General features: G+C 64.8%; 5 protein-coding genes across 8 annotated transcripts; 2 read left to right on the forward strand and 3 right to left on the reverse strand.

Annotated features, from left to right (window-relative positions):
* Positions 1-14,707: 14,707 nt before the first annotated feature.
* Positions 14,708-19,250, forward strand: LOC123370183 (E3 ubiquitin-protein ligase TRIM50-like). Its single transcript, XM_045016476.1, has 2 exons — positions 14,708-14,771; positions 18,526-19,250. The coding sequence occupies exons 1-2, from the start codon at positions 14,738-14,740 to the stop codon at positions 19,107-19,109; spliced, it is 618 nt and encodes a 205-aa protein (XP_044872411.1). The 5' UTR covers positions 14,708-14,737; the 3' UTR covers positions 19,110-19,250.
* A 3,837-nt stretch (positions 19,251-23,087) lies between these two features.
* LOC123367897 (THO complex subunit 6 homolog) lies at positions 23,088-30,934 on the reverse strand. Of its 3 annotated transcripts, none has more exons than XM_045012205.1 (13): positions 30,824-30,934; positions 29,769-29,884; positions 29,621-29,685; positions 29,121-29,224; positions 28,578-28,615; positions 28,460-28,508; positions 28,301-28,372; positions 27,951-28,053; positions 27,687-27,736; positions 26,436-26,498; positions 25,128-25,238; positions 23,564-23,692; positions 23,088-23,199 (listed from the first exon to the last, which is right to left on the reverse strand). In XM_045012205.1, the coding sequence occupies exons 1-13, from the start codon at positions 30,926-30,928 to the stop codon at positions 23,116-23,118; spliced, it is 1,089 nt and encodes a 362-aa protein (XP_044868140.1). In that variant the 5' UTR covers positions 30,929-30,934; the 3' UTR covers positions 23,088-23,115. The 3 variants fall into 3 exon arrangements, with proteins under 3 accessions (XP_044868140.1, XP_044868142.1, XP_044868143.1); XM_045012207.1 differs by lacking the exon at positions 30,824-30,934 and adding an exon at positions 30,461-30,637; XM_045012208.1 differs by lacking the exon at positions 30,824-30,934 and adding an exon at positions 30,424-30,602.
* LOC123367898 lies at positions 30,642-35,282 on the forward strand. 2 transcript variants are annotated; one of them, XM_045012209.1, is made up of 6 exons: positions 30,642-30,789; positions 31,918-32,148; positions 32,235-32,297; positions 34,502-34,681; positions 34,765-34,899; positions 34,982-35,282. In XM_045012209.1, the coding sequence occupies exons 2-6, from the start codon at positions 32,006-32,008 to the stop codon at positions 35,130-35,132; spliced, it is 672 nt and encodes a 223-aa protein (XP_044868144.1). In that variant the 5' UTR covers positions 30,642-30,789; positions 31,918-32,005; the 3' UTR covers positions 35,133-35,282. The 2 variants fall into 2 exon arrangements, with proteins under 2 accessions (XP_044868144.1, XP_044868145.1); XM_045012210.1 differs by having other exon boundaries at positions 30,664-30,815.
* Positions 35,283-36,169: 887 nt separating this feature from the next.
* Positions 36,170-43,314, reverse strand: LOC123367936 (ras-related protein Rab-35-like). Its single transcript, XM_045012308.1, has 6 exons — positions 43,072-43,314; positions 40,005-40,055; positions 39,067-39,190; positions 38,560-38,684; positions 38,038-38,162; positions 36,170-37,075 (listed from the first exon to the last, which is right to left on the reverse strand). Exons 1-6 carry the CDS (start codon positions 43,124-43,126, stop codon positions 36,950-36,952), a joined length of 606 nt encoding a protein of 201 aa, XP_044868243.1. The 5' UTR covers positions 43,127-43,314; the 3' UTR covers positions 36,170-36,949.
* Positions 43,315-48,166: 4,852 nt separating this feature from the next.
* LOC123369150 (BICD family-like cargo adapter 2) lies at positions 48,167-54,624 on the reverse strand. The gene is made up of 9 exons (XM_045014511.1): positions 54,391-54,624; positions 52,264-52,479; positions 51,768-51,884; positions 51,398-51,544; positions 51,128-51,310; positions 50,457-50,621; positions 50,217-50,347; positions 49,497-49,617; positions 48,167-49,055 (listed from the first exon to the last, which is right to left on the reverse strand). The coding sequence occupies exons 1-9, from the start codon at positions 54,622-54,624 to the stop codon at positions 48,876-48,878; spliced, it is 1,494 nt and encodes a 497-aa protein (XP_044870446.1). The 3' UTR covers positions 48,167-48,875.
* Positions 54,625-65,210: the final 10,586 nt, after the last annotated feature.

The raw sequence follows: 65,210 nt of genomic DNA on the forward strand, positions 1-65,210 counted from the left end.
ACTCCCCCGGCCGGCACCGGGGCCGAGCCGCTCGGCCCGACTCCCCGGGCCGGCACCGGGGCCGAGCCGCTCGGCCCGACTCCCCGGGCCGGCACCGGGGCCGAGCCGCGCGGCCCGACTCCCCGGGCCGGCACCGGGGCCGAGCCGCGCGGCCCGATTCCCCGGGCCGGCACCGGGGCCGAGCCGCTCGGCCCGACTCCCCCGGCCGGCACCGGGGCCGAGCCGCTCGGCCCGACTCCCCCGGCCGGCACCGCGGCCGAGCCGCGCGGCCCGACTCCCCGGACCGGCACCGGGGCCCAGCCGCTCGGCCCGACTCCCCGGGCCGGCACCGGGGCCGAGCTGCGCGGCCCAACTCCCCGGGCCGGCACCGGGGCCGAGCCGCGCGGCCCGACTCCCCGGGCCGGCACCGGGGCCCAGCCGCTCGGCCCGACTCCCCGGGCCGGCACCGGGGCCGAGCCGCTCGGCCCGACTCCCCGGGCCGGCACCGGGGCCGAGCCGCGCGGCCCGACTCCCCGGGCCGGCACCGGGGCCGAGCCGCTCGGCCCGACTCCCCGGGCCGGCACCGGGGCCGAGCCGCGCGGCCCGACTCCCCGGGCCGGCACCGGGGCCGAGCCGCTCGGCCCGACTCCCCGGGCCGGCACCGGGGCCGAGCCGCGCGGCCCGATTCCCCGGGCCGGCACCGGGGCCGAGCCGCTCGGCCCGACTCCCCCGGCCGGCACCGGGGCCGAGCCGCGCGGCCCGACTCCCCGGGCCGGCACCGGGGCCGAGCCGCTCGGCCCGACTCCCCCGGCCGGCACCGGGGCCGAGCCGCGCGGCCCGACTCCCCGGGCCGGCACCGGGGCCGAGCCGCTCGGCCCGACTCCCCGGGCCGGCACCGGGGCCGAGCCGCGCGGCCCGACTCCCCGGGCCGGCACCGGGGCCGAGCCGCGCGGCCCGACTCCCCGGGCCGGCACCGGGGCCGAGCCGCTCGGCCCGACTCCCCCGGCCGGCACCGGGGCCGAGCCGCGCGGCCCGACTCCCCGGGCCGGCACCGGGGCCGAGCCGCTCGGCCCGACTCCCCCGGCCGGCACCGGTGCCGAGCCGCGCGGCCCGACTCCCCGGGCCGGCACCGGGGCCGAGCCGCGCGGCCCGACTCCCCGGGCCGGCACCGGGGCCGAGCTGCTCGGCGGCAGCCGCGCGGCCCGACTCCCGGGGCCGGCACCGGGGCCGAGCTGCGCGGCCCAACTCCCCGGGCCGGCACCGGGGCCCAGCCGCTCGGCCCGACTCCCCGGGCCGGCACCGGGGCCGAGCCGCGCGGCCCGACTCCCCGGGCCGACACCGGGGCCGAGCTGCTCGGCGGCAGCCGCGCGGGCCGACTCCCCGGGCCGGCACCGGGGCCGAGCCGCGCGGCCCAACTCCCCGGGCCGGCACCAGGGCCCAGCCGCTCGGCCCGACTCCCCCGGCCGGCACCGGGGCCGAGCCGCGCGGCCCGACTCCCCCGGCCGGCACCGGGGCCGAGCCGCGCGGCCCGACTCCCCCAGCCGGCACCGGGGCCGAGCCGCGCGGCCCGACTCCCCGGGCCGGCACCGGGGCCCAGCCGCTCGGCCCGACTCCCCGGGCCGGCACCGGGGCCGAGCCGCGCGGCCCGACTCCCCGGGCCGGCACCGGGGCCGAGCCGCGCGGCCCGACTCCCCGGGCCGGCACCGGGGCAGAGCCGCGCGGCCCGACTCCCCGGGCCGGCACCGGGGCCGAGCCGCTCGGCCCGACTCCCCGGGCCGGCACCGGGGCCGAGCCGCTCGGCCCGACTCCCCCGGCCGGCACCGGGGCCGAGCCGCGCGGCCCGACTCCCCGGGCCGGCACCGGGGCCCAGCCGCTCGGCCCGACTCCCCGGGCCGGCACCGGGGCCGAGCCGCGCGGCCCGACTCCCCGGGCCGGCACCGGGGCCGAGCTGCTCGGCGGCAGCCGCGCGGCCCGACTCCCCGGGCCGGCGCCGGGGCCGAGCTGCTCGGCGGCAGCTGCGTGGCCTGACGCCCCGGGCCGGCACCGGGGCCGAGCCGCGCGGCCCGACTCCCCGGGCCGGCGCTGGGCTGGAGGGAGCCGCGGTCTGGGACTGGGAGCTGCTGAGCCAGCCGCACCTCCCCTCCCCCTCCGCGCCCCAGCTTACCTGCCTCCATGCTGCTTGTTCAGTTTTCCCGCGAACATCTGATTCGCGGGAAGCAGGGGAGGGGGAGGAGAAGGGGGCGAACCCGTTGTTAAATTTAGCAGCCCTTAACAACTGGTTCTAAAATGGCTGCTAAATTTAACAACGGGTTCGCGCGAACCTGTGCGAACCGGCTGCAGCTCCCCCCTGCCCTTCCCCGCAGCCTCAACTCACTCGCTCTGGGCATCTGGGCTGCGAGCGTCTGGGGCAGCGCAGCTGCAGAGCCCGGCCTGACCCAGTCTCTGTGCTGCGTGGTGGTGGTGGCAGTGACAGACTTGAAGGTGGCAATTTTGCAACAAAAAACTTCAAAAACAGACTCCAAAGAGAGACTGCTGAACTCCAATTAATATGCAAATTAGATACAATTAACTTAGGTTTAAACAGAGACTGGGAATGGTTGGGTCATTACACCAATTGAATCTATTTCCCTATGTTAAGTTCTCCTCACACCTTCTATGGGTCATCTCAATTATCACTTCAAAAGTTTTTTTTTCTCCTGCTGACGATAGCTCATCTCAGTTGATTAGACTCTTTCATTTGGTACGGGTACTTCCACCTTTTCATGTTCTCTGTATGTATAAAGCTCTCCTGTGTGTTCCAGTCTATGCATCCAAAGAAGTGAGCTGTAGCCCATGAAAGTTTATGCTGAAATAAATTTGTTAGTCTCTAAGGTGCCACAAGTACTTTTTGTTCTTTTTGCGGATACAGACTAACACGGCTGCTACTCTGAAACCTAAACTATTGTTGTATGTAAAGTAAATACAAAAATTAAAATGTTTAAGAAGCTTCATTTAAAATTAAATTAAAATGCAGAGCTCCCCAGACCGGTGGCCAGGACCCGGGCAGTGAGAGTGCCACTGAAAATTAGCTCACGTGCCGCCTTTGGCACATATGCCATAGGTTGCCTACCCCTGGCCTAATCCATTTAATCTATCTGAAACTGGAGTTCTAGCTAGCAGATGTGGGTAAAGGTGTCTAAGCATTTACATTCTATTGCTCTGTTTTCAACTGCTCAGAACTTTACAAAACTGTTACTTTTTGGCCTGAAATTTACCAAAATTGGCCTCTTCTTGGGGATGATTTTTTTTCCTTTGAAATTTTGAGCAAAAACAGTTCTGCCATTTTTAAGAATGAGAGGGGAAAATAACATTTCTCCCATTATTAAAATGATTGTGATTTTATTTTTAAGAAAAATCAGGTCTGGCACTGAAGTAGGCAGGAATAGGAAGCTAAAAGCTGGCAGGAAAATTGCCTTTTGGGAGAAGCGCCTTTCAAAATTGTCATGACATTTGGTTTGAATTTATCACAGTTATGAAGATTTGAAAGTTGTACTTTGCACACGTACAGTCTATTTCAACAACATTAGCACTTTACTATTTGAAAAATAGGCTTCATGGGGCATGCACATGGCCTTCTTAGCTGTACAGTTTAAAAGTCAGTGAATCTGTGCATTACATTGATTTGAACAAGAACAGGTGTGGTAAGGCAAAAATCAGTAAGCAATATGGTGCAATAATCAGTAAGATGCAAAGTCAGTGAAACTCTATGATATCCACACAGGGCAGTTAGGACTTAAGCTTTTCGGCTGTTTGAAAAATCTGCATAGTACACTGAATTCCATGCAATTTATCTTCTTTGGAATAATTGACACGGGGAATATTTACACTGCAGCTGGGTGCGTGCCTCCCAACTCTGGCAGATAGACACACACTAGGTCTAACAATAGCAGTGAGGATGATGTGGCGTGGGTGGTGTTATGAGCTAGCCACCTGACTATGGGGTACAGCGGGCTGGTACTTGGGTGGCTAGTCTGTGTCATGAAATCAACACTACTATTCTTAGCAAGCTATCTTGAGCAGATCTAGGGCATGTCTGTCTCTGCATGCTTGTAGACACGCTTTCAGCTGCAGCATAAACGCTCACTTAAAGGCTTGTGAAAATACCTGAGCAAGAATTTCAGAGGTTCTGAGGACCACTGTGAAAGTTAATAGCTCAGATAAGGAATTAGAAAAGAAAGAAGTTTGGAGTAAGACAAAGACTTTTTCTATTGCCTACTGCCCCACAGAGAAGCCTAGAGGAGATAAATAGCAGTTGATTGATGCTCAACTATACAAAGTCTACATTTCTGAAGAAAAACATATTGGGAGGCTTATTTAGCCCTGTTTAACATCATATGCCAAATGAATGGTTGAGGAATAAGCAAGGAGGGTGTTTTAGCAGCTAAACTAAAACTACAGCTAAGCAACCAGCTCTGACAACGCTGCAAAATTTAGCCTTAGGACACATACTGAGGCATTCTGAGTCGGTACAAGTCCTTGATATAAGGTTTGCAGCCTGACATCAATCTAAGCTGGCCAGAGCTCAGTTAAGGGTTAACAGGAGGAAGAAAAGGAAACTCCACTTGAACTAGCAGAGGATCTGTGGTGACTTGTGTGTCTGATGGGTGGCGTATCCAGACAACCAGTATGGCCATCCAGATAAAAACGTGGTGGTGATGATGACCCAACTGGACTTGAACTTGAAAAGTCCAAGGAGACTTTGTGAACCTGTGGAATTTGTGGCAACATTAGAATCTTTTTGTGCAGCAGCCTAGTAGGGATTAAAGGCACCTATCATGAAGAAAGTAGAAATGATTCATTATGAATCCTGTGAGTGCCAGTCTATCTCTGATATTCACGAGAAAGGGGATTCCAGTTGGATGCATTACATGTTTGAGAGGTTTTGGGGGGGAAATGTTAAATGTTGTTTTTAAGACAAAGAACATGGACAATGATGCAAAACATAAGGGCATCAGTTCCGCTAGATGCTACTTCCGTGAAAAAAATTGACCATAAAAGGATCATTATGAATTTTAGGCAAACCAGACTGGAACATCATAACTGACTAATGATAGGCCTCATTCGGCTCAGGGAATGGCTGACACCAAGCTGAATGGACAAGGCTTAGGGTTACTGACAGTAATTCCATAATATTTTTGTTTAATTCTGTGCAGTTAAGCTCCAGTAATGGACTTGGGTTGTTGAATGTAAATTAAAAATATGAAATGGGTAGTAACTTTGTACAATTACAGTGAATAGAGCAAACTTTCTACAAAAGCTGGAGAATACAGGTTCTAAAGTGAAGCAGTATAGTTTCATATGGAGTAAGCGACTAGAGAGCTTGTTCCCTCCAGTACAAACCGGGGATATTGGGTTTAAGAAATGAACCTTTGGTATCTGAACAATTGGTCTGGAAAGCAAAGATAGTGGGTGAATTCAGATTTGGATTTAATTATAGCTAATGATTGTATAATATATGCTAATAAGGTGTCTTGTAGACCAGTCCATGGAAATTAATCCTGATAAATCATGCTATTTTAATCTAAATGTGTGATTGAAATATTAAACGTAATGAGTTGTGTCATCTTGAATTGCACTGGAATGTTTCATGTAACCCTGTGTTGGAACTAGAGGGGAAGAGACTGACTATTACTTAGCTAATCATTCAGGCAAGCTGCCTTAAGTAGCTTCAGAGTCTACTCTCAACATTAGCTTCACCCTGGAGTAATTCTGACTCTCAGGTTCCAGTCAAATAGCTGGAATAATCTCTCCTCATATGGGACCCGTTCCAAACCCCTAATCATTTTAGTTGCCCTTCTCTGAAGCTTTTCTAATGCCAGTATATCTTTTTTGAGATAAGGAGACCACATCTGTACCCAGTATTTAAGATGTGGGAGTACCCTGGATTTATATAAGGGCAATAAGATATTCTCTGTTTTATTCTCTAGCCCTTTTTTAATGATTCCTAACATCCTGTTTGCTTTTTTGACCCCCTCTGCACACTGCGTGGACATCTTCAGAGAACTATCCACGATGACTCCAAGATCTCTTTCCTGATTAGTTGTAGCTAAATTAGCCCCCACCATATTGTATGTATAGTTGGGGTTATTTTTTTCCAATGTGCATTACTTTACATTTATCCACATTACATTTCAGTTGCCATTTTGTTGCCCAATCACTTAGTTTTGTGCGCTCTTTCTGAAGTTCTTCACAGTCTGCTTCATTTGCATATACTTCCCACAAGCTGTCCTTTATTACCTAACTTGTTAATGAAATTTTCTAATGGGGACATTTGTTTGTTTGCTTTCCCCCAGCTATTGTCTGTTGATGTTGTATAATCGCTTATAGTAATCTGTAGAATGAGCCATTTGATACAGGAAGCTAAAATTCTTTCCATAAGAAATTGAAGGAATCTAATTGCTGGAAAGAAATTAACATTGCCAAAAAGAAGAGCAGTGAGTCTGTGCACCATTTACAGGTAGGGTGACCAGATGTCCCGATTTTATAGGGACAGTCCCGATTTTTGGGTCTTTTTCTTATATAGGCTCCTTTTCAGGAGGGATGGGGTTTGTGGTCAAAAACACTCACATTCTGCTTCCTCCTGGCTAATGTGCCAAACTGACCTATTGCAGGTTCGGGGGGGTTCTGCATTTTAATTTAATTTTAAATGAAGCTTCTTAAACATTTTAAAAACCCTATTTACTTTATATACAACAATAGTTTAGTTATATATTATAGCCATAAAAAGAGACCTTCTCAAAATATTAAAATGTATTACTGGCATGCGAAACCTTAAATGAGAGAGACAAAATGAAGACTCGGCACAGCTCTTCTGAAAGGTTGCCGAACCCTGATCTTTTGGATGCTTGAGGCGCATGCTTTCCCTTGTGTGTGTGTGAATACGTGAATAGGGAGGTAAGGTTTGTGGGTACAGAGCACTCCCCTGACCCCAAGGTGATAACCAGAGTGGCCCCTTTCATTTTTTCCGCTGACTTCCTCCTTGATTGTTTCCAATGGCTTGGCTGCCTATGCCCCTGTCACTGGTCCAGGGATGGTTGTGCACCTGTCACTGGTCCAGGGATGGTTGCAAATCTGGAGGGATGGGGTTTGTGGTTGAAAACGCTCACGATCTGCTTCCTCCTGGCTAATGTGCCAAATTGACCTATTGGATGAGTGAGGCACGCGCTTTCACTTTTTTGTGTGTGAATACGTGAATAGGGAGGTAAGGTTTGTGGGTACAGAGCACTCCCCTGACCCCAAGGTGATAACCAGAGTGGCCCCATTCATTTTTTCCACTGGCTTCCTCCTTGATTATTTCCATTGACTTGGCTCCCTATGCACCTGTCACTGGTCCGGGGATGGTTGCGCACCTGTCACTGGTCCAGGGATGGTTGTGCCCCTGTCACTGGTCCAGGGATGGTTGCAAAACTGGAGGGATGGGGTTTGTGGTTGAAAAGGCTCACGATCTGCTTCCTCCTGGCTAATGTGCCAAATTGACCTATTGGATGAGTGAGGTGCGTTTGTGTGTGTATGACGTTATTGATATAAACTGGGACCATATAGAACATGGTTTGCAACCAAGGTCCTGTAGTGGCACCAAATCTTAGGTAAAGGGGGTCATATAAGGTGGCTAAGACCAGGTGATGGGTTGGTGGTTAGGATTATGCTGTCTGTATGTATGTATCATTTTGTAGTTGAAGTTATAAGTATTGGGTCTATACTGTCTGTATTTTGTATTTGTGCTCTGCTTCTGGGTGACACTGCGGACAAGTTGGTGTTAGCAAAACTCAGATCAGTTTTGGTTGTGCTGGGGTGGGGGAAAAGACTGGATAATGTGCCCTGGTTTCCCAAAGAAGACAGGTATTATCTGTGACCGCTGAGTTCTTAACAGGTTATTGATCATAAAATATTTAACCATATGTTGTGACTACTGACATTAAAGAAATCCATTCACCTTAGTTTAGGAGAGAGACCACTGATTGACAGAAAGTAATCTGTTGTTGCAGATCCCCATAGTGCAATTGTTTTTTCTTCTCCACTGTCAGTGCAGCTTTCATTTTGGGGAGTTTTGCACAAAGATGCATCCAAAAATTCTGCAGCCACTGGTCATCAGCCCAAGCCTTCATTGTTGCAGAAGATTTTTGCCCTTGGGAACGATGTAGGGTGAGACCATATAATACACTTACTGAATATTTGTGAATCAGCTTCTACACAAGCAATGACGTGTGAACATGGGACTGTAAGAGCTGGATTCACAGGCAAGAGTAATGCAGCAAAAGGCAATCCTAAAATTTGTGAACTGCTCTGATACTTTACATAGACAAATAGTTATGAGACACTCTTTTAAATACTCAAGAGATGTGATGCAGAGTTTGATGGAATATAGGGAAATTATTTCACTGCATCAAGTCTCCGGTAGCAGTAAATTAGCACCGGGGAAGCAGATTTTTATATTTTTAGTGGCATCCAGAAAAGGTCCAAGGGAGTTTTCCTGTGGGAGGGGAATTAGAGTCAGTACCGACTTTACAATGGTGCCAACGGTGCCGTGACACCAGGCCCACCCTGCATCTCACTGCAGACACAGTGCTCAGAATTAAGCAATGTTCTCAGGGCTATTGTACTCTGTACTAGTTTTCAGTTGCCAGCTACATGCTTCAGCCATGCCACTTTCTCACTAGGCTATATCCTGAATATTGTGACTGGGAATGAGGCGGGGGCAGGGAGTGTAGCAGATGCCAATTCGAGGTGAATATTGTCTTGTCAATACTGTCCTGGGTTTATGATGCTTTATGCCATGGACTGAAGCAAAGTGGCTGGTGAATAACCAGGAATCTGGTTAATAATTATCTAAATTCAGCTTTCTTCTTTCTCTCTCTGTGAATTATCACTAATTCAAAATAGTAGTGTGCAAGTTGACTGGATAATGGTAATAGCATAATCTCTTGTTATAACATTGTAAACCATACTACCTGGTTTTTATATTAAACACCTACTATACATAATACAATAAATCTGACAGAAACAAAACCTAAGAAAAGTTTATTCTTTCTGCGTCTTATTTAAAGTTTTACAGTAATCTCTTGCTTCAGAATGCCTCCTGCGTCACCCATACTGTTTGCAATAGGATTCAACATGTGGCTTGTCAGCTGACTCTTTACTGATTCCTGAACAGCTGGTAGCTCAATATTAATCTGAGATAGATACTATATGCAGAAGCACAACTCTATATATATGGGGAGGGGGGGATTATTGACCTTTGTGCATATGTAATAGTTTTTGGTGTTTGTAAGACAAGGTATAATAATGAACTTTGGAAAAGTTCCTGTTTGGTGTGAGAGATGTTACTTGTACCTAAATACACTCCCCTTCCCCACTCCCAGCCCTATGCATGCCGGCTTGGGAATATCACTACTGTAGTGTCAGCTTTTAAGAGAGCTTCACATGCAGAGCCGTAAGTAGGGATTTTTGCACACAAGGCAAGGAACAGAGGCAGCATGTCCGGCTCTTCCCTATTGGAAGGAAGGATCCACCAACGAATTTCTGCAAAAGAGCCGTATGTGCCGCCCCTCTCCATTGATGACGACCAGCGGCAATTTGGCAACGGGTCCCCCAGTCCCTCTCAGAGGGAAGGACTTGCTGCCGAATTGCCGCTGAAGGAGAGACTTTCTGAGCCCCTCAGTTTCCGTGCCCGAGGCAAGTGCCTCACTCGCCTTGCCCTCGTTACGGCAATGTTCACATGCACCACGTCTAGTATTACGGTAAGTTAAAACAAGCTACAGTACATTGGGACATTAATGCTCTGTTACAGTGTTTGCAGTAGCATATTAAAAGCTATAACACTGAACAGACGAGTTAGGGCTTTAGGAAGTTTGGGGCCCACCCAATTCAAACATTTTCGGCGGGGCCCCAGCAGGGATGACTTTTAAAAAAAGAAAAAAAAGGTTAAAAAAAAAGCCTTTCCTTTCTTAGCAACCGGTTCCCTATCAAAAGTTCTGATTTAAGGGATGTGCCAGAGTATGTATTTTTGGTACCAATAGGGTTACCCTATGTCCATATTTAAAAATTCCTCCCGGACAGCAATTTAAGAACCAAAAAGTCTGGCATGTCTGGGAAAATGCGGCTGTATGTTAACCCTACCTACAGTTCTTTTATAAAAAGATGGGACTGAACTAGAAATGACTCCGCTTCACATGTGTGGGTCCCCGCCACTCCCTGGGAGTGTGCTAGGGTGACCACATGTCCCAATTTTGTAGAGACAGTCCCAATTTTGGAGTCTTTTTCTTATATAGGATCCTATTAACCTCCACCCCATCCCGATTTTTCACACTTGCTGTCTGGTCACCCTAGCGTGTGCACATGGGTACCAGCTGCTCTCTTCTCCCATCATTGAAGCAGGTGTGCAGGGTTACTGCCCAGGGAATTGCAGGGCACCAGGGGACATGGGGCTGGCTGCAGGCAGGGCAAGGGGTGCAGCAATGGCTGGAGACAGGGGTGTGTGGGGTGGGGTGGGGTGGGCTGGCTGGCTTCAAGCAGGGCCATAGGGGGGTGCGGCAGGGGTTGGTTGGAGATAGGGCAGGGGGTGCGGGTACAGGGGGTACAGACCACCCGGTATGGTAAGTGCTCCCTCCTCCTCCTCCCTCCCCCACCTGGGGCTCCCCTGCTTCCACAGCCCTGGCCATGTACACAGCTGCCGGAGCCCTGGGGAAGCGGCGGGGCTCCAGTGGCTATTTAAAGGGCTGGGATGATAGAAGCAACGGGAGCCACGGACTTTTTAAGTAGCCCACAGATCCCCACAGCCCTACCCCAGGGCTCCAGCAGTGTGGCTGTGGTGGCAATTTAAAGGGCCCCCAGGCCGTTTAAATTGTCCCCTGGAGAAGCCGGGCCACCCCGGTACAGTGCACTGACTCTTGCCAATACACCGAACCGGGGCTTGGGCGCGGGACCCTCTTAGGGGCAGGGCCCGATTCAGGGGAATTGGTTGAATTGGCCTAAAGCCGGCCCTGGCAGTATATCCAGGACATTACTAGCACACTTTTCTCCCACCAATACCTAGTAGTTGCACTGTCATCTCCCATAGCTACTTACGCTGCAGCTTTATTGTTAAACCTAAATTGGGAAGAAAGACGACTGATTCAGAACTTGTTTAATGGTTACTTTATTGCTAAAGGGTGTAGTGGGGTGTAGACTTGGAGAGAGGAAGGTTTCTATGATGTAGGCAAGATCAAGTATTTTATCCAAAACCAGAATACGAATGGTGCTGGTCTTCTTGGTGTCTGACCTTGAACTATTGTCAAAAGTTTGAGGGTGACTCTTCTCCTTCCTCATATTTTGGTTAGGATTCCATTGATAAAGGGATTGGCCTCAAATACCTGGTTGTAGGACTCTTCCATGGTGTAGTTTTCATCTTGGGTTGCCCGGTCCTAATTATATTAAAGCATGTACTTTAGTCTTTGTAATGATCTGTTATAACTCGGTAGCTTTTTATGAAGGCAGGAGTAAAAGAAAAGTAGCTGCAATAGTTCCACAGTTAACTAACACTGAAAATGTACATAATTTAAATGACTCCTAATCTTAATTTTTGCTTAATAAATAAATCCATAAGAAAACTCTGTTGGGAAACTGCTATAGGGAAGTGCACTTCTCCTATATAGGTCATAAGGATCCTATCTGTCTGAAACTGGCTGCTCTTTCTTTCTTTGATCTGCAGAGTGACTGATGCTTTTCAGACATCAGCTGTGGGTACAGAAGGGTTTCATTGCATCTTCTCTCTTGGCCCCAGCTACTGTTCTCCCTTCTTGTTGTATTGATAGTGGGTGGGTGTGTCTCACCTTTCTTTAAAATCACATATGCTAGGGACAGTCTTGTCCTCTTCTCCTCTCCTGATGTCAGTGTAGATGCAGGCAGTGCAAAGTGTACTACAGTCAGATAGTATCTCAAATGCAAAGCTGCATTTCAGTGATCTGAGGTTTGAAGAACAATGTGGAACTAGCTGTTTTACGGGAATGTCTCGATTTCATTCCTGTAGTAACATAACTGGTGCTAGGAAAGCAGGGAGAGAGAGAGGTGTGTGCTCTGCAAGGCTGCTGGCCACGGGGCCAATGGGTGTGGGTGGGCTGGGTAGGATCGCGGGAGTCACGTCTCAGGGATCTGCCCCGCTGCCCAGCACTGCTCCAGCTCTGAGCTGTCTCCACTGCCTGGGACCTGTGTGGCCCCACCTTTAAAACTTTAGAGCTTGCAAGGCCACTCGGTCCTACTTCCTGTTCAGCCAATCGCTCAGACAAACAAGCTGGTTACATTTGCAGGGCGATCATGCTGCCTGCTTCTTATCTACAATGTCACCTGAAAGTGAGAACAGGCGTTCGCATGGCACTGTTGTAGCCGGCGTTGCAAGGTATTTATTTGCCAGATGCGCTAAAGATTCGTATGTCCCTTCATGCTTCAGCCACGATTCCAGAGGCCATGCGTCCATGCTGCTGACAGGCTCTGCTCGATAACAATCCAAAGCAGAGCGGACTGACGCACGTTCATTTTCATTATCTGAGTCAGATGCCACCAGCAGAAGGCTGATTTTCTGTTTTGGTGGTTCGGTAATTTTAAATGACACAGGTCAGGGTTTGGTTTAATTACGTTACAGACCCACTCGACAATGTCTTTTGTCATCCCAGGCCAATAGCACCTTGAGAAAAGCACCGTTCTCATGTTGACAACTCCCTGATGTCCACCGCAGGGACGGTCATGGTACATTTCAAAGAGCTGTAGGGCTTGTTCCCCGGCGTGCACGAGGACCTTTCCTCCTTTGGCGGCATGGCACAGCGTCCCTCCTGCTGATCAGAGACGAGGGAGACATTGATGATCACAGAATCACAGGCCTGGAAGGGACCTCGAGAGGTCTCCAGTCCAGTCCCCTGCACTCAGGGCAGGACCAAGCACCATCTAGACCATCCCTGACAGGTGTTTGTCCAACCTGCCCTTAAAAATCCCCAATGATGGAGATGCCACAACCTCCCCGGGCAACTTATTCCAGTGCTTCACCTCCCGGACAGTTCGGAAGTTTTCCTAATGTCCAACCTAAACCTCCCTTGCTGCAGTTTAAGCCCATTGCTTCTTGTCCTGGCCTCAGAGGTTAAGAACAATTCTTCTCCCTCCTCTTTGTAACAACCTTTTACATACTGGAAAACTGTTCTCACGCCCCCGCTCAGGCCTCTCTTCTCCAGACTAAACACCCCCGGGTCTTTCCAGCTCCCCTCACAGCTCGTGTTTTCTAGCCCTTTTCATCGCGGTGTCACCCCGTTAGCCCCTGCCCAGAGCTGGCAGGAGAAGCCGACTCCAGCCGAGGGCAGGGTGAGGTGAGCGGCTTCCGCCGGAGTTCCTGACCCTGCTCGGCACAAGCTGCCAGTTCCTGCCCAGAGCAGGTTTTGAGGCTCCTGCTCAGCCTGAAAACGAAAGTGAATCTCTGCCTGGGCCCAGCTTCCCCGACTCCCGGCCCTGGGACCCACCAGCCAACAGGGGACCCTCAAACCCAGGGATCCAGGCGCCAGGCTGTCCCCAGCTCTCGGAGGTGGGCTGGGGTCTCCACTCCTGGGTTCTATCCCCGGCTCCGGGAGGGGAGTGGGGGCTGGTGGGTGAGAGCAGGGGGGCTGGGAGTCAGGACGCCTGGGTTCTCTCCTGGCTCTGGGAGGGGAGTGGGGGCTGGTGGGTCAGAGCAGGGGGGGCTGGGAGCCAGGACTCCTGGGTTCTCTCCCGGCTCTGGGAGGGGAGTGGGGTCTGGTGGTTAGAGCAGGGGGGCTGGGAGCCAGGACTCTTGGGTTCTCTCTCCGGCTCTGGGAGGGGAGTGGGGGCCGGTGGGTAGAGCAGGGGGGGCTGGAAGCCAGGACTCCTGGGTTCTCTCTCCGGCTCTGGGAGGGGAGTGGGGGCTGGTGGGTTAGAGCAGGGGGGGCTGGGAGCCAGGACTCCTGGGTTCTCTCCTGGCTTTGGGAGGGGAATGGGGGCTGGTGGGTTAGAGCAGGGGGGGCTGGGAGCCAGGACTCCTGGGTTCTCTCTCCAGCTCTGGGAGGGGAGTGGGGGCCGGTGGGTAGAGCAGGGGGGGCTGGGAGCCAGGACTCTGGGTTCTCTCCCGGCTCTGGGAGGGGAGTGTGGGCTGGTGGGTTAGAACAGGGGGGGCTGGGAGCCAGGACTCCTGGGTTCTCTCCCTGGCGAGGGGAGGGGAGGGGGGGCTGGTGGGTCAGAGCAGGGGGGGCTGGGAGCCAGGACTCCTGGGTTCTCTCCCCGGCTCTGGGAGGGGAGTGGGGGCTGGTGGTTAGAGCAGAGGGGGCTGGGAGCCAGGACTCCTGGGTTCTCTCCTGGCTCTGGGATGGGAGCAGGGGCTGGTGTGTTAGAGCAGGGGGGGCTGGGAGCCAGGACTCCTGGGTTCTCTCCCCGGCTCTGGGAGGGGAGCGGGGCTGGTGGTTAGAGCAGAGGGGGCTGGGAGCCAGGACTCCTGGGTTCTCTCCTGGCTCTGGGAGTGGAGTGGGGGCTGGTGGTTAGAGCAGAGGGGGCTGGGAGCAAGGACTCCTGGGTTCTCTCCCGGCTCTGGGAGGGGAGTGGGCACTAGTGGGCAGGGCTAGTCTCTTTCTCACTTAACCATCTTTTGTTCCCTTTTCTCACTTTTTAATGTCTGCCATTTATCCACCAGGAAAGCCCCCGACCTTCCCCCACCTCCGCCCCATCCTGGCAGCCGCGCGCTGGGACTCCTGAAACCAGAATGTGGAAAAATCTCCCCCGAAGCCGTTTCCCTGGTAAGCCGGAGCTTTGCAGCTCACGCCCGGTGAGCCAGGCCGGCGGCCCGGCCCCGCTGCCTCTGAACCACCATGTAAACGCACCGCGATGCCCAGGCCCCACAGCGGCTCAGTGGGGAGGCTGGGGATGGGCGGGGGGAAGAGTTGCAAAAAAGAAAATATTCGTGTCTGGAGGCGCAGAGATAAGGCTACAGATTAGTTGCGGATTCCGTGATTTTACGTGACCTCCGTGACCAGCCCCAGGCAGCCGGCCTGGGCGTCCGTGACCGAGTGTTTATTGCCCACGACCTGTGACAGTGACTAAAAACGCCCCCCACAAAATCGTAGCCTTGTGCAGAAATGCCCCTCCCTGCAGCACAGCGCCCCCTGGTGCCTACCTGGGGCATCGGGGCCAGCCTTGGCCGCCAGGGGAGCGCGCCCCCTGCTGAGCCCTGCCCCGTTCCCCACAGCACAGCGCCCCCTAGCGCCGCACTGGGGCAATGGGGCCAGCCCTGACCCCCAGGGGAGAGCGCCCCCTGCTGAGCCCTGCCCTGCTCCCGTCAGCACAGCGCCCCCTAGCGCCGCACTGGGGCATCGGGGCCAGCCTTGGCCGCCAGGGGAGAGCGCCCCCTGCTGAGCCTTCACTCTGCTCCCTACAGCACAGCGCCCCCTAGCGCCGCACTGGGGCATCGGGGCCGGCCCTGGCTGCCAGGGGAGAGCGCCCCCTGCTGAGCCCCCAGCCCCACTGCACAGCGCCCCCTATCACAGCCCTATCCCGCTCCCTGCAGCACCCTCTGTTTTCCTTGGAGGTCTGCCCAAGCAGTATCCTCCACCAGTGGTTTTCAAACTTTTTTTCCGGTGACTCAGTTGAAGAAAATTGTTGATGCCCATGTCCCAACAGAGCTGGGGATGAGGGGTTCAGGGTGTGGGAGGGGCTCAGGGCTGGGGGTGCAGGAGGGGCTCAGGGCTGGGGCAGAGGGATGGGGTGAGGGCTGCTGGGTGGGGCCAGGAATGAGGGGTTCAGGGTGTGGGAAGGGCTCAGGGCTGGGGCAGAGGGATGGGGTGAGGGTTGCAGGGTGGGGCCAGGAATGAGGGGGTCAGGGTGTGGGAGGGGCTCAGGGCTGGGGGTGCAGGAGGCGCTCAGGGCTGGGGCAGAGGGATGGGGTGAGGGCTGCGGGGTGGGGCCGGGAATGAGGGGTTCAGGGCGTGGGAGGGGCTCAGGGCTGGGGGTGCAGGAGGGGGTCAGGGCTGGGGCAGAGGGATGGGGTGAGGGCTGTGGGGTGGGGCCGGGAATGAGGGGTTCAGGATGTGGGAGGGGCTCAGGGCTGGGGGTGCAGGAGGGGCTCAGGGCTGGGGCAGAGGGATGGGGTGAGGGCTGTGGGGTGGGGCCGAGGGGGTCAGGGTGTGGGAGGGGCTCAGGGCTGGGGGTGCAGGGGGGGGTCAGGGCTGGGGCAGAGGGATGGGGTGAGGGCTGCGGGGTGGGGCCGAGGGGGTCAGGGTGTGGGAGGGGCTCAGGGCTGGGGGTGCAGGAGAGGGTCAGGGCTGGGGCAGAGGGATGGGGTGAGGGCTGCGGGGTGGGGCCGAGGTGGACAGGGTGTGGGAGGGGCTCAGGGCTGGGGGTGCAGGAGAGGGTCAGGGCTGGGGCAGAGAGATGGGGTGAGGGCTGCGGGGTGGGGCCGGGAATGAGGGGGTCAGGGTGTGGGAGGGGCTCAGGGCTGGGGGTGTAGGAGGGGGTCAGGGCTGGGGCAGAGGGATGGGGTGAGGGCTGTGGGGTGGGGCCGGGAATGAGGGGTTCAGGGTGTGGGAAGGGCTCAGGGCTGGGGCAGAGGGATGGGGTGAGGGCTGCGGGGTGGGGCCGAGGGGTTCAGGGTGTGGGAGGGGCTCAGGGCTGGGGCAGGAGGTTGGGATGCAGGAGGAGGTCAAGGCTGTGGGTCGTGGGGTGCAGGCTCTGGGTTGGGGCCAGAGATGAGGGGTTTGGGATGCAGGAGAGGGTCAGGACTGGGGCAGACAGATGGGGTGAGGGCTGCGGGGTGGGGCCGGGAATGAGGGGTTCAGGGTGTGGGAGGGGCTCAGGGCTGGGGGTGCAGGAGGGGCTCAGGGCTGGGGCAGAGGGATGGGGTGAGGGCTGCTGGGTGGGGCCAGGAATGAGGGGTTCAGGGTGTGGGAGGGGCTCAGGGCTGGGGGTGCAGGAGGGGGTCAGGGCTGGGGCAGAGGGATGGGGTGAGGGCTGCGGGGTGGGGCCGAGGGGTTCAGGATGTGGGAGGGGCTCAGGGCTGGGGGTGCAGGAGAGGGTCAGGGCTGGGGCAGAGGGATGGGGTGAGGGCTGCGGGGTGGGGCCGAGGGGTTCAGGGTGTGGGAGAGGCTCAGGGCTGGGGCAGGAGGTTGGGATGTGGGAGGAGGTCCAGGCTGTGGGTCGTGGGGTGCAGGCTCTGGGTTGGGGCCAGGGATGAGGGGTTTGGGGTGCAGGAGGCGGCTCCGGGTTGGGGGGTTCAGGGCAGGGGCTGGGGCGTGACGTGATCAGAACACAGCTCAAAGCAGCTGGGATTGGGCTAAACACAGACAGCGCCTCTCCCGACCCTCCAGCGCTGTGACCCTCCGAACCCCCCACGTCCCTTCCGCACCCTGCCAGAGCCAAACGGGAGCCGGGGCCAGCCCGGCGTGGGGGGCCACGGGAATCGCCAGCAGGCGCAGAGCAGAGGTGGGATTTCCCCTGGATTTGGCGCTGGGTGGGCCCATGTCCAGGTCTGGTGCCCACCAGTCAAGGGGGCTGGTGATAAACTGGAGCGGGGTCAGAGAAGAGCCGCGAGAACGATTCAAGGGTTAGAAACTGGCCTGACAGCGAGAGACTCCAGGAGCTCGGTCTATTTAGCTTCACTGAGCAGCGGCTACGGGTGCCTTGATCCCAGCCTGTAAATACCAACCTGGGGAACCACCAGCCGTTAACACAGGCGGTCGGTCTAGCAGAGAAGGTCCCACGCGATCCAGTGGCCGGCAGCTGAAGCTGGACAGACTTAGGCAGGAAATAAGACATAAATTTTTAACCGTGAGGAGAATTAACCTTGGAACAATTTACCCAGGGCCGTGGGGGATTCTCCATCAAGGACAACTTTTAAAATCGAGACGGGAGGGTTTTCTGGAAGCTCTGCTCTGAGAATTTTCTTCTAGGGCAGGTCTCTGGTCTACATAATCCAGGAGGTCAGACGAGATGATCACAATTGTCCCTTCTGGCCTTGGGATCTGTGCCTAGAACCCAGGAGTCCTGGCTCCCAGCCCCCCCCTCCTCTCCCCTCCCAGAGCCGGGGAGAGAACCCAGGAGTCCTGGCTCCCAGCCCCCCTCCCCTCCCTGAGCCGGGGAGAGAACCCAGGAGTCCTGGCTCCCAGCCCCCCCCGCTCTAACCCACCAGACCCCACTCCCCTCCAGGAGCCGGGGAGAGAACCCAGGCGTCCTGGCTCCCAGCCCCCCCTGCTCTAACCCACCAGACCCCACTTCCCTCCCAGAGCCGGAGAGAACCCAGGAGTCCTGGCTCCCAGCCCCCCCTGCTCTCACCCACCAGCCCCCCCTCCTCTCCCAGAGCCAGGAGAGAACCCAGGAGTCCTGGCTCCCAGCCCGCACTGCTCTCACCCACCAGACCCCACTCCCCTCCCAGAGCCGGAGAGAGAACCCAGGAGTCCTGGCTCCCAGCCCCCCCTGCTCTCACCCACCAGCCCCCCCTCCCCTCCCAGAGCCGGGAGAGAACCCAGGCGTCCTGAGCCTCTGTCCCTTTTCACTTTCTAGGGAAGGCAGTTTTATCCCTGGACCCGGACACGGCTCACCCTAACCTGGAGATCTCGAAGGACGGGAAGGTGGTGACATGCGTCAGTCAGGAAAGGTTTGTTGACTCCAGCCCGAGGCGATTCGACACGGCGAACTGCGTGGTGGCCCGGCAGAGCTTCAGCGCGGGGCAGCACTACTGGGAGGTGTCCGTGGGCCGGAAGCGGCGCTGGAACCTGGGGGTGGTCTCGGACCGAGCCAGGAGGCAGGGGAGGTTGATCAGCGTGAAGTGGTGGCCGTGGCCCCCTAGCAAGGTCTGCGCCGAGGGCTACTGGCTGATCGGCTACGACCGGCAGCGGGCCGGGAAGAAGTACTGGATATTTGACACCAACCCATGGCCCCTGGATCTCTGTCCCCACCCTGAGACCATCGGCGTCTACCTGGACTACACGGACGGGGAGGTCTCCTTCTACAACGCCGATCACCCCGACACACTGACCCACATCCACACTTTCCACACCTCCTTCGACAACAAGCCCGTCTACCCCATCTTCGACCCCTGCTGGCACGACAAGGGGGGCAACACGCAGCCCCTCAAGATCCTGTGAGCTGCCGGCTCCGTGGCATCCCAGGGCGCCTCGTCCGACGGCCACCGCTCGGCTTACGCAGCTCTGCCCCTCCTGGGGACTTCCCTTGTCTGTGGGCCGAGGAAAGACAGGAATTGCCACAGTCCCAGAGACGAGGGTGACGAGGTCGCCAGCTGCTTCAGCAACACCCTCGAGGCCAGTCAGAGAATAGCCCACCCTTACTGGCCATTTCTTCCTGACTGCCACTGGGCAAAGGTGGCTTTGGAGCCCTGAAGCATGAAGATCTGGAGCCCTCAGGCCATTGTGCTCCTAACAGACCTCAGGATGTTCTCATTATCCCTATAAACCTCCCCTGGTTTTCTGACCCCCTCGGCTGCCGCGACGTCCTGTAGCAGTGAGTTCCGCTGGCTCGTCGTCGCTGTTCTCCTGCACGGCGCTAAGAGATCGTTAAACAAGCTGGGCGGCTGCATGGCACCTGGGAGACGCTTTATGGTGTTATTAACGCCAATACCTATCACTGCGATGACTCTGAGCAGAGAGGCCACGTACAGGGTCAGTGGAAACGTCATGATTTGCCAAGGATGATGATGCTGTTTATCACCTTTGTATGGTGAGTTACAGGTGTGTGTGTGGGGGGGTAGATCTGGTGACACCCCCGACAGATTGGCAGCAGCACCAGCCAGTCTGTCCCATGGCCCATCAAGGACCATCAGCTGGACAATGAAGGTGCTTGGAGAACCATGTAGGGCCAGACCCCAAGAGGTTCTCCAGGCCACGCGCTGTGTTTGGGACAGAGGACGGACGAGCCGCATGGCAAAGGACATGGCAGCTGCATCAGCTCCAGTGTGTCTCAATCCTGCTTCTCTCCGCTCCGGAGTCACTTCTCTGCCAAAGCTCTGAGCAGGGGACAGCCTGGCCCAGCCCAGCCGGGGGTGGCTCCAGGGGGACTTTCTAGCCAGCGACCTCCCCAGCGCTGCTAACGACCTGATTCCTGGACTCTGAGGTCTGCGTTCGTTACCACTGAGCAACTCTCCTCTTGTTCTTTGCCACTAAACCCTTCGGGTTAGACGCTGAGGACTGGCCGGCAGCGCGGGATTTGGCATAAAATCCAAACTAACATTGACCTGGCAACGTGGCGGCCCTTTGGGGTGGGAAGGACATTTTGTAGCGTGAGCAGAGTTTTTAGGTAACTTCTCCCTGCACTGGACCTGGTGCTGGCTGGGAGCCAGAGAACTGGAATGCAGTAATGGGGGGGGGGGGGGTTGAAGGCTTTTTTCAGCTTCTCAATAACCCAGGGGGTCTCAAACTGAGGGGGTCACAAGGTTATTACATGGGGGGGGTCGTGAGCTGTCAGCCTCCACCCCAAACCCCACTTTGCCTCCAGCATTTCTAATGGCGTTCAATATATTGAAAGGAGGTTTTAATGTACACGGGGGGGTCGCACTTGGAGGTTTGCTGTGTGACGGTCCCCAGCACACAAGTGAGAACCGCGGCAGTAACCGGGGGGGGGGGGAAATCAGGGAGCACCGGGCGTAACGGGTGGGGGGGTTTCACTTCAGTGTTACCCACCAGCCTCCCCCGGCTGCAGCCTGCCCTGCCCTTGGCACTGCCAGCGCGGGCTGCCCAGGCGCCGCGTGGCACAAGCCAAGGGAATTAGGCTCCCTCGTTAGTCCGGCGCCTGGCAGGAGATTGACTCAGTCCTTGAGCTCGCAGGAGCCAAAGCCCTGAAAGGCGGCTGGGGATTCTGCCAGGCTGCCTGAGGGGGTGGCTCAGTCCCACCCGTCCCAGAGGCGCCGGCCTCACCGCCCTGGGCTGTGATATTTGGGTCACCGATACAATCGCTGGAGAACGCCCCCCCCGGCCGGCACCCCCGGCTTTCAGCCCCATGGCCACAGGGTTTGGGGTTTGACCTACGCAAAATCCTCCTCCTCAGACGCCCCTAAATATTCCCCCCCCCGGAACCCCAACGGGGGAGGAGGGGGGATCGGGTGGGGCTATTTAAACCCTCAAAAAAAAGGTAAATGTTCTCTCCCTTTTTAACCCCCCAATTCCTGTGTGGGCCACTGGCCCAGCCCTGCGCAGGTCAGGGGAAGCCACGTCTCACCCAGACGGGGCCAACACCCCCCTTTTCACAGCCTCTCGCTGCCTCGGCCAGCCGGGGGGGGGAAGGGCCCTTTCCCCTCCCCGCTTCCCACACTCGGGAACGTGTTCCCAACCAGCACAGACTGGGAACCAGGCAGCAAGCGCCGGGAAACCTCCGATCTGATCCCCCCCCGGGAATGGAGTCACGCAAACCGAGCGCCCACCCCCCCCTTTGCCAGGCTGGTCCCCAGGCCCCCACCACAACGTAAACGTTACACAGACGAGCCCGGCTCGTGGGACGCAGCGCTGCAGCCCGGCTCGGCCCCCGCCCTTCCCCCACTGGCCAGACGGGGAAACCGAGGCACGCAGCCATGGAGCCCCTCGCCCTAGGTCACCCAGCAGGGGGCGGAAGAGCAGAAACAGATCCCAGGTCCAGCCCTGGCCCGGGGAGTGAGCCCAGTCGTGTGAATCCTGGTGCCCGGGGCTGGGCCCGGCTCAGCCCTGTGGACACGGGACCCGCTGCCGTGGGAAAGGTCCCATGAGGCCGGGACGGAGGGACCCAGGCCTGGAACATGGGGCACAAAGGAGCAAACAGCCCCCAACTTTGGGTTCCTTGTGAGATTGAGAACGACTGAGCTAAGGGGGCCAGACCCCAGCTGGTGAGAGTCAAAGGGGCTGGGAGCCAGGACGCCTGGGTTCTCTCCCAGCTCTGGGAGGGGAGTGGGGGCTGGTGGTTAGAGCAGGGGGGGCTGGGAGCCAGGACTCCTGGGTTCTCTCCCCGGCTCTGGGAGGGGAGTGGGGGCTGGTGGGTGAGAGCAGGGGGGCTGGGAGCCAGGACTCCTGGGTTCTCTCCCCGGCTCTGGGAGGGGTTGGTGGGTGAGAGCGGGGGGGCTGGGAGCCAGGACTCCTGGGTTCTCTCCCCGGCTCTGGGAGGGGAGGCGAGGGGAGGGGGGCCTGGTGGAGCAAGAACATAACATAAGAACATAAGAAAGGCCGTACCGGGTCAGACCAAAGGTCCATCTAGCCCAGTATCTGTCTATCGACAGTGGCCAATGCCAGGTGCCCCTGAGGGAGTGAACCTAACAGGCAATGATCAAGTGATCTCTCTCTCAAGGGGGGGGTTGCCTCTGACGGAGGATTTGCTGCCTGGCTCCCGGGGCAGTTCCCCGCCGTCACACCCGTTACAGAACCTCCCACGTTCAGACTCAGCTCCAGCATCTCCTGCTGCCCGTAGCTCGGGACCAGGACCCCAGGGCTCCTTCTCTGATCCAGGCCGGCTCCCCCTGCGATCGCCGGTGTCGCCCCCATTCCCCTCGCGGGGTCCCCGCTGAGCCGCCCACCCCAGAGTCCCAGCAGCTGCAGGCTCCCCAGCAGCCCGGGCTGCGAGCGACCCGGGGATGAGCCTGGAGCCAGGCCCCCAGCCGCAGACGCCCCAGGGCCGGCTACCGGGCAGAGAGAGCCCCGAGCCCGGCGGCCGGGGAGGAGGCGCTGTACCGCGAGCTGTGACGAACCGGCAGCAGGTCGCACCCCAGAGCTGGGCGCAGTCAGCGAGGCCGGAGCTGGCTGCATGGCCCGTGCCAGGGGCCCGGCTGGGTTCTCCGCCCCTGGCTCCTCACGGCTCTGGGCAACACAGGCTGGCTAAACGCACTCCCTGCCCCCCACGTCAAACACCACCTCGGTGCACCCCCAGATCTGTGGGGCGACTGCTCCGTGCACACACCCCCCACCTCCAGATCTTCCAGCCAAACCCCTGATCCGCAGCAGCCCCGGGGCACAGAGACGGGCGGGGGGGGGGTCACCCGGATTTTATTAATAAAACAAACAAGAGAAAAAAACAAAAGGGAGCAGGGACAGGTGCCTTGGGGGGCTCTGGGGTGGGAGAAGGGGATTGGGGGTCCTGGGGGTGGGGATCAGGGGTGGGGAATGGGGGGGCGCTGGGGGGGCTCTACGCGAAGCAGAGGGAAAACGCCCGGTAGCTGAAGTTGGTGAAGACGTCGACTTTGTGGCTGCTCCCGGCGGCCGTCAGCACCTGGGGGTCAGACCAATGGGGGGGGGGAGGGGGCAGAGAGTCAGTGTGGGCAGGATCCTGGGGTCCCCTTTGGGGCTGGATTAGTCCCTGCCCCAAGCCCCCCCTTCCCAGCCCCCTGTCCTCCCCCTCCCCTCTGACTAGATGCCTGACTCCGCTCCAAGCCCCCCCAGTTAAGTACCTTCCCCTCACTCCAATCGCAGCCCCGCCCCCAGCTCCAGGCCCCGCCTCCTCTCCCAGCCCCTCCCATTGCATTCTCAGCCCCGCCCCGTGTCTCTCCCACCTCACTCCCAGCTCCTCCCCCACTCCAATCCCCCCCCCCCCGAGCCGTGTCCCTCCCAGCCCCCGCGCGTGGGGCGCCCCCTACCTTGTGCTCCGGGGAGCGCTCGTTGAGGCAGAGCGAGTGGACGGAGCGGGGCGTGCAGGGGATCTGCGCCCTGACTTCCCCGCTGATCTGCAGGTGGTTGATGGCCGGGCTGTGCCCTGCCGAGAGGATCTGGGGGGCAGAGACGGGGCGGGGGGGGTTAGCGGGAGCCCCCGGGGGAGACCGGCGGGAATGACCGAGCGGGGGGATGGGAAGAAGAGAGGGGACCAGGCTGACCGGACGCAGCACTAACAGAACAAGCGAAAGGGGGAACGGGACCAACCGGAGAAACGGAGCCGCCGGGAACGGACCAACGGGAACGAACGAGGAGCCGAACTCGGGAACAGGACGGAGGGGAAGAACCTCCGACATCAAATGAAGAAACGGGAGAGAAGGAACGAAGAAAGAACGAGTGAAAGAACGACCTGGGGGACAGAACGAAAGACGAAGGAACCAAGGGCTGGACCAGGGGGTCTCAAACTGGGGGTCGGACCCTCAGGGGCGCGAGGTTATTACATGGGGGGTCGGGAGCTGCCAGCCTCCACCCCAAACCCCGCGTTGCCTCCAGCATTTAGAGTGGTGTTAAATACACAAGAGTGTTTTTAGTGTATAAGGGGGTCGCGCTCAGAGGCCGGCTAGCGAAGTGCAAACGTCCCAGAGCCACTGGGCGAGAACGAAGCGAACAAATGAACACGCCGGGGAAGAGAGCGAGCGACGAGGGCAGGACAAGGACGGGAGGGTAACAGAAAGAAAACAATGAACAAAGAACAAATGAACAAACCAACCGGAGAACAGAACGAACGGGAAAAAAGGGAAATAAAACCAGGGAGGAAGAGGCTGAACGGAGGGAAACCAGAACGAAGGTGGGAACGAACGGAGAAGAGAATGGACAGGGCAAGAGAACGAAGGAAGGAGAAAAGAACGACGGTGACCAATGGCAGGTGCCCCAGGGGGAGGGAGGAAGGAAGAACGCAGAGAAAAATGAAGACAAACGGGAGAAGAACAAATGAACAAAGAACCCCAGTGAGGAGTGAACAATAAGAGAAGGAAAGAATGAAAATGGCCCAAATGGAGAAATAGAAAGAACGGACGAATGAACCGGGGAGGAGAACGAATGAATGCTAGAAAGACTGAATAAAATGAACGAACAGATGAATGAATTGGGGAACAGAAAGAAAGAAGAAAGCGGGTGAACGAATCAGTAAAAAGAATGAACCAAGGAGGAGAACGAATGAACCAGGGAGGAGAACAAACGAGTAAGTCAATGAAAAACGTGAACGAACCCGCAGGGCAATAGGAAGAACGAACGAAACGGGGGAAGAAAACGAAGGAAGGAAGGAAGGGAGGGAGGGAGGGAGGAAGGAAGGAACGCCCACCCAGGGGAGAGAAGCGGCCCCGCGCCCGCCCACCCAGGGGAGGAGAAGCGGCCCCGCGCCCGCCCGCCCAGCGCGTGCCGGGAAGGGGCCGGGCCGGTCGGGGACGAGCCGGCGGGGAGGAGGAGAAGGAGGAGGCCGGGACGAGCCCGGGGCTGGCGCAGAGCGGGGGGCGCAGGGTGGGGGGCACTCACCAGGTCCTGGTAGAACATGACGTGCTGCTGGCAGTGGGGCAGGGGGAAGACCGTGGTGGGGGTCACGGAGCGCAAGTGCCAGAGGGTGAGCGCCGGGCCCCCCCCGCACACCTGGGGGAGAGACGGGGTCAGACGCCGCAGAGACCCCCACAGCCCCGCTCCCCCTGTATCCCATCAGCCTCTGCTTCTCAGGCCAACCCCTCGCAGCCAGGGGGAAACGGCTACCAGGCCCAGTGCATCCTGGGAACCCCCGGCCTTGCACGACGGGGCCTGGCACGGCCCCGCAGCCCCCCCGGCCTCACCCGGACCGGCCCCGCAGCCCCCCCAGCCTCGCACGACGGGGCCCGGCATGGCACGGCCCCGCAGCCGCCCCAGCCTCGCCCGGACCGGCCCCGCAGCCCCCCCAGCCTCGCCCGGACCGGCCCCGCAGCCCCCCCAGCCTCGCACGACGGGGCCCGGAATGGCACGGCCCCGCAGCCCCCCCAGCCTCGCACGACGGGGCACGGCATGGCCCGGCCCCGCAGCCCCCCCGGCCTCGCCCGGCCCGGCCCCGCAGCCCCCCCGGCCTCGCCCAGCCCAGCCCCGCAGCCCCCCCAGCCTCGCACGACGGGGCCCGGCATGGCACGGCCCAGCAGCCCCCCCAGCCCGGCCCCGCAGCCCCCCCAGCCTCGCCCGGACCGGCCCCGCAGCCCCCCCGGCCTCGCACGACGGGGCCCGGCATGGCACGGCCCCGCAGCCCCCCCAGCCTCGCACGACGGGGCACGGCATGGCATGGCCCCGCAGCCCCCCTGGCCTCGCACGGACCGGCCCCGCAGCCCCCCCGGCCTCGCCCGACGGGGCCCGGCAAGGCACCGCCCCGCAGCCCCCCCAGCCCGGCCCCGCAGCCCCCCCAGCCTCGCCCGGACCGGCCCCGCAGCCCCCCCCCCCTCGCCCCCCGGGGCCCCGCATGGCACGGCCCCGCAGCCCCCCCGGCCTAGCACGGACCGGCGCCGAAGCCGCCCGAGCCTATCACGACGGGGCCCAGCAGGGCTCGGCCCCGCAGCCCCCCCAGCCTCGCCCGGACCGGCCCCGCAGCCCCCCCGGCCTCGCACGACGGGGCCCAGCATGGCACGGCCCCGCAGCCCCCCCGGCCTCGCACGGACCGGCCCCGCAGCCCCCCCAGCCTCGCACGACGGGGCCCGGCATGGCACCTCCCCACAGCCCCCTGGTCTCACGCAGCTGGGGAGGTGGTGACTTTACCAGCCCAGGCGCCGCGGGGAGGGGCCCCAAACCAGAGCCCCCAGCGCCCCCTGCTGAGAACTCACGCACCATCCAGTCACAGTCTGTCGCCAGGCACCGGATCCACTTCCCGTGCTGGGGCCGGCTGCATTCCTGGGGGAGGGGAAGGAGGGACCATTATGGGGGGAGCAGTGGGGTCCGGTGGGTTAGAGCAGGGGGGGCTGGGAGCCAGGACTCCTGGGTTCTCTCCCTGGCTCTGGGAGGGAAGTGGGGGCTGGTGGGTTAGAGCAGGAGGGCTGGGAGCCCGGACTCCTGGGTTCTCTCCCTGGCTCTGGGAGGGAAGTGGGGGCTGGTGGGTTAGAGCAGGGGGGCTGGGAGCCAGGACTCCTGGGTTCTCTCCCCAGCTCTGGGAGGAGAGTGGGGGCTGGTGGGTTAGGGCAGGGGGGCTGGGAGCCAGGACTCCTGGGTTCTCTCCCCAGCTCTGGGAGGGGAGTGGGGGCTGGTGGGTTAGGGCAGGGGGGCTGGGAGCCAGGACTCCTGGGTTCTCTCCCCAGCTCTGGGAGGGGAGTGGGGGCTGATGGGTTGGGCAGGGGAGCCAGGACTCCTGGGTTCTCTCCTGGCTCTGGGAGGGGAGTGGGGGCTGGTTGGGGGCGGGGCTGGGAGCCAGGACTCCTGGGTTCTCTCCTGGCTGAGGGAGGTGAGTGGGGGCTGGTGGGTTAGAGCAGGGGGGGCTGGGAGCCAGGACTCCTGGGTTCTCTCCCCAGCTCTGGGAGGGGAGTGGGGGCTGGTGGGTTAGAGCAGGGGGGGCTGGGAGCCAGGACTCCTGGGTTCTCTCCCCGGCTCTGGGAGGGGAGTGGGGGCTGGTGGGTTAGAGCAGGGGGGGCTGGGAGCCAGGACTCCTGGGTTCTCTCCCCGGCTCTGGGAGGGGAGTGGGGGCTGGTGGGTTAGAGCAGGGGGGCTGGGAGCCCGGACTCCTGGGTTCTCTCCCCGGCTCTGGGAGGGGAGTGGGGGCTGGTGGGTTAGGGCAGGGGGGCTGGGAGCCAGGACTCCTGGGTTCTCTCCTGGCTCTGGGAGGGGAGTGGGGGCTGGTTGGGGGCGGGGCTGGGAGCCAGGACTCCTGGGTTCTCTCCTGGCTGAGGGAGGTGATTGGGGGCTGGTGGGTTAGAGCAGGGGGGGCTGGGAGCCAGGACTCCTGGGTTCTCTCCCCAGCTCTGGGAGGGGAGTGGGGGCTGGTGGGTTAGAGCAGGGGGGACTGGGAGCCAGGACTCCTGGGTTCTCTCCCCAGCTCTGGGCGGGGAGTGGGGTCTGGTGGTTAGAACGGGCGGGGGGAGCTGTTGTTACCTCGTATTTATGCACTTCGATGAGCTGGACCTGCGCCCCGGTGCGTAGATCTGCGACAGAGAACTCGGCGTGAGGGGGGGCGGGGCCCCCGGCAGAGAGACAGCGGCAGGATGGGCCATTATCACCGCTCAGCCTGAGGCCCCCCGCCCCCCCCATCCCGGCGGACATGGAGAGGGCCCCGGGCTCCAAGCCAGCCCCTGCCCCAGCCCACAGACCCGCCCGGGAGCTCAGGCTGGAGCTGGGTGTCACGACGCGGCTCCTCACCCCACATGCGCACGGTGCCGTCCTCACTGCCCGACAGACACTCCTGGGACTGGTCCCGCAGCGCCAGGCAGTGCACGTAGTCGCTGTGCCCCCGGAGCGCGTGCTGCGGAGACAGGCAGAGAGAGTGGGCGGAGGGGGACGGACAGACGGGAGGACGGGCACACAGACAGGGACAGACAGACGGGGGTGGACGGGGACAGACAGACGGGGGTGGACAGGGACAGACAGACGCTCCCCTCCCGTTTCAGTGGGTCCCTGCCCATTTCCCCAGCAGTGAGGGAGGGGGGCTCCCCCTGGTGGCCCGTCGCTGCCCCCACAGACTCCCGTGCCCCCCCCCCCCCCCCACTCACGGTGAAGGTGCCGGACTCCAGGTCCATGGCGTGCACGGCACAGTCGCCCCCGGCCAGCAGGATGCTGTTATCCTGCGGGGGAAGGGCAGAGAGACAGCAGGTGAGGGGGGGCTGGGAGACGGAGGGGCGCCCCCCTTCCCACAATGCACGGCGGCTCACCTTGGGGTTCAGCTGCAGGCTGTTGATCTCAGGCACCTCCAGGCTACTCCTGGCGCAGGAGAGAGAGGGGGAGTGTGAGAGCAAAGGGGGTGGGGGCAGGGGACGGGGTGGGGCTCACCTGTATGGGGGTCTGCGGCTCCAGGCTTCCTTGCACCCCTGGCAGAGGGAGACGCAGCGTTAGGAAGGACCCAGGAGTCCGGGGCCGGGGAGGCGGCGTTAGGTGGGACCCAGGAGCCCGGGGCCGGGGAGGCGGCGTTAGGTGGGACCCAGGAGCCCGGGGCCGGGGAGGCGGCGTTAGGTGGGACCCAGGAGCCCGGGGCCGGGGAGGCGGCGTTAGGTGGGACCCAGGAGCCCGGGGCCGGGGAGGCGGCGTTAGGTGGGACCCAGGAGCCCGGGGCCGGGGAGGCGGCGTTAGCGGGGACCCAGGAGCCCGGGGCCGGGGAGGCGGCGTTAGCGGGGACCCAGGAGCCCGGGGCCGGGGAGGCGGCGTTAGCGGGGACCCAGGAGCCCGGGGCCGGGGAGGCGGCGTTAGCGGGGACCCAGGAGCCCGGGGCCGGGGAGGCGGCGTTAGCGGGGACCCAGGAGCCCGGGGCCGGGGAGGCGGCGTTAGCGGGGACCCAGGAGCCCGGGACATGGTGGGGAGGGGAGCGGCACGTCTCACCTTCTTGACGATGTCGCTCCAGTTCCAGGCCCTGAGCTCGCCGTTGCCGGAGCTGAGCAGCTGCCGCTCGGTGGAGACCATGGCGTAGACCGGGCCGTCGTGGGCTGCGGAGGGCAGCGAGGCGGCGTCAGCGCTGGAGGGGGGGCGGGGCATCTGGGGCAGCTGGATTCAGTGCATGATGGGAGCTCCCTGGCATGACTGGGTGCAGTGCATTCTGGGAGCTACCCAGCTTGGCGTGGCCAGGCACAATGCATGTTGGGAGCCCTCTGGTTTGGTGTGACTGGGGGTAGTGCATTCTGGGAGCTGCCCAGGTTGGCGTGACCAGGCACAATGCATGCTGGGGGCTCCCCAACTTGGTGCAATGCATCTTGGGACCCCTCTGGCTTGGCAACACAGGGCACAAAGCACCCAGGGCTCTTCCCAGGTTGGCGCAAGTGGCCCCAATGCATGCTGGGAATCCCCCGTCACTCCTCACTTCCCTGCCCCCGAGAGGCACCTACCTGTGAAGGACACCACCGGCTTCTTGCTCTCCTCCTTGGCTTCGGAGCTCAGCGCCGCCGAGAGGCTGTGGGGGAGCAGAGGGGGTGAGTGGGTGGGAGCAGCCCCGGGGGGGGTGCAGGAGGCGATGGGGGGCAGGGCGGGGGTTACCTGAAGATGGCGATCTCCCCATAGTTGTTCCCAGCTGCCAGGTACTTGCCGCAGGGTGAGACGCTCTGGGAGAAGACGGTCATGTGCAGCAGCTCCAGCGCGCGCTGGGCGTCCATCTGGGGGCGGGAGAGGGCGCGGGTTAGGGGGTTAAGTACTGGGATACATGCTCCCAGCATGCACCAGGATGGGTCGCGCCAACCTGGGGGGCTCCCAGCATGCTCCGGGGCAGGTCGCGCCAACCCAGGGAGCTCCCAGCATGCACCAGGATGGGTCGCGCCAACCCGGGGGGCTCCCAGCATGCACCGGGACGGGTCACGCCAACCCGGGGGGCTCCTAGCCTGCGTCGGGGCGGGATGCACCAATCTCGGGGGGGGGGGTCCCAGCCTGCACCGAGCTCGGTCGCGCCAACCCGGGGGGCTCCCACCATGCTCCGGTGCAGGTCGCGCCAACCAGGGGGGTTCCCAGCATGCACCGGCCTGGGTCACGCCAACCCGGGGGGGTCCCAGCATGCACCAGGCTGGGTCGTGCCAACCAGGGGGGTTCCCAGCATGCACCGGGTCGGGTCACGCCAACCTGGGGGGCTCCCAGCATGCACCTGGTCCCTACACGGTGCATGCTGGGTGCCGCCCCCCGCCCGCGCTGCGGCTCCAGTTACCTCCCCAGGTACCATGCGGCCTCCTCACACAACGTGCCTCCGCGTCGCGCTCCCCTGACGTCATCCATCCGCGCCTGCCGGGCGAGGACTACAGCTCCCAGCAGGCTGCGCGGCCCCGCCCGGGGAGGCTCGGGCAGCGAACGCGCGCGGGGCCCGATGGGAAGTGGAGTCCCCACGCAGCGGATGGGCTCGTCCCAGCAGAAAGCCAAGGCCAACATTTCCCGGCAGGCCCCGCGGCCCCGCAGTCCATTGGCCCGCTCCCGTCACGTGACAGGGGAGGTTACGCACGCATCCCGCCGGAAGGCCGCGGCGGAGGATCCCACGGACGGTGAGGTGGCGGGGCGGGGAGCAAGAAAAAGGACTCTGGTAGGTGCGAAGAAAATCTCCGCCAGGTCCGTACCGCGCATGCGTCGAACCCCGCCCAACCGCTGCCCCCGGCGCGAGACGAACGGTCTAAGCCGCGCGCCCAGGCGGCAACCGCCACACCCGGCGTCGCTCTGCGCATGCGCACGGGCCCGACTCCGGCCTGTGGCGTGCCCTCCGAACTGCAGCCCCGCCCCCTGCTTCTAGCCACGCCCCCTCTTTAAGTCCCGCCCCATCTTTTCATGGGGTTGTGCCTGGGTGCAATGCATCCTGGGAGCCCCTCAGCCGGGCGTGACCCGCCCCAGTGCATCCTGGGAGCCCCACAGCCTGGCATGACCCGCCCCAGTGCATCCTGGGAGCCCCTCGGCTTGGCGTGACCCACCCCAGTGCATCCTGGGAGGCCCACAGCCTGGCATGACCCGCCCAGTGCATCCTGGGAGCCCCTCGGCTTGGCGTGACCCACCCCAGTGCATCCTGGGAGCCCCACAGCCTGGCATGACCCGCCCCAGTGCATCCTGGGAGCCCCACAGCCTGGCATGACCCACCCAGTGCATCCTGGGAGCCCCTCAGCTTGGCGTGACCCGCCCCAGTGCATCCTGGGAGGCCCACAGCCTGGCATGACCCGCCCCAGTGCATCCTGGGAGCCCCTCAGCTTGGCGTGACCCGCCCCAGTGCATCCTGGGAGCCCCTCGGCCCAGCATGACCCACCCCACTGCATCCTGGGAACCCCTCAGCTTGGTGTGACCCACCCCAGTGCATCCTGAAAACCCCTCGGCCCGGTGTGACCCAACCCAGTGCATCCTGGGAGCCTCATGGCTTGGCGTGACCCCTCACCCCAGTGCATCCAGGGAGCCCCTCAGCTTGGTTTGACCCCCCCCTCAGTGCATCCTGGGAGCCCCTCAGCCCAGCATGACCCAACCCAGTGCATCCTGGGAGCCTCATGGCTTGGCGTGACCCCTCACCCCAGTGCATCCAGGGTGCCCCTCAGCTTGACATGACCTGGCGCAATGCATGCTGGGAGCCCAGCAGCTCGGTCCATCTGGCGGCTATGCGCCTGGGGAGCCGCGCAGGGCCGGGTGAGCCCATCGGCGGGTTGCTGCGAGTGTAACTCTCTCTCCCTTGTCTCCCCAGGCGATGACCCGTGGATGGGTCCCCCACCCTGGCAGCCGGGGGCGGCGGTGACCTCGAGCCCCGGCGCTGCCCCTTCCTAGTGGGGGCCATGGGCTGGAGCCGCCGCCCGTGGCTGGGCTCCCCCCGCTGCACGACCCCGGCCCCTGACTGGAAGCAGGAGGTGCCCCGCAGGATGCCCTGGGCCGCTCGGGATCAGGGGCTGGTCAGCTTCACGGGCGTGGCCCTGCCATGGTGAGCATACGGGGGGCAGCTGGGACTGAAAGAACTGGGACGGGAAGCTGGGACCCCCTGATTTTAACTCTCTCCTCCTGTTTCAGCACCCGCCAGCCGCCCCACGTGGCATCACTGGCCCTCAAGCGCCGCCTGGACAAGGAGGAGCAGTGAGTGATGGGGGGTGACATCAGTGGGGGAGGCCTGGGGGTCCTCCCCTATATTGGCCTTCATCCCCCTTCCTGGTTAAACCCTGCCTGGCTCCTCACCACAGCCTGGCCGCAGTGCATGCTGGGTGATCCCTACTTGTCAGGACCGAGGGTGGGACTTTCTGAGAGCTCCCCCGGTTGGCATGAGTGGGGGCAGTGCATGCTGGGAGCCCCGGGGCTTGGCAGAACTGGGGGCAGTGCATGCTGGGAGTCCCCTCTCTTGGCGTAACTCAGTGCAGTGCATGCTGGGAGGTTCCTGGCCTCATGCGGCTAGGCACAGTGCAGCCCAGGAGACCCGTTGCCAGCTTTGCCTGTTACATTGGGGTGCGCTCATTTATTGGGGTCACTCTCCTGGGGGCGGGTCAGTGCTGCTTGTGTCCCTTGTGCTCCTACGGAGCCCTGCTTCTCCCTGCTGCAATCCCCTCCCCATGGGGTATCCCGCAGGCCTCGGCTCCCAGGGCCGGGGTCTTACACACACATCACAGGTCTGGTCGTAACCCACTGGCTGAGCAAACCCCACCGGATTTGGGGGCGCAGCAGGGGTCTTTAGCTTAGCTACGAGCAGCGCTGCTGCAGAGCGAGAGGAAACCAAAAAACCCCACGAGGGGGAGACAGAGAGAGAGACGCAACCAGCTTAACCATGAACGTTATTTATGGCCAGGGAAGAACCATACCAGGGGAGCCAAACACAACAGTGATAAAATTAAATCGGCCTTAAATTTGATTAAAACAACAAGGAGTCCGGTGGCCCCTGAGAGACGAAGCGATTTCTTTGGGCAGAAGCTTTCATAACGCCCGCGGCTGTAATTCTCACTCCGTGCAGCTGAAGAAGGGGGTTTTACCCACGAAAGCTTCTGCCCAAAGAAATCGGTTCGTCTCTCAGGGGCCGGACCCCTCGTTGGTTTTGTGGGTACAGACTAACCCGGCCCCACCCGAGACTTACGTTTGGTTATAAAAGTCGGGTTTAGCAAACGAGAACTGATCCCACAGGGCAGGGTCAGACGGCTCCACCTAGCGCGAGCTGGTTCTCACCGCGCCGGGGAGCTTCACTCGATCGGGGGTCCGGGGTGGGGGTGGGAGCTGGGCTCCGGAGGGCCGGAGCCAGGCAGAGCCCCCGGCACGATCAGTCAGGAGAAGATGGAGTCGCAGGGGAACTGAGGCAGAGCTGGAGCCAGGCCTCAGAGCACTGACCGGAGCGCGGGGAGGGGTTTTGGAGAGACACAAGAATGGCTGGAGGGAGAACACTGAGGTTTGTTTATGGGTAAACTGGTGGCTGGAGGCAGGATCCCAGAGTTGTTTTGTTCACGCCAACGGGAGCTGCTCATGCCTGGCGGTGGCTGATGTTCCTTCCCGGGAGCTCACAGTGCAATTAGGGAGTGTCGCTCGTTTGGATCCCAATCAAGGATTCGTTACTAGAATTGGGGGTGTGCAGGTGGGTTCATTAACATCTGGAGCAGAGATCCCCCATCATGCACTGCTTCCCGGTCCCAGAGTTCCCTGCGGCTCCATTGGGCGTGCTATCGGTGCTGTCTCCTTGGCCCGTCTTCCATGCAGATGAGGCCAGGGGAGTTTCCTTAATCCTGTCCCCCTTATCCCAGGGTTTAGGGGGGTCTCCCATGGCCTTAGCAGCAGATTTGGTTCCAGCAGAGGCTGGGGGCGGGGGTCTCGGGAGTCAGGCAGGCTGGGCCCCGCGCCCGGGTTCCCCAAGAACACAGCTGCTAGGTAACACCCCGGCCTTGGCGTGAGGTGCTGCAATGGCTTCTGGGAGCTCTCCGGCTTGGCCGGACTGGTCCCAAGGGAGCTCAGGCGCCCAAGGCTTGGCATGGCTGGGTGCAGGGCCGGCACTGCCATTTAGGCGACTGGGGCGCCAAGATTTGGGGGGGGCCAGCAATTCAGTGGCGGGGGGTCCTTCCGCGCTCCGGGTCTTCGGTGGCAATTCTGCAGCGGGTCCTTCACTCGCTCCGGGACCCGCCGCAGAATTGCCGCCAACGACCGGGAGCGCGGAAGGACCCCCGCCTAGGGCGCCAAAACCCCTGGCGCCGCTCCTGCCTGTGCGCAATGCATGCTGGGAAGCCCCGTCTTGGGGTGAGCGGCGCCCTGCAGCCCCCCAGCTTGGCGCGACGGAGCGCAGTGCATTCTGGGAGCTGCCCTTTCCCTCCCCGCAGGCGGCCCGGCCCGAAGCAGTTCCTGTCGGAGGAGAAGATGGCGGCTCGGTTCAACACGCTGAGCCTGGAGAACGACCACGTCTACAGCGGCAACGGGCTGCCCGCCCGCGGCCCGGCGCCCGACCCTGCCTGGGCGCAGTGGGTGCAGGATTACGCCCGCTGCCCGCAGCCGGAGCAGAGGTACCCGGGGCCGGGGAGCATCGGGCCGTGGGGAACGGGGGACTCGCCCCAGAGCATCTCAGCACCGTGTGTTCCCCCCGCAGGCTGCCCCCGGCTGGAGGGAGCGAGGACGCCGGCGGGGCGGAGGCCGAGGGGGGCAGCGTGGTGCTGGAGGGGGAGTTCAGCATGGCCGACTGCACCCCCCTCGGCCTGGCGGGGCCGGGCCCCCTGCAGTACCTGTGAGTATTGCCCCATGGAGGGGCGGGACGGGGGCGGGACGGGATTGCATTACCTAACGCCTGTCTCCTTCCCCTGCCCCAGGAGCCCCTCCGCCGAGCTGGTGCTGTGGACCCCGCCGGGGAGCCGGGTGCCCCACTCCATCCGGACCCTCCTGCTGCCCCCCAGCCCCCTGGCGGCCCCCCCGCTGCTCCCCCTGGGCCAGGGGGCACGGCCGGAGGAGATGGAGCTGTGATGCCGGCCAGACGCCGGGTACGACTCCCCCCGGACAGACCCTGTCCCCCACGCTGCGAGCTTCCCCGCAGCAGTGCCCCCGCAAGACAAACTGCACTGGCTGTTGTGTCTCTCCCGCTGCCCGGGGGTCAATAAAGGACAGAGCCCTGAGGCTGGGGGGGTCTGGAGTGTTTGTGGGGCTCCCCCCCCACAGGGAGGGGGAATTCTGGGGGGTCCCCTCTCTCCCTACTGGAGGGACCGGGCACCCCTGGTTTGCATTCAGCCTGGACGATTTCCCGGCCCAGGCGGTTCTTGGGGGGGGGGGGAGACCCGGCCTGAGAGTTCACAGCAGGAGAGGTGCTCGAAAGGGGTTTACACCCCCCCATCCCGCCAGGAATAGTCCCCTCTCCCGGCAGCGCTGCGAGCCTCCCCCAGCCAGTGACCACACCCCCTGCTGCTGTGAGCTTCCCTAGAGCGGTGCCCCCCGCCAGAGGCTCCACACACACACTGGCCCACCCCCAGCGCTGGGCCCCGCCTCAGTGACGCCCCCCCCCCCCACCGGCGAGTTCTCCCCCCATCACTATCCCCCCCCCAGCGCTGTGCCCCGCCTCAGTGACCCCCCACCCCTGCCAGTGAGTTCTCCCCCCCCGCTATGCCCCCCCAGCGCTGGGCCCTGCCTCAGTGCCCCCCCCCGCTATGCCCCCCCAGCGCTGTGAGCTTCCTCACCACAGTGGCCCAGGCCCTCGGGCTGAATCCAGTTTCCGTTTCCCTGCAGACCCCTCGCTGGCTCCGGTCTCCCCCCAGAGCAGGGCTGGCCCAAGGCAGAATGGCGAAGTGTAAACGGAATGAATCTGAATTAACCTGGTTCCCGTTCCGGGGGCCCTGGCTCGTGCCGCCCCCCGAGAGTCAGAACTGCCGAGTGCGGGGAAACCGAGGCACAGCGAGGAGCCGCCCAGGAGTCCTGGCTCTCAGCCCCAGGCCGGGGAGAGAACCCAGGCATCCGGGCAGAGCAATCAGGCGTCTTTTCATACCTAAATTGTCTTTATTGAAGGAAAACAGTCTCCGTGGCAGCGGCTGGGGCGGGGTTAGTGTCAGTTCAGCCCCCCGGGGCGGGGCTGGATTATTGCACAGTTATTGGGGGGCCAACCCCACCCCCCCAGCCGTGCCCCCGGTTCCAGTGCTGGGGTGAACCCCAATTCTGAGCCCCCCAGGAGGGGGCCCGGGGCTGCTCCCCGCGCGGGGGCTGCCCCCCACCCCGTTCCTAGTGGGGCAGGAACCCCAGCTTTGAGCCCAGAGGGGGGACCCCCATCTTGTTCCCAGTGAGGGGGCCACATCCCTGGCCACTGCCAGAGCGTGGGGGGCAAGGAGAGGGTTCGGGGTGCTCGCTGCACCCCCATTTCCCGCTGCTGCCTTTCCAGTGCTCAGGAGGGTTGGATTGCATAGTGCAGAGGGGCACGTGGGGGGCCCCCGCTGGAGAAGGGAGACACCCCCCCCAACAAGTGGGGGCGGATCAGCAATTCCTCTGTTCCCCCACTCCGGACTTGTGGGACCCTGATGACTTCAGGGGGCGGGAAGTGGCATCGTCCCTTTCAGAGTGGGGTGGAGGGATAGGGACGGGGGGCCTGGGGCAGATTGGGGGGCAGAACAGTCTCCTCCATTCCCCCTTCTCTCTGTTCCTTCCACCAAACCCCCGCTCCCTCCAGCCCCCAACAGCCAGCAGCCCCCAGGCAGGGGGGGGAGGAATGCAGATCCCCCCCCCCATATACACACAGTCCATCTCTGCTCCAGGGGGTGGGGGCAGGGGCTCAGTTCCCCCCAGCTTTCGGGGGCCCCCACCCCTCAGCAGCATTTCTTGACGGGGGGCTTCTTCTTGGGCCTGTTGATCTTCACCACCTCGGGGTGCTGCAGCCGCGCCAGGTTCTCCTGCTTGGTGCGGAGCACCATGGCCGTCACCGCGTTGAACATCTGGGGGGCGGGGCGAGAGGGTGGTGAGCTTCCCTGCAGCAGTGCCCCCTGCCCCGATCCCGGCCCCCAGCGTCGCCAGCTTCCCCCAGCCCCATCCCGGCACCCAGGGCCACGAGCTTCCCCGCGGCGGTGCCCCCGGCCCCATCCCGGCACCCGGCCCCGCCAGCTTCCCCGTGGCGGTGCCCCCGGCCCCATCCCAGCACCCAGGGCCACGAGCTTCCCCGCGGCGGCGCCCCCGGCCCCATCCCGGCACCCGGCGTCGCCAGCTTCCCCCGGCCCCATCCCGGCACCCAGGGCCACGAGCTTCCCCGCGGCGGTGCCCCCGGCCCCAGCCCGGCCCCCGGCCCCGCCAGCTTCCCCCGGCCCCATCCCGGCACCCACGGCCACAAGCTTCCCCGCGGCGGCGCCCCCGGCCCGAGCCCGGCCCCCGGCCCCGCCAGCTTCCCCCGGCACCCAGGGCCACGAGCTTCCCCGCAGCGGTGCCCCCCGGCCCAATCCCGGTACCCCGAGCTTCCCCGCGGCGGCGGCGCCCCCGGCCCCGCCAGCTTCCCCGCGGCGGCGGCGCCCCCGGCCCGAGCCCGGCCCCGCCAGCTTCCCTGCGGCCTCTCCGCCCCCCATGCCCCATGGTGCTGGGAGCTTCCTGGCAACTGCCCCCGCCACCCACCCACTGCTGCGAGCTTCCCTACAGCAGTGCCCCCGCCAGCTTCCATCCCCGCCCCCTGCAGGGCTGTAAACTTCCTAACAGCTGTGCCAAGGCCAAGGCCAACTTCCCAGCAGCCCCACCCCCGCCTTTCCCGGCATGGTGCTGGGAGCTTCCTGGCAACAGTGTCCCAGCCATGGACTGTCCCCGCCCCCTGCCCCTGCCCCTCCCCCGCATCCCCGAGCTTCCCCTCAGCAGTGCCCCCAGGCTGGATTCCCCCTCCCCACCCGTGCTGCGAGCTTCCCCACGGCAGTGCCGGTACCTCCTCCACGTTGAGGTTCTCCTTGGCGCTGGTCTCGAAGAGCCGCACCCCCATCTGCTCGCTGAAGCGCCGGGCGTCGGCCGTCTCCACCTGCCTCCGGGCCGCGTCCTCGCACTTGTTCCCCACTGCGGGGAAGTGGGGGAGGGTCAGACACGGGGGGTCGGGGCCCCAGGGGTTAACCCACAGTCCCCTGGGGTAGGGGGATGGGGGGCAGAGACAGATCCCCTAGGGGAGGGCAGTGTTGGGGGGCAACGGGGGACCCCAGACTCACCCAGCCCCTTGCAGACGCTGCGGGGGAAGGGGGGACCCCGGGGGGCTGAGGGGGACCCCAGACTCACCCAGCCCCTTGCAGACGCTGCGGGGGAAGGGGGGACCCCCGGGGGGCTGAGGGGGACCCCAGACTCACCCAGCACCTTGCAGATGCTGCGGGGGAAGGGGGGACCCCCGGGGGGGCTGAGGGGGACCCCAGACTCACCCAGCACCTTGCAGACGCTGCGGGGGAAGGGGGGACCCCAGACTCACCCAGCACCTTGCAGACGCTGTCACAGTTCTGCCCGATCTCGTGCAGCCAGCACTTGATATTGACGAAGGATTCGGGGTTCGTCACATCGTAGACGATGATGACGCCGTGGGTGTTGCGGTAATACCTGCCCCGGGGGGGAGGGGAGACACGCCATGGGACCCAGGCGTCCGAGTAATCAACAAGCCCCCACTCCCCTCCCAGAGCTGGGAGAGAACCCAGGAGTCCTGGCTCCCAGCCCCCCCTGCTCTAACTCACTAGCCCCCCCTCCCCTTCCAGAGCTGGGGAGAGAACCCAGGAGTCCTGGCTCCCAGCCCCCCTGCTCTAACCCACCAGACCCCACTCCCCTCCCAGAGCCAGGGAGAGAACCCAGGAGTCCTGGCTCCCAGCCCCCCCTGCTCTAACCCACCAGTCCCCACTCCCCTCCCAGAGCCAGGGAGAGAACCCAGGAGTGCTGGCTCCCAGCCCTCTCCCCCCTCCCCCCCATGGGACCCAGGCGTCCGGCTCACGTGGAGGTGATGGTGCGGAATCGCTCCTGTCCGGCCGTGTCCCAGATCTGCAGCTTGACCCGCTCGCCGTTGATCACCACGGTCCGGATTTTGAAATCGACGCCGATGGTGGTGATGTAGCTGCCTGCGGGGGGCGGGACGGGGGGGCCGGAAGCGGAGAGGGAAGGAGAAAAGGGAGGAACAGACGAGTGATGCATCCGGCCGAGGGGGTTGCAGGGCTCTGCGAGGATCCACCCCCCCCCCGAGACACCCCCCATGGGGTCCATCCCAGGGAGAGGGGCTCAGAGCCGGGAGTGCAGTCGCTCCAGCCCAGATGTGAACCCCACGGGACCCCCCCCAAGCACCCAGAGGGAAGGGACCCCCAAGAACCACAGGGCCCATGGGGGGCAGAGGGAGGACTGGGGGGCTGTGGTGAAGTGGGGAGAGGAATCGGGGGCAGAGCAGTTTGGGGGGCACTGAGGGAAGGGGGCTGGGGACCTGAGGGGGGCACTGGAAGGGGGCAGCCAGGCTGGGGGGGGGCAGTGAGGGAGGGGGGCAGCCAGGCCGGGGGGGCAGTGAGGGAGGGGGGCTGGGGACCTGAGGGGGGGCAGCCAGGCAGTGGGGGGGCAGCCAGGCTGTGGGGGGGCCGTGAGGGAGGGGGGCTGGGGACCTGAGGGGGGCAGCCAGGCCACGGGGGGGGGCAGTGAGGGGGGGCAGCCAGGCTGTGGGGGGGCAGTGAGGGAGGGGGCAGCCAGGCCGTGGGGGGGGGCAGTGAGGGAGGGGGGCTGGGGACCTGAGGGGGGGCACTGGAAGGGGGGCAGCCAGGCCGGTGGGGGGGCAGTGGGGGAGGAGCCAGGCCGCGGGGGGGCAGTGAGGGGGGGCAGCCAGGCCGTGGGGGCGGCCAGGCTGGTGGGGGGGGGCAGTGGGGGAGGAGCCAGGCCGCGGGGGGGGGCACTCACCTGAGAACGTGTTATCTGCAAACCGCAGGAGGAGGCTGCTCTTCCCCACCCCTGGGGGGCGAAAAGGCGGGTTAGGGGGGAGCAGCCAAGACCCCCCCCACCTGGTCCCAGAGCGACCGGCCGCGCCCACAACACAAACAGACACCGACCGCGCCCCTCCCAGAGCCACCCGGGCTGTTTGCCCAGGGAGTGTCGCCCTCGCCCCATCTCCCAGAGAACCCAGGAGTCCGGGCTCCCAGCCCCCCCGCTCTCACCCACCAGCCCCCACTCCCCTCCCACAGAACCCAGGAGTCCTGGCTCCCAGCCCCCCCTCTGCTCTCACCCACCAGCCCCCACTCCCCTCCCAGAGAACCCAGGAGTCCGGGCTCCCAGCCCCCCCGCTCTCACCCACCAGCCCCCACTCCCCTCCCAGAGAACCCAGGAGTCCTGGCTCCCAGCCCCCCCTCCTCTAACCCACCAGCCCCCACTCCCCTCCCAGAGAACCCAGGAGTCCTGGCTCCCAGCCCCTGCCCCCCGCTCTCACCCACCAGCCCCCACTCCCCTCCCAGATAACCCAGGAGTCCTGGCTCCCAGCCCCCCCTCCTCTAACCCACCAGCCCCCACTCCCCTCCCAGAGAACCCAGGAGTCCTGGCTCCCAGCCCCCCCTGCTCTAACCCACCAGCCCCCACTCCCCTCCCCGAGCCGGGGAGAGAACCCAGGAGTCCGGGCTCTTGGCCTCTCTCGAGCCCCAGCTGCTCTGGAGGGAGGGGGTGGGTGGACTGAAGGGAGCAGCTGCACCTCTCCCCACCCCCGCAGCCTGCCAGGCCTCGCCAGGTGGGGAGAAACCGGGACCCAGGCATCCGGGGCGGCTCCCCTCCCGCTCCGTTACAAACCTCGCCCCGCGGGCAGCCAGGGCAGGGAACCGGCCGAGATCTGGGGGATCCCCCCACGCACCATAGGTGGGATCTGCACAACACCAGGGCACACCCCAGCGGGGCAGACAGGGAGCAGGGAGAAACCCCACCCCTCTGTTATACAGGGGTCGATCTCGATGCATTTCAAATGGGGGGGGTCTATGGACCCCACTGCACTCATGGGGAAACTGAGGCACAGATGTGCAGGGAATTGTCCAAGTTCACAGAGCTGGGAGAGAACCCAGGAGTCCTGGCTCCCAGCCCCCCCTGCTCTAACCCACCAGCCCCCACTCCCCTCCCAGAGCCGGGGAGAGAACCCAGGAGTCCTGGCTCCCAGCCCCCCCTGCTCTAACCCACCAGCCCCCACTCCCCTCCCAGAGCTGGGGAGAGAACCCAGGAGTCCTGGCTCCCAGCCCCCCGCTATAACCCATCAGCCCCCACTCCCCTCCCAGAGCCAGGGAGAGAACCCAGGCGTCCTGGCTCCCAGCCCCCCCTGCTCTAACCCACCAGCCCCCACTCCCCTCCCAGAGCCAGGGAGAGAACTCAGGAGTCCTGGCTCCCAGCCCCCCCTGCTCTAACCACCAACCCCCACTCCCCTCCCAGAGCCGAGGAGAGAACCCAGGAGTCCTGGCTCCAAGCCCCCCTGCTCTAACCCACCAGCCCCCACTCCCCTCCCAGAGCCGGGGAGAGAACCCAGGAGTCCTGGCTCCCAGCCCCCCTGCTCTCACCCACCAGCCCCCACTCCCCTCCCAGAGCCGGGGAGAGAACCCAGACGTCCTGGCTCCCACCCCCCCTGCTCTAACCCACCAGCCCCCACTCCCCTCCCAGAGCCGGGGAGAGAACCCAGGAGTCCTGGCTCCCAGCCCCCCCTGCTCTCACCCACCAGCCCCCACTCCCCTCCCAGAGCCGGGGAGAGAACCCAGGAGTCCTGGCTCCCAGCCCCCCCTGCTCTACCCACCAGCCCCCACTCCCCTCCCAGAGCCAGGGAGAGAACCCAGGAGTCCTGGCTCCCAGCCCCCCCTGCTCTACCCACCAGCCCCCACTCCCCTCCCAGAGCCAGGGAGAGAACCCAGGAGTCCTGGCTCCCAGCCCCCTCCTGCTCTAACCATCAGACCCCACTCCCCTCCCAGAGCCGGGGAGAGAACCCAGGAGCCCTGGCTCCCAGCCCCCCCCTGCTCTAACCACCAGCCCCCACTCCCCTCCCAGAGCCGGGGAGAGAACCCAGGCGTCCTGGCTCCCAGCCCCCCCTGCTCTAACCACCAGCCCCCACTCCCCTCCCAGAGCCGGGGAGAGAACCCAGGAGTCCTGGCTCCCAGCCCCCGGTCTCGCCCCTAGGCCGCAGGGGGAGGCTGGAGCGCAGCGGGGAGGGCGAGGGAAGGGAAGAGGCGGCGGAGGAGGGGGGGGCACGGGGGGGGGCAGGAGCCAGGCCGGACAGAGGAGAAATGGCACAAAGGGGGGAGAAGGGGGGGCAGGGCCGGAGCCGGGAGCGGAGGGAGGAACACGGAGGGAGGGAGAGAAACTCGGGGACGGGGGAAGCACTGGGGGGGGGCGGGATATGGGGGGGTCCCCGGAGGGCACCAGGAAGGGGCGCGGGGGGGGGGCGAAGAGAAGCCGGGAGGAAACAGAGACACGAAGCGGGGAAGCGGCTTGGAGAGAGGGAGCGAAAGGGCCGGAGGCGGCGGACAAAGGGGGCCCCGGGGAGGGGGGAACAGGCCGGGGGGGGGGGGCGGGAGGGATCGCGCCGGGGGGTCCGGGGGGGGAGCGAGGCCGGGGGGAGCGGGGGGCGGGGCCCAGGGGGGGGAGCGTGGCCGGGGGGAGCGGGGCCCGGGGAGGGGGGGCGCAGGGGGCGGGGGGAACCGGCCGGGGGGGGCGGGAGGGATCGCGCCGGGGGGCCCGGGGGGGGAGCGAGGCCGGGGGGGGGAGCGAGGCCGGGGGGAGCGGGGGGAGGGGGGCCCGGTAAGGGGGGGAGCGGGAAGGGGGGGGAGCAGGGGGAGGGGGGCGGGAAGGGGGGCCCAGAGGAAGGGGAGCAGGGGAAGGGGGACAGGCCGGGGGGGGCGGGAAGGGGGGGCCCGGGGGGGGAGCGAGGTCGGGGGGAGCGGGGGGAGGGGGGCCCGGGGGGGGGAGCAGGAGGAGGGGGGGCCGGGGGGGGGATCGCGCCGGGCCCGGCCCCTACCCGAGTCCCCGATGATGAGCAGCTTGAAGAGATGGTCATAGTCCTTCCCGGCCATTCGCCCGCCGTCCGGTCCCTCCCTCCGCCTGTCCGGTCCGGTCCGGTCCGGTCCCCCGGGCTGCGGGGCCAGTCCCGGCCGGGAGCTGCCTGCGCGGGGCCGCGGCTCAGGGGCTCATGGCCGGGGCGCAGGCAGGGGGCGGCAGCGCCGCGCGGGACCCGGGCCCAGGACACCCCCCCTCGGCCAGCGGCGCCCGCGGCCCGGTGCTGGGTGGACCCGGGATCAGCTGACCCAGAACCGCCCTTCCTGCGGCTCCCGGCCAGCGGGGGGCGGGGCCTGGGCCGGGGGGCGGGGCCAAGTGACCCCCCCCTCCCCGGACACGCCCCCCCTCCCCGGACACGCCCCCGTCCGGCTGATAGGCCCTGCGCGCCCCCGCGCCCCCAAACACCCACCCCCAGTCCTGCTCCCCTGCGTCCCCATACACCCACCCTGCCCCCTATGCACCCCAACCCCCCAAACACCCACCCCGCCCCCTGTGCACCCTAAACCCCCAAAACACCCACCCCACCCCCAGCACCCCAACCCCCCCAAACCCCCACCCCCTGCACCCCCCAACACCCAGCCCCAGTCCTGCTCCCCTGCGTCCCCAAACCCCCACCCCGCCCCCAGCACCCCAACCCCCCCAAACCCCCACCCCCTGCACCCCCAAACACCCAGCCCCAGTCCTGCTCCCCTGCGTCCCCATACACCCACCCTCCCCCTATGCACCCCGCTCCCCAAAACACCTACCCCAAACCCCCTCCCTGCCCCTATGCACCTCACCCCAGACCTCCTTCCCTGTGCCCCCATACACCCCCCCTGCCCCCTATGCACCCCATCTCCCCACCCCCAGACCTCGCCCCTGTATCCCCAAACACCCCCTGCCCCTATGCACCCCACCCCCTGCACCCCAAATCTCCATCCTCCAGACCTGCTCCCTGAACCTCCAAACACCCACCCTGCCCTCATGCACCCCAAATCCCCACCCCCCAGATCTCCTCCCCTGGACTGGGGGCCCCCCAGGCTGTGCCCCACAGATGGCCAGATCCACCCCTCCCAGAGATGGGTTCCCCCCATCCCCCCCTTCATCAGCCCCCCAGGAGATGGCTCCCCTGATTCCCACACACACCCAATCCCTTCCCCCCAGTTGATCCCCCCCAAGATCTGGGGTGTCCCCCTCCCCCCCAGCCCGTTCCCTGTGTTGGTGGGGGAGGGTGTCTGTGCCGGAGTTGTCCATCTGTCTGTCTGCGGCGCGTTCCTCCCCCCGGGAAGGACATTCCAGCCTTTCCTCCAGCCTGCCCCCCCACAGCACCACAAGCACCCCATTGTTCTCCCGCCCCCGAGGGAGCAACCACAGCCGCTCGCCCCCCTCCCCGAGCCGGGGAGAGAACCCAGGTGTCCTGGCTCCCAGCCCCCCCAGCTCTAACCACCGGCCCCCACTCCCCTCCCAGAGCCGGGGAGAGAACCCAGGAGTCCTGGCTCCCAGCCCCCCTGCTCTCACCCACCAGCCCCCACTCCCCTCCCAGAGCCAGGGAGAGAACCCAGGAGTCCTGGCTCCCAGCCCCCCTGCTCTCACCCACCAGCCCCCACTCCCCTCCCAGAGCCAGGGAGAGAACCCAGGAGTCCTGGCTCCCAGCCCCCCTTCTCTCACCCACCAGCCCCCACTCCCCTCCCAGAGCCAGGGAGAGAACCCAGGAGTCCTGGCTCCAAGCCCCCTGCTCTCACCCACCAGCCCCCACTCCCCTCCCAGAGCCAGGGAGAGAACCCAGGAGTCCTGGCTCCCAGCCCCCCTGCTCTCACCCACCAGCCCCCACTCCCCTCCCAGAGCCGGGGAGAGAACCCAGGAGTCCTGGCTCCCAGCCCCCCTGCTCTCACCCACCAGCCCCCACTCCCCTCCCAGAGCCGGGGAGAGAACCCAGGAGTCCTGGCTCCCAGCCCCTCTGCTCTCACCCACCAGCCCCCACTGCCCTCCCAGAGCTGGGAGAGAACCCAGGAGTCCTGGCTCCTAGCCCCCCTGCTCTCACCCACCAGCCCCCACTCCCCCCTCCCAGAGCTGGGGAGAACCCAGGAGTCCTGGCTCCCAGCCCCCTCTGCTCTAACCACCAGCTCCCACTCCCCTCCCAGAGCCGGGGAGAGAACCCAGGAGTCCTGGCTCCCAGCCCCCTCTGCTCCAACCACCAGCCCCCACTCCCCTCCCAGAGCTGGGGAGAGAACCCAGGAGTCCTGCCTCCCTGTAGAAATGACACACACACACATACACAGCGATTAGTAACAGTCTCTTTCTACACTCGCTCCGCACACATGATATGTGCACAAGGCAGCAGGCTAGAAAAATCCCTGCTCACAACCCGAGCGCGTTAAATAGAGACTGGCCGCCTCTGAGTCACCGCCGTACGAACGGTTCGTAATGGAGCATGTTCCCTGTGTAGATAAACAGACCTTTGATCATGTAATAACCCAAGGTGCACGGGGCACGTTGAGCAGATACGGTAGCAAAATATTCTGCCCCCTGCTGGAGGGGGATGAGCCCTGCTCTGCGTGTGTGAGAGAATCTAGAACCTGGAAAGTTCGGCTGCTTGAGTCGGAAATACTCGCGCCGAGTAGCAGTTAGGAGGGTGGTTCATGGAAGGGGAGCAGGGCCTAGTAGGTTAGAGGGCTGGGCACCAGGACTCCTGGGTTCTCTTCTCTGCCACTCTGTGACCTTGGTCAAGTCCCTTCGCCTCTCCGTGCCTCAGGTTGCCCCATGTGAAGTGGGGATAAGGTTAGGAACTCAGTTTATGGGGGTTGGGTTGAGGGGAAGGTGCTGGCTAAGGGTCAGTGGCCTCTTTTCTCTTGGCTTCTCTAGTGTTCTGGCCAGCCACCTTTTGTGCCTTGTATTGAGTCACCTAGAACCTCTCCCCCAAACCTGAAGCAGATTTTTTTTACAGATGCCCTGTTCTGCACCTTCTGTCTGCACATAATGCACGTTAGTCCTGAGTTCTCATCTGAGAAAAACAGATGAGCCATGTGTCTTGGTAGCTTGAGAGCCACAGGCAAGGGAGTGAAGAGGGAGTTAATCTAGATGTAGGGTGTTCTAGAACTGTCCATTGGCTGACACCAAACCTCCCATTGGGCAGTATAGAGGGGCAGGCCAGCAATGAAGAGTCCCCCTGAAGTGAGTTCTGTGATCTAGAACCCCCAACAGGACAGGACGTAGGACCATGTCTTTGTCAACATGGTGCATCCACTTGGAGTGAATGGTGTAGCCAAGAACACCAGCTAGGATCACGCACCATAACTGCTGCCCCGCCGCAGGGAATCCAACTGGCCAATTTAGAAAGGGACGTCTGGGTATCCTCGCACATCCAGTATCCTAACCTAGGACACTCAATCGGCTCACATGAAACATTCATTTGGCTAATCAGCACCATCCAGTTTGTCAAGCCATGGTGAGAAGGGTTGGATAACCTGGTAGGATGACCTAGAACCCTAGTTTCTTCAGTATGGAGTATCCAGTTGAATAGAGTTGGCCAACCTAGATTATGCAGCAGGATAACAGGGAACTCATGGTTGGGCACTACTGCATATCCCAGAGGTGGCAAACTATGCCCTGCGGGCCACATCCGGCCCCAGGGACCCTCCTGCCTGGCCCCAGTCCCCGGCCCCTCCCCTGCTGTCCCCCTCCCCCGCAGCCTGAGCTCACTGCGCCACCAGCACAACGCTCAGTGCAGCCGAGCTGCAGAGCCGCGGCCTGACCCGGTGCTCTGTGCTGCGGGGTGGCGTGGCTGGCTCCAGCCGGGCGGTGCGGCTGCCTGTCCTGGTGCTCTGTGCTGCGGGTGCCGTGGCTGGCTCCAGCCGGGCGGTGCGGCTGCCTGTCCTGGTGCTCTGTGCTGCAGGGTGGTGTGGCTGGCTCCAGCCGGGCGGTGCGGCTGCCTGTCCCGGTGCTCTGTGCTGGGCGGTGCCGTGGCTGGCTCCAGCCGGGCGGTGCGGCTGCCTGTCCCGGTGCTCTGTGCTGGGCGGTGCCGTGGCTGGCTCCAGCCGGGCGGTGCGGCTGCCTGTCCCGGTGCTCTGTGCTGGGCGGTGCCGTGGCTGGCTCCAGCCGGGCGGTGCGGCTGCCTGTCCCGGTGCTCTGTGCTGGGCGGTGCCGTGGCTGGCTCCAGCCGGGCGGTGCGGCTGCCTGTCCCGGTGCTCTGTGCTGGGCGGTGCCGTGGCTGGCTCCAGCCGGGCGGTGCGGCTGCCTGTCCTGGTGCTCTGTGCTGCGGGTGCCGTGGCTGGCTCCAGCCGGGCGGTGCGGCTGCCTGTCCTGGTGCTCTGTGCTGCGGGTGGCATGGCTGGCTCCAGCCGGGCGGTGCGGCTGCCTGTCCTGGTGCTCTGTGCTGCGGGTGGCATGGCTGGCTCCAGCCGGGCGGTGCGGCTGCCTGTCCTGGTGCTCTGTGCTGGGCGGTGCCATGGCTGGCTCCAGCCGGGCGGTGCGGCTGCCTGTCCTGGTGCTCTGTGCTGGGCGGTGCCATGGCTAGCTCCAGCCGGGCGGTGCGGCTGCCTGTCCCGGTGCTCTGTGCTGGGCGGTGCCATGGCTAGCTCCAGCCGGGCGGTGCGGCTGCCTGTCCCGGTGCTCTGTGCTGGGCGGTGCCATGGCTGGCTCCAGCCGGGCGGTGCAGCGGCCTGTCCTGGTGCTCTGTGCTGGGCGGTGCCATGGCTGGCTCCAGCCGGGCGGTGCAGCGGCCTGACCCGGTGCTCTGGGCTGCGCGGCTGTAGTGCCGCAGCCACCGGTGCTCCAGGCAGCGTGGTAAGGGTGCAGAGAACGGGGGGGTTGGATAGAGGGCAGGAGAGTTCGGGGTGGTGGTCAGGGGGCAGGGGTGTGGATAGGGGTTGGAGCAGTCAGAGGGCAGAGAACAGGGGGGCTGAATGGAGGCAGGGGTCCGGGGGAGCAGTCAAGAAGGAAGGGGGGTTGGATGGGGTGGGGGGGCACGCAGGGGTTCCAGGGGCGATCGGGGGACAGGGAGCAGGGGGAGATGAATGGGACAGGGGTCCTGGGGGGCTGTCAGGGGACGGGGGGCAGGGGGGGGGGGTTGGATGGGGCTGGAGTCCTGGGGGCGTTGTCAGGGGGAGAGAAGCAGAGGGAGTTGGATAGGGGGTGGGGGCCAGGCCCCACCTGGCTGTTTGGGGAGGCACAGCCTCCCCTAACCGGCTCTCCATACAATTTCGGAAACCCGATGTGACCAAAAAGTTTGCCCACCCCCGGCATGTCGAGTAGTATAAAGCTGGCCAATATAGATCACTCAGTGGGATAATCTAGAACCCTACTCCAGTCCATATGGAGTATCCCGCTGGTTACAGTTAGCCAACAGATTGTGCAGTAAGAGAACCTAGCACCCGTGGGCAGCTACTACAGGCTACCCAGTCAGATAGGTTTGGGTAACCTAGAACAGCCCATGGCCGGACCCTTGCTTGTTCAACGTGCACCATTAAACCTCGGAAGCCGAGTACCTAGAATGGCTCTGTTGACCCACCTAGAACATCAACTTGGGCAATTGAGGGGGGAAGGGTTTGGAGACCTGGAACTTGCCGTAGCGTATCAGCAAATCCTCTGGACAGACTCTCTAGTTGAGTGACCTAGAACATCCTGTTGAGTGACCTTGCAGCTAGTTACCCAAAGACTCCTCTCATTGGCACCTCGGTAACCAGCTGGTTTGGCCGCTTCCTTTGGTGCTGGTGTCTTGTGTCCACTCACCCCACCCTGACCCCTCTTCCTCTCCACCCCCTAGAACCTCCAGAACCAGCTCCCAGGCTCTCAGCTTTTTTTGAAGAGCGATAGGAAGCTGGTGCCATTGGGGGCGCTGTTCCCGCGCCGAAAGAAAGGGGAGGTCTTGGCCTGTGCCGGGGTCCTGGAGGGAGCCAGGGGGGATGTGGGGATCCCTTCTTGCTGCCGCTGGAGCTTCAGCTGCTGCTTGATAATGAACTCCATGTCGTCCTGGGGGGAGAAACGGGGGCACTGAGGTGAACATAGCCACAGGCTGGGGAGGGGACCCAGGAGTCCGAGTCACAATCCCAGAGACCATAGCAGCTGGGAATGGGACTCAGGGTCACCGTGCTGGGGGCTCTACCCGCCGGGGACGGGACCCAGGAGACCGGGTCACCGTGCTGGGGGCTCTACCCGCCGGGGACGGGACCCAGGAGACCGGGTCACCGTGCTGGGGGCTCTACCCGCCGGGGACGGGACCCAGGAGACCGGGTCACCGTGCTGGGGGCTCTACCCGCCGGGGACGGGACCCAGGAGTCATGGTGATTCTAGCCACTGAGGTAGGAACCCAGGAGTCCAGGCTACTATTTAGGGCCTCTACCAGCTAAGAAAGGGACTCAGGAGTCCTGCGGGGGGGGGGACCTTCCCGCCCCGCCCCCAGTCGTTACCCACCTGCCAGCCCTCCAGCTCCTGGGACAGCGCCATCTTCTGGCGGATGGCGGCCAGCAGCTGTTGGCTCATGGAGTCCCGCTCCAGAGAGACCTGGGCCAGCTCCATCTCCATCTGGCCCTTCCTGCGGTGGGGGGGCCCACAGGGGTCAGACCCAGCCCCCAGCCCTGCTCCCCTCCCCTCCCCAACAGCCACCCCCTCTAGCCTCATCTCCCCTGCCCCCCCGATCAGCCCCCCTCCAGCCCAGCCTGCCCCGTTCCCCTCTCCCCTCCAGCCCCTTCCTGCCCCATCTCCCCTCCCCCCAATCAGCCCCATCTCCTCCACTCCCCTCCCCCTGATCAGCCGCCCCCTCCCCCGATCACCCACCCCCTCCAGCCCAGCCTGCCCTGCTCCCCTCCCCGCTCCGGACCCCTCCTTCCCTGTCTCCCCTGCTCCCCTCCCCGATCAGCCCCCCTCTCACCCCATCTCCCCCACTTCCCACCCCCACCATCATTCCTGTCTCCCCCCCCCCCGTTCCTCCCCAGCCCTGTCCCCCTGGATACTGTCCGTTTGGGGGCAGTTCCCACTTGTGAACACAAGGGGTCTCTCTTCCCCAGTGGTGCATGGTGCAGGACGGGGGGAATGGGGCACGGGGGGTCTTTCCCCTCTGGGGGGCCCCGGCCCCGATCCGGCCCCGGGGGGGGGACTGGCTGGCTTGGGGGAGGGGCGGCAGGGGGGTCTCACTTGATAATGGCTTCGTCCCGATCGGCCACGGCCAGTTTGAGGGTCTCGTCCCGGTCGCTCTCCTGGAAGAGGCGTCTCTGGCTCGCCAGCTCCCCCCGCAGGCTGCCCAGCTGCACGTGCTGCAGGGTCAGCTGGGGGCAGAGAGAGGGGGTAGGGCAGGGAGAGCAGCCCCTGCTGGGGAGCCCCCCACGCCCCCCACCCGGGCAACCGCTTATGGCCTCCCACCCCCCGTACACTCACCTGGTCCTGGAGGTTTTGTATCTCCACCTCTTTCTGTCTCAGAAGGTCTTGATCCAGTCGGGTCAGAGCCAAGACCCGTTTAGCATATTCACCCTCCTCTTCCGAGCCCCGGGCTGGGGTCTTCGGCCCCCCAGGGGCAGCCTCAGAGACGGTCCTGGCCAGGGGCTAACACAACACAAGAACAGCAGCAGCTTTGGCACCGAGATGCAGCCACCTCTGGGGCGCGACGTGGGGGCTGTTTAGACAGGGACCCCCCTCGTCCAGTGCTCAGCGGGGCAATTTCTAGGTTCCCAAAGGAGCAGGTTCTAGGTTCCCCAATGATGGATGAATTCTGGACAATTTCTATGGCCCCAAAGAGGGAGGGCTCCACATCCGTCATCTACTTTGGGGGTTCTAGGTACTTTGTGTATTGGTCAAGAGGGGTTCTAGGTTCCTCGACAATGATTGGGTTCTGGGTGACACAGACACCCCAAAGAGGAGGTTCTTGGTTTCCCAAATTGGGTTTGTTCTAGGTGTCTCAGCCTGGGGTGGGTTTCTGGGTAGTGGCTAGGCTCACCAAGAGGGTGGGTTCTAGGTTTCCCAACAGAAGACTCGTGCCGGTTTAACGGAGGGGAACGTACCCCAGCCCATACAAGGATGTTGGGGACCCCCCCAAGAGCCCTTCCGCTCACCTTAGCAGGCCCCCCGTTCTGCTCCGGGCTCCCCTCGCCGCTCTGCTCAATCTCCGACTGCAGGGAGGCGAGCGAGGCATCCGAGTCGTGGAGACGAATCTCATCCGCCATCTCCCTTACCCGGCGCTGGAGCCACCTGTTGGAGACTCGGAGCTCCTCTGCCTCGGCCCGGAGCTGCTGGGCCTGGGGAGGGACGAGGGGAACGAAGGGTTAATACAGCCCCCCCAGGGCCGCCGAGCCTCCCCGCCGCGCGGCGCCCCCTGGCCGTACCTGCAGCTCCTTCTCGTGCACCTCCCGGCGCAGCTGCAGCAGGTTTTCATGCAGCGTCTCCACCAGCCCCTGCACGGCCTCGGTCTCCTCCCGCAGCTGCCGGGTCTGACGCTCCAGCTCCTGCTTCCGCTCCTGCAGCATCAGGTTCTGGGAGCGAGAGATGGGTCAGAGCCGGTGCCCCCTGGAGGGGAGAGGCCCCGTTCCCTGCTGCCCCCTGAGCCAGCCAATCCCCACCCTGAGGCCGGACCGGAGCCAGCGCCCCCTGGAGGGGAGAGGCCCCGGGTCCTCCCCCATCTGCTGAGCCAGCCAGACCCTGCCCCAGGGCGGGACCAGAGCCGGCGCCCCCTGGAGGGGAGGGTGCGTATCTCACCTCGGCCTGCAGGCTCTGGGTCCGGGCCGCGTGCTCGGCGCTGCTCATCCCCAGGGTGCGATTCTCAACCCGCAAGGCCATCAGCTCGTCCTGCAGCCGCTGCTCCAGCTGGAAGGCCTGGGGGGGGGGGCAGACAGACGGACAGATGGACGACGGGTGGGGGGGAGTGAGCCGGGGACGCAGCATCAGGGACTTGCCTGCACTGCGAGCTGGGAGGGATACGGGGGGGGCTCCCTGGGACCCGGCACTGGCCCTTTAAACCCGCCCACTCAGGAAATTCCCCCCCGGCCCCCCACGTAAACCCCCCCCCCCCCCCCCCCGATCCTGAGCTGCTTAAGGGATTTCAGCCCAATAGGATCATGGGATACGGAGGGGATGTCCGGGCAGCCAGTACTACCCACTCCTCCCAAGGAACCCAGGAGTCCTGGCTCCCAGCCCCCCCCCATAACCACTAGGCCCCCCTCCCCTCCCAAGGAACCCAGGTGTCCGGGCTGACCTGGCTCAGCTGCTCGGCCAGGCGCTGGTTCTGCTCCGACAGCTCCTGCGCCACCTGGGAGCTCTCCCGGCTGGTGTCCCGCTGCTCCAGCCGCTGGTGGCCCAGCTGGGCTCGCAGGGCCGCCAGGTCCCCCTCCAGCTCCGCCACCCGCGTCTCCCACTCGGCCACCCCCGACTCCAGCCGCCGGCGCAGCTCGTACTTCTCCTGCTCCAGCCTCTGGGGGGGGGGGGAGAGTGGGGTGAGACCAGCCCTGGGCACCCCCCCGGCCCCAGAGGGGAACGGCCCCATACCCCATTCCCTGCCCCCCGAGCCAGCCAGTCCCCCCAGGCCGGATCGGGACCAGCGCCCAAGAGAGGGGAACGGCCCCGTGCCCCGTTCCCTGCCCCCCCGAGCCAGCCAGTGCCCCCAGGCCGGATCGGGACCAGCGCCCAAGAGAGGGGAACCGCCCCATGCCCCGTTCCCTGCCCCCCCCCGAGCCACCCAGTCCCCCCAGGCCGGATCGGGGCCAGCGCCCAAGAGAGGGGAACCGCCCCATGCCCCGTTCCCTGCCCCCCGAGCCAGCCAGTCCCCCCAGGCCGGATCGGGGCCAGCGCCCAAGAGAGGGGAACGGCCCCATGCCCCGTTCCCTGCCCCCCGAGCCAGCCAGTCCCCCCAGGCCGGATCGGGTCCAGCGCCCAAGAGAGGGGAACCGCCCCATGCCCCGTTCCCTGCCCCCCTGAGCCAGCCAGTGCCCCCCCAGGCCGGATCGGGGCCAGCGCCCAAGAGAGGGGAACCGCCCCATGCCCCGTTCCCTGCCCCCCGAGCCAGCCAGTCCCCCCAGGCCGGATCGGGGCCAGCGCCCAAGAGAGGGGAACCGCCCCATGCCCCGTTCCCTGCCCCCCAGAGCCAGCCAGTGCCCCCCCAGGCCGGATCGGGGCCAGCGCCCAAGAGAGGGGAACCGCCCCATACCCCGTTCCCTGCCCCCCGAGCCAGCCAGTGCCCCCAGGCCGGATCGGGGCCAGTGCCCAAGAGAGGGGAACCGCCCCATGCCCCGTTCCCTGCCCCCCCGAGCCAGCCAGTCCCCCCAGGCCGGATCGGGGCCAGCGCCCAAGAGAGGGGAACGGCCCCATGCCCCGTTCCCTGCCCCCCGAGCCAGCCAGTGCCCCCCCAGGCCGGATCGGGGCCAGCGCCCAAGAGAGGGGAACCGCCCCATGCCCCGTTCCCTGCCCCCCCCCCGAGCCAGCCAGTCCCCCCAGGCCGGACCGGGGCCAGCGCCCAAGAGAGGGGAACCGCCCCATGCCCCGTTCCCTGCCCCCCTGAGCCAGCCAGTGCCCCCAGGCCGGATCGGGGCCAGCGCCCAAGAGAGGGGAACCGCCCCATGCCCCGTTCCCTGCCCCCCGAGCCAGCCAGTGCCCCCAGGCCGGATCGGGGCCAGCGCCCAAGAGAGGGGAACCGCCCCATGCCCCGTTCCCTGCCCCCCGAGCCAGCCAGTCCCCCCAGGCCGGATCGGGGCCAGCGCCCAAGAGAGGGGAACCGCCCCATGCCCCGTTCCCTGCCCCCCGAGCCAGCCAGTCCAAGCCCTGGGGGTGGCTGGCCAGGTCTGGGGTCACCCCGGGCTCCGGTACCGGCTGCGCCCCTGGGTGGTGCTGCCGGCTGGACCAGTCGGACCGGGTGCCGGGGGGCGTCGGCCCCAGCCAGACAGGGAGCGGGGGGTAATTATGGGACAGAGGGAGAACGAGAGCAGGGGAGCGAAACAGAGCAAGGGAGGGTGGGAGGGTGAGTCACGGGCGGGGCAGAAAGTCCCAGGGACCAGCCCCTCCTCCGAGACAGAGTGTGTGGTGATACCAGGTGGGGGTGGGGCTGGGAGCCCGGACGCCTGGGTTCTGTCCCCAGCTCTGGGAAGGGAGTGGGGGCTGGTGGGTTAGAGGGGGGGGGCTGGGAGCCCGGACTCCTGGGTTCTCCTGGCTCTGGGAGCGGAGTGGGGGCTGGTGGGTTGGGGGGGGGGTCTGGGAGCCCGGACTCCTGGGTTCTCCCGGCTCTGGGAGGGGGTGGGGGCTGGTGGGTTGGGGGGCGGGGTCTGGGAGCCCGGATTCCTGGGTTCCCCGGCTCTGGGAGGGGGTGGGGGTACCGGCCCGGGGGGGCTCTCACCTCCAGGGCGGCCGCGTGGTCCCGGGCCAGCGCCTGGCTGCGCCCCCGCAGCTCCTCGTTCTGCTCCAGCAGCATCTTGCCCAGCTCGGCGGCCAGCAGCAGGTCCTGCTCCCGGCGCTGCAGCAGCGTCCCCGGGTCCTCGGGGGCGGGGTCCCCGGCGCCCCCCCGCCGCTCCGTGGGGAAGGGGTAGAACCCCTCGCCCAGCGCGGGGGGCGTCGGCGGCGGGGCTGCCATGGAGGGGCCCGGACGCCTGGGTTCTCTGCACCCCGAGGGGGAAGGGAGGGCCCGGACGCCTGGGTTCTCTGCACCCCGAGGCGGAAGGGGGGGCCCGGACGCCTGGGTTCTACCTGCCCAAAGAGGGAGGGGGCGGGTTTCTGCCCCCTAGGAACGGGGAGGGCGGGCAGGACTCCTGGGTTCCGTCCCCTCTGGATCGGAGCAGCAGGTGCCCAGGGCTCAGTTCCTGTTTATTTCCTGATTCCTCCCCCCGCCCCGAAGGGGCCGGCACAGGTGAGCGACACCTGCCACCCCCCCTCCGGCCCTGCCCCCTTCCCTCCTTCCTCCTCCGGCCCTGCCCCCTTCTCTCAGTCCGCCCCTCCTCCGCCGGCCCTGCCTCATTGCCTCCATCCTCCTCCGGTCCTGTGCCCGTCCCTTCTTCCACCCCCCCTCCGGCCCTGCCCCCATCCCTCCATCCTCCTCCGGTCCTGCTCCCATCCCTCCTTCCTCCCCTCCGCCGGCCCTGCCCCGTGTGAGGATGGTGCCCGTGGGAGCCAGCTGAGGGTGAACTGCAAACAGCCCGGTGCAGACAAACCCCAACCGCTGGTGGATCTTCCAATGCCGAGATTTCCCAGCCAGCCCCAAGCAGCCCCTGTGTCACCCCCTGGTTCCTCCGAGTCCAAGCAGCGCCGTTCCCTGGGAGTGCCCAGCGTCCGGCCCCCGGCCAGACACACGTCAGATGCCAGGACGGTTCCTGAACATCATCTCTCCTCATACACAAGAAAAGGTTCTTCCCACCCCAAAGGACCAGCCACGCGCCCAGGGCCAAAGAGACCTTCGATCCTTCCCCCAGCACCCGCTGCCGCCACGTCCTGCCCCCGAACTAGAATTTATTTACAAAGAAAAGAGCGCGAGAGCGAGGTGGGTCAAAGATCCGGGTGCAGAAAGACGTGGATTCAGTTCTTGAGGCTCAGGGACGAGCGGAGAGGAGCTTGTAGTGGCCAAAAGTGCTTTGAGGAACAGGCCGGAGGTTCCGGTCCCATGTCCACGTCCAGGGCGGCTCCGCTCAGCGGCTGGGGATCTCGCTCCCTGGCCCTCAAGCTTCCCCTCTTGGCACCCACAGCGGATCGGAGATGATTGTGACGAGCTGGGAATGTTCCGAATGTTTGCTCTGAATACGGTGTTGGTGCCTCAGTGTCCCCTCTGCAGTTCTTAATATCCAGGTGGGGGGATCAGGGGGTGTGATTGCTGCAGAGCAAAGGGCCAGTGCACCTGAATGCCTGACACTCTGTCTCCTGGCAACTGATGGCCTGGGCCCCCCCTCTGCAAAGGTGCCGGCTGAAGGTGTGGGAGACAAAGGGATCAGGTGACCTCCTGGCCTGGGGAAGGAGCTGAGCAGAGAGGAGGGGCTGGGAGGTGTCAGTCTGGCGCTGGCTGGGGACGAGGAGTGAAGTGCCGACGTGGGGGTCTGGCTCACTGCCCCCAGAATGGACCCGGCCGAGGGGTCCCGTTCGCGGTACCTACAAGCTCTGTTTTAGCCCCTGTTCCTGTCATCGAATAAACCTCTGTGTCACTGGCTGGCTGAGAGTCACGTCTGACTGTGAAGTGGGGGGGCAGGACCCCGTGGCCCCCCCAGGACCCCGCCTGGGTGGACTGGCTGTGGGAAGCGCACGGAGGGGCAGAGGAGGCTGAATGCTCCCAGGAGAGACCCAGGAGGTGAAGCCGTGGGAGCTTCTTGCCCTGCAGACAGGCTGCTCCGAGGGAGAGGAGGCTCCCCAGAGTCCTGCCTGGCTTTGGGGGGAGCAGTTCCAGAGCAGCGCCCGGGGACTCCATGACAACTGGTGGTAGCGGTGGGATGTGCTGCACCCCGTGAATGGCGCTTCTTGCAGTAAGTGACTGGGGAGCAGTAAAACAAAGGGGGGATAATGAAGCCCAGGCGTGCTGAAGGCTCAGAGAGGGACGGTTTCAGGGGGCGGTTAACCTCTGGGAGTGTGTGACCAGCGAGAAGGACGGTTGGAGTAACGGGGTCCCCCTGAAGGCTGCAGGGAGTAGTCCCGGGGCGGAGAAGCTGCCGCTCGACCCTGGGGGAGAGAAGGACTTTTGCAGTAGCAGGGTTCCCCTGGGGATTGCAGGAGCAGTCCCGGGGCGGAGGAGGCTGCAGCTCGACCCTGGCAAAGAGGTGGTGACACGAGAGGGGCTGGCACACCAGGGGTCTTCCTGGAGACCCTGGGGAGCCAAGAGCACACAGGCCTGTGAGTCCAGAGCCACTTGGGAGCGGTGCAGTGATGGCCTGTGACCATCCCCTTGAGAAGGACATTGTGATCCTGTGCACACAGAGAGGGTTACGCATGGGGAAGTTCACCCAGGCCCAGTTAATCGTGCAGCTGGAGGAGGAGGACAAGGACCGCTCTGAGGGGCAGATTCCTGACCCAGATGGGGCTACAAGAGGATCTGGGAGCAGCTGGAGCAGCAGCCAGGCATCCCCGAGAGCCTGGTCCCCAACCAGACGAGGGGCTTCACGCTCGGGTTCCCCACCAGGGGATCGGAGACGGATGGGATGGGAGCAGAGCCCGAGAGAGCGAGAGGACCGTGAGAGAGAGCAAGAGCCCGAGGAAAAGCTGCAGGAGAAGCAGCAGCAGCCTGGACTGGCGATGGTGGAGTGGAGAGACATAGGGGGGTTCCCAGGAGTCAGTGGGGAAACACGCCTGGGGTGGCGAGACCCTGGGACAGAGAGAACTGGGGTGGTGCAGCCGCAGATGCTGAGGGGCTGTGGGACCTGGGTGAAGGTCCCCGGGGTGAAGCTCCTCGCCCTGCCTATGGCCCGGAGCCCTGTGCAGACCCAGGAGGGGTCAGGCTGGCTGGGCGTTGGGGTTCTCCAGGATATCGGCTGGGAGGCCCAGTTGGGGGTGACTGTGTCTCTTTGGGACAGGATCCAGGCCCTGCTCCTGTAAGGGCCGAGGGTTTGAATTCAGATCCCGGGAACCAATTGGCTGGGATGGAAATGGTCAGTGAAAATGCCAATGGCCTGGCTGGCAGGGGGGAGGGGCTGCAGGGCTCAGGATACCTGCCTGCCTGTAACCAGCCCCCTGGGGCTGAGCGGGAGGGAGAGAGGCTCCCCGCCCCCCTGCACACCGGAGAGGGGGCTCACGCTGGCTCTGAGGCTGTGACCAGAGCAGGGAGCTCACTGCCTGCCCCACGGGGACAGCCAGGGCAGCGCCGAGCACGGGGGGAGTGGAGACCCCAGCTGAGTGGGGGGACCCCCAGGCAGGGCAGGTCGGCTGCCAACCAGGTTTGCCTGGTCCAGACGTGCTGCTGGGAAGTGATCACACAGCAGGGACGGAGCTACCAGGGACAGGGCTCAGGGGGGCTGTGACCCCAGGCCCAGCCAGCGAGAGGGAGCAGGTCCCACCCCCTGCCCCAGCTGCTGGATCCCAGACCGAGCTGCGGAAGGATCCCTCCTTGGAGAAGCTCGGGGAACTTGCTGGCCCCAGCGCTGCAAACCCCCTTGGGGAAGGCTGCAGGGACAGAGTCCTGCGGGGAAGGGATCCCTGTGCCGGGAATGGGCTCCCCAAGGGGAAGTGGAACTGGGGGGGATCGGGAGGCAGCTGGGGGTGCCCCAGGAATCCACAGGGTTCTTCCCGTTCGAGCTGCTGGATGGGAGCAGAGTGAGGGGACCCCTGGACCTGGAAGGGGAGGATTGGGAGGAGAAGGGGGCAGACCCCCTGGGGGATCTCTTCCCTGAGGTGGGAGCCAATCTCCCCATCAGGGGTTCCCCGTTCAGAGTCCCTGGGGAAGCAGCCCAGAACCTGGAGAGAGGTCAGGGACACGCTGGCTTTAGATGGGATCCAGCCGTTCAACAGCCCATGGGCCTCACCCGCGGGGCTGCTCCCCAAGGGAGACGGGATGATCTGGTTCTGTGGGGACCATCGGAAGCTTAAAGCCATCGCGGTGCCCGATGCCGACCCCATGCCTAGGCCTGGGGAGATTCTAGACAAGCTGAGGGGGATGGAGAACCTGGCCCTGGCAGACACTGATGACATGGGCATCTCTAGCCAGACCTGCGAGGAACAGGTGTCCCAGGTGAAGAGGGGGCTGGGCTGCCCCAAGGAGGTGGGACTGACGGTAACAGCTGGACAGTGCAAGGTGGGGGCGGCAGAGGGGGTGTATCTGGGAACAAGATGGGGAGCGGCTGCCCAAGCCCAGAGCTGGCCAAGGCCAAGATGGGGGCTCGTAACCAAGGGAGCCCGAATCGCAGCCCAGGGCCCTGGGAGAAGCCCCCGTCCCAGCTTGAACCCCAGGGGTACTGGGCTGGAAAATGGCCCCGGGCTGCACAAACCTTCCCACATGCGCCTGCGAGTGCCATCGAGCACCCCCGGCCTGAGGGAGGGCGCGAGACTGGCCTGTCCTGGGGTAACTCACCCCAAGGAAGGGGAGAGATGCTGGGGCGTCCCTGGGAACGTGGGTGGGTTCGAACTTCCGGTTCTCTGTACCTACAAGCTCTGTGTTAGCCCCTGTTCCTGTCATCGAATAAACCTCTGTGTCCCCGGCTGGCTGAGAGTCACGTCTGACTGCGCAGTGGGGGGGCAGGACCCTGTGGCCCCCCAGGACCCCGCCTGGGCGGACTCGCTGGGGGAAGCGCACGGAGGGGCAGAGGAGGCTGGATGCTCCAAGGAGAGACCCAGGAGGTGAAGCTGTGGGAGCTTCTTGCCCTGCAGACAGGCTGCTCCGAGGGAGAGGAGGCTCCCCAGAGTCCTGCCTGGCTTGGTGGGGAGCAGTTCCAGAGCAGCGCCCGGGGACTCTGTGACACACCCCTCCACCAGCCCTGCTCCCATCCCTCCTTCCCTCCTTCCACCGGCCCTGCCTCCTTCCCTCCTTCCCTCCTTCCACCGGCCCTGCCTCCTTCCCTCCTTCCCTCCTCCACCAGCCCTGCCTCCTTCCCTCCTTCCACCGGCCCTGCCTCCTTCCCTCCTCCACCAGCCCTGCCTCCTTCCCTCCTTCCCTCCTTCCACCGGCCCTGCCTCCTTCCCTCCTTCCCTCCTCCACCAGCCCTGCCTCCTTCCCTCCTTCCACCGGCCCTGCCTCCTTCCCTCCTTCCCTCCTTCCACCGGCCCTGCCTCCTTCCCTCCTTCCACCGGCCCTGCCTCCTTCCCTCCTTCCCTCCTTCCACCGGCCCTGCCTCCTTCCCTCCTTCCCTCCTCCGCCGGCCCTGCCCCCTCCCTGAAACCCACAGCCCCAATCCCCGCAGAGACCTGCTCCCAGCCCCGAACCCCTGTCCCTTCACCAACAACCACAAACATGACCTGACCCCCCAACATGTCCTAAACCCCCAAATCCCCACACGTGAGCCCCCAAATCCCCACCTGCCGCCCCGTCAAAATCCCCCCTCACAGCCCCCTCCCTGAAACCCACAGCCCCAGTCCCCCAGAGACCTGCTCCCAGCCCCCACAAATCCCCGACCAACCCACAGGCCCCCCGAGCGCTCGGCCAGGCCCCCCAACACGGCCCCCAGCTCCCCACCAGTCCCCGACCTGCCCCAGCCCCCTCCCCCGCCCCACGGTCCTGCCAGCTGCCAGCCCATCCCCCATCCATTAGTGGGTCCCCGGGCGCCTGCCGGCTGCGTCCGGGAAGCGGCTGCATTAGGGGAGCGATCGATGGGAGCCGGCGGGGGGGGCAGGTGTGGGGGGGGGACCCCGAGCCGCCCGGCGCTGTCCTGGGGCCGAAGGGGACGGGCCCTGAGCCCCGACCCGTCCCGATGGTGTCACCCGGCTCATGCCCCTCCCCCGATACCCCTCCCCCACCCATGCACCCCTCCCCCTCCTCATACCCCTCCCCCCAGCACACCCCTCCCCCACCTGTATAGCCCTCCCACACCCCTGAGCCCCTCCCCCTCCTCATACCCCTCCCCCGATACCCCTCCCCCACCCAGGCACCCCTCCCCCTCCTCATACTCCTCCCCCGATACTCCTCCCCTTCTCATACCCCTCCCCCTCCTCATACCCCTCCCCGATATCCCTCCCCCACCAGCACACCCCTCCCCCACCCAGCAGCCACACTCACCTCCCCCCGGCCCCCCGGGCGTTGGGGGCGATGGGGTAACTAGCCCAGCTCCCACATCCTGTTGTTCTCCCGGTGTTGCCGAAAGTGGCTGTTGGGCAAACCCGAGACAGGCCCAGCCGCAAACCCGCAGAAACAGCTTCACGCTGCAACCCCGGCGCTGGGAGGGGAGTGGGGTCTAGTGGTTAGAGCAGGAGGGGCCAGGACTCCTGGGTTCTCTCCCCAGCTCTCGGAGGGGAGTGGGGGCTGGTGGGTTAGAGTAGGGGGGCTGGGAGCCAGGACTCCTGGGTTCTCTCCCTGGCTCTGGGAGGGGAGTGGGGACTGGTGGGTTAGAGCAGGGGGGCTGGGAGCCAGGACTCCTGGGTTCTCTCCCCGGCTCTGGGAGGGGAGTGGGGGCTGGTGGGTTAGAGCAGGGGGGGCTGGGAGCCAGGACTCCTGGGTTCTCTCCCAGTTCTGGCAGGGGAAGGGGGTGTAGTGGCAGGGGCGGTGTTAGGGGGGGTTGGTCTCGTTCCCTTTCCCTTGTTCCCAGCAGCCTGGGGCTGGGGTATTTTTATCCCCAGGAATCACTTTGGAGCCGCCGGCCCTGAGCTCCCAGCAGCCTCCAGTCTTGTGACTTGGGGAAACCTTCCTCCCAACTCGCTGGGGATGGGGGCCCGGGGCTGGAGAAGGGGGGTCGGGCTGGGGCAGGAGATGGGCTCATGGGACCCCTCGCTCGGCGCTGGGATGCGGCTGGCTCTGGGGGGGGGGGCTGGGCACACGGGGCTCCTCTCCCGGCGCTGGGATGCGGCTGGCTCTGGGGGGGGGCTGGGCACACGGGGCCCCTCGCCCGGCGCTGGGATGCGGCTGGCTCTGGGGGGGGGGCTGGGCACACGGGGCCCCTCGCCCGGCGCTGGGATGCGGCTGGCTCTGGGGGGGGGGCTGGGCACACGGGGCCCCTCCCCCCGCGCTGGGATGCGGCTGGCTCTAGGGGGGGGGAACCGCACACGGGGCCCCTCGCCCGGCGCTGGGATGCGGCTGGCTCTGGGGTGGGGGCTGGGCACACGGGGCCCCTCTCCCGGCGCTGGGATGCGGCTGGCTCTGGGGGGGGGGGGCTGGGCACACGGGGCCCCTCGCCCGGCGCTGGGGTGCGGCTGGCTCTGGGGGGGGCTGGGCACACGGGGCCCCGCGCCCGGCGCGGGGGTGCGGCTGGCTCTGGGGGGGGCTGGGCACACGGGGCCCCTCGCCCGGCGCTGGGATGCGGCTGGCTCTGGGGTGAGGGGGGCTGGGCACACGGGGCCCCTCACCCGGCGCTGGGATGCGGCTGGCTCTGGGGGGGGCTGGGCACACGGGGCCCCTCGCCCGGCGCTGGGATGCGGCTGGCTCTGGGGGGGGCTGGGCACACGGGGCCCCTCACCCGGCGCTGGGATGCGGCTGGCTCTGGGGTGAGGGGGGCTGGGCACACGGGGCCCCTCGCCCGGCGCTGGGATGCGGCTGGCTCTGGGGTGAGGGGGGCTGGGCACACGGGGCCCCTCACCCGGCGCTGGGATGCGGCTGGCTCTGGGGTGAGGGAGGCTGGGCACACGGGGCCCCTCACCCGGCGCTGGGATGCGGCTGGCTCTGGGGGGGTGCTGGGCACACGGGGCCCCTCACCCGGTGCTGGGATGCGGCTGGCTCTGGGGGGGGGCTGGGCACACGGGGCCCCTCGCCCGGCGCTGGGATGCGGCTGGCTCTGGGGGGGGGCTGGGCACACGGGGCCCCTCGCCCGGCGCTGGGATGCGGCTGGCTCTGGGGGGGGCTGGGCACACGGGGCCCCTCGCCCGGCGCTGGGATGCGGCTGGCTCTGGGGTGAGGGGGGCTGGGCACAGGGGAACCCCTCACCCGGTGCTGGGATGTGGCTGGCTCGGGGGGGGGGGGCTGGGCACACGGGGCCCCTCTCCCGGCGCTGGGATGCGGCTGGCTCTGGGGGGGGCGCTGGGCACACGGGGCCCCTCTCCCGGCGCTGGGATGCGGCTGGCTCTGGGGGGGGCGCTGGGCACACGGGGCCCCTCGCCCGGCGCTGGGATGCGGCTGGCTCTGGGGGGGGCTGGGCACACGGGGCCCCTCGCCCGGCGCTGGGATGCGGCTGGCTCTGGGGGGGGCTGGGCACACGGGGCCCCTCTCCTGGCGCTGGGATGCGGCTGGCTCTGGGGGGGGGGGCTGGGCACACGGGGACCCTCGCCCGGCGCTGGGATGTGGCTGGCTCTGGGGGGGGGGGCTGGGCACACGGGGACCCACCCCCGGCGCGGGGATGCGGCTGGCTCGGGGGAGGGGGCTGGGCACATGGGGACCCCTCTCCTGGCGCTGGGATGTGGCTGGCTCTGGGGTGGGGGCTGGGCACACGGGGCCCCACGCCCGGCGCTGGGATGCGGCTGGCTCGGGGGAGGGGCTGGGCACACGGGGCCCCTCGCCCGGCGCTGGGATGCGGCTGGCTCTGGGGGGGGGCTGGGCACACGGGGCCCCTCGCCCGGTGCTGGGATGCGGCTGGCTCTGGGGGGGGGGTGGGCACACGGGGCCCCTCGCCCGGCGCTGGGATGCGGCTGGCTCTGGGGTGGGGGCTGGGCACACGGGGCCCCTCTCCCGGCGCTGGGATGCGGCTGGCTCTGGGGGGGCTGGGCACACGGGGCCCCTCTCCCGGCACTGGGATGCAGCTGGCTCTGGGGGTGGGCTGGGCACACGGGGCCCCTCTCCCGGCGCTGGGATGCAGCTGGCTCTGGGGGTGGGCTGGGCACACGGGGCCCCGCGCCCGGCGCTGGGATGCGGCTGGCTCTGGGGGGGCAGGGCACACGGGGCCCCTCGCCCGGCGCTGGGATGCGGCTGGCTCTGGGGTGGGGGCTGGGCACACGGGGCCCCTCGCCCGGCGCTGGGATGCGGCTGGCTCTGGGGGGGGCTGGGCACACGGGGCCCCTCGCCCGGCGCTGGGATGCGGCTGGCTCTGGGGTGGGGGCTGGGCACACGGGGCCCCTCGCCCGGCGCTGGGATGCGGCTGGCTCTGGGGGGGGCTGGGCACACGGGGCCCCTCGCCCGGCGCTGGGATGCGGCTGGCTCTGGGGGGGGCTGGGCACACGGGGCCCCTCGCCCGGCGCTGGGATGCGGCTGGCTCTGGGGTGGGGGCTGGGCACATGGGGACCCCTCTCCTGGCGCTGGGATGCGGCTGGCTCTGGGGGGGGGGCTGGGCACACTGGGCCCCTCGCCCGGCGCTGGACACAGTCTGGTGGTCTCCAGCCCCCGGGGCTGTGGGGAGGAGGAAGGAGCTGGATGGCAGAGGGGGGGGAGGGGTCCCTGCCTTTGATCCGCCCGGCCCGGGGTTAATTTCCTGGCAGAAGGGGCTGGATGGGGGGGGCAGAGACAGCCAGGGGCTCCCCTCCCCCCTCCGCTGGCTCTGCCGTCCTTAGGGTCGGGTCCCCCGGGGTGGGGCAGGGGGTGGGGATGGATCCGGGGGGCTGGGGGATTTGGGGGGAGCTGGGGGGCTGGTGGCAGATCTAGGGGGCTGGGGGATTTGGGAGGAGCTGGGGGGCTGGTGGCAGATCTAGGGGGTTGGTGTATTTGGGGGGAGCTAGGGGCTGGTGGCAGATCTAGGGGGATGGTGTATTTGGGGGGAGCTAGGGGCTGGTGGCAGATCTAGGGGGCTGGGGGATTTGGGAGGCTGGTGGCAGATCTGGGGTGGGAGTATTTGAGGGGGCTGGGGACAGAACTAGGGGGCTGGGGTATTTGGGGGGAGCTGGGGGGCTGGTGGCAGATCTAGGGGGCGGGGGTATTTGGGGGTCTGGGGACAGATCTAGGGGGCGGGGGTATTTGGGGGGAGCTGGGGGCTGGTGGCAGATCTAGGGGGCGGGGGTATTTGGGGGGAGCTGGGGGGCTGGTGGCAGATCTAGGGGGCGGGGGTATTTGGGGGGAGCTGGGGGCTGGGGGCAGATCTAGGGGGCTGGGGACAGATCTAGGGGGCAGGGGTATTTGAGGGGGCTGGAGTGTGGGGGAGGTCTGGTGCAGCAGAGGGGGCACCTGGCCCTTTTAAGGACATGGCGTGTGGGTCCCCCCATGTGAACCCCGCCTGCCGGGTGCTGGTGGGGGGCAGCCGGGTGTGACGGGAGGAAATAGAGGGAGATTAGTGGGGAAGGAGGGAGGATGCGGGCGGCTGGGGGGGGGATCAAAGCAGCAGGTGAGGGGGGGTTTCCTTCAGGGGGGCAGAGCGACTAATTGGGGTCTGGATCTGAGAGAGAAACAGACCCCCCCACCCCCCGGCTCTGCGACCTGCTGACCGAATTCCCCAACCCTGAGCCTGGGGGGAGCTTGGAGAGAACCCAGGAGTCCTGGCTCCCAGCCCCCCCTCCTCTGACCCACCAGCCCCCACTCCCCTCCCAGAGCCGGGAGAGAACCCAGGAGTCCTGGCTCCCAGCCCCCTCTGCTCTAACCCACCAGCCCCCACTCCCCTCCCAGAGCCGAGAGAACCCAGGAGTCCTGGCTCCCAGCCCCCTCCCCCCTCCCAGAGCCGAGAGAACCCAGGCGTCCAGCTCCTGCGTGTGGATCGATGCGGGCTG

Source organism: Mauremys mutica, chromosome 4 (genome assembly GCF_020497125.1).
Source record: "Mauremys mutica isolate MM-2020 ecotype Southern chromosome 4, ASM2049712v1, whole genome shotgun sequence".
In the NCBI taxonomy this organism is placed as follows: Eukaryota; Metazoa; Chordata; order Testudines; family Geoemydidae; genus Mauremys; species Mauremys mutica.

Excerpts from the sequence above, each read along its gene's own strand:
- LOC123367936 (XM_045012308.1), bottom strand. The coding sequence starts at position 43,126 with ATGGCCGGGAAGGACTATGACCATCTCTTCAAGCTGCTCATCATCGGG. Across the intron at positions 38,163-38,559 it reads CAGCGTCTGCAAGGTGCTGG|TGGGGAACAAGTGCGAGGAC; the intron begins GTGAGTCTGGGG and ends ACTTCCCCGCAG. Across the intron at positions 37,076-38,037 it reads AGAACCTCAACGTGGAGGAG|ATGTTCAACGCGGTGACGGC; the intron begins GTACCGGCACTG and ends CCCGCCCCCCAG.
- LOC123367897 (XM_045012205.1), bottom strand. The coding sequence starts at position 30,928 with ATGCGCAGAGCGACGCCGGGTGTGGCGGTTGCCGCCTGGGCGCGCGGC. Across the intron at positions 28,616-29,120 it reads GGAGCGACATCGTCAAGAAG|GGGTGCAAGGAAGCCTGGAG; the intron begins GTGAGACGTGCC and ends TCCCTCTGCCAG. Across the intron at positions 25,239-26,435 it reads CGACAGACTGTGACTGGATG|GTGTGCGGGGGGGGCCCGGC; the intron begins GTGCGTGAGTTC and ends TCTCTCCCCCAG.
- LOC123370183 (XM_045016476.1), top strand. The coding sequence starts at position 14,738 with ATGTGGAAAAATCTCCCCCGAAGCCGTTTCCCTG. Across the intron at positions 14,772-18,525 it reads CCCCCGAAGCCGTTTCCCTG|GGAAGGCAGTTTTATCCCTG; the intron begins GTAAGCCGGAGC and ends TTCACTTTCTAG.
- LOC123369150 (XM_045014511.1), bottom strand. The coding sequence starts at position 54,624 with ATGGCAGCCCCGCCGCCGACGCCCCCCGCGCTGGGCGAGGGGTTCTAC. Across the intron at positions 52,480-54,390 it reads ACCACGCGGCCGCCCTGGAG|AGGCTGGAGCAGGAGAAGTA; the intron begins GTGAGAGCCCCC and ends CCCCCCCCCCAG. Across the intron at positions 50,348-50,456 it reads TACAAAACCTCCAGGACCAG|CTGACCCTGCAGCACGTGCA; the intron begins GTGAGTGTACGG and ends CTCTGCCCCCAG.
- LOC123367898 (XM_045012209.1), top strand. The coding sequence starts at position 32,006 with ATGGGCTGGAGCCGCCGCCCGTGGCTGGGCTCCCCCCGCTGCACGACC. Across the intron at positions 32,149-32,234 it reads ACGGGCGTGGCCCTGCCATG|CACCCGCCAGCCGCCCCACG; the intron begins GTGAGCATACGG and ends CTCCTGTTTCAG. Across the intron at positions 34,900-34,981 it reads CCGGGCCCCCTGCAGTACCT|GAGCCCCTCCGCCGAGCTGG; the intron begins GTGAGTATTGCC and ends CCCCTGCCCCAG.